Source organism: Meles meles, chromosome 2 (genome assembly GCF_922984935.1).
Source record: "Meles meles chromosome 2, mMelMel3.1 paternal haplotype, whole genome shotgun sequence".
Lineage (NCBI taxonomy): Eukaryota > Metazoa > Chordata > Mammalia > Carnivora > Mustelidae > Meles > Meles meles.
In genome coordinates, this window is record NC_060067.1 from 8976416 (window position 1) to 9048504 (window position 72089).

The following is a 72089-nucleotide window of genomic DNA, read 5'->3' on the forward strand; positions in this document are numbered from 1 at the left end:
TGTAAAGATTTAAGGAATTTATATTTGTAGGCGAAGTGGATACTCGACCAGTGAGCCCACAAGGGTCTCTAGGCTCACTGGCCGTCCACTGATTCATCCGGGCTATGCTCTAGGTCATAAAATATTTTCATTGTCAATAGGTATGTAAACTCTCTACAATAATTGTTGTATGTATAAATTGTTGTATGTATAAATGTTGTATGATTAATAAAAAGTAACTTGCTACTATTATTACATCTATTTCTATGACAACCCTAAAATAGAAACTATTATTATTATTTTATAGATAAGGCAACTAAATCTCAGAGAAGTTAATTAACATGTTCATGGTCACCAAGATACTAAAATTTCAGAGCCTTAGCTCTTAGTCCCTGTGCTTCTATTGTCTCTTTACAACAGGTACCCACTCTTTTCTGCCCTCTTCAGCAATTCACAGTTAATCCGACTCCTCCTTCATGTAACAGCTCCTCAAATATTTAAATGTGTTTCTCATGCCACCCCTGGGTCTGCTCCTCTGCCTGCTAAACTTTGGTCAAATATCACAGTGGGATTTTATTAATAGTAGTATAAGTATTAGTATTAGTATTAGTATTCACTCACCTGGTCTTCTAAACACCCTACAGGCCGCTCACTGCCAGTGGATTTCTCAATTACAGTCAGTGTATCTTTCACCATTTTGCTTACATCCTTGTAAGTGGCTTCTTGAACAAACTGAGCAAAAAATATAGTAGCTCTGAAACAAAATACATAAGAATACTTAAGAAACAGAAGTGTCAAGCTGCTTTTTCTCAAGAGTAGTTTTGGTTTTGGTTTTCTGTTATGTGACCTGTGTAGGGGGTGACTTTTGCTAAAAATTTATGTGAAATTAGGTTCTAGTCATCCAGAAAGAAATGTCCATCTTCTTGCTTCCGTGACCCCAAAATATACATATATCTATTAAAAAATCAAAGTGGAATTGCATGGAGCACTGAGTGTTATATGCAAACAGTGAATCACGGGAATAATACATCAAAAACTAATGATGTATTATATGGTGACAACATAACGCAATTAAAAAAAAAAATCAAAGTGGAATTCCCATAATAGTGGTTCCTGCTTTTGTGGTCACCCACTGCAATGTACCTATAATGCAGGGCATCTATATTCTATAGTTCCTTTTAAATTTAAGCAAAGAATTTGTCATTAGACCTCTGCGTATAACTACTCCCAGTCCGATCAAGATCTGATCCAAGGTGGTGTTCATGAATTGATTCAAAGAATGGCTTTAACAGGTTTCGGGTGCAAGTAGCAGCAGTAACATACTACTTCAAATTCCTCATTAGAAACTTCAGGAGTGTGGAATAGACAGCAATCAAAAGAAAAGCACACTCTCTACAAATAATAGAAAGTAGAATATTTTACCTCCTATTATCTGCTACTAAGATTTATATGGTATTCAGAATAGAGACTATTGTAATATCATCTCATTGGTATTCATTTATATATATATATGGTGGTTACCACTGGTATGATACTCCTCTTGAGTTGCTAGGATCTGATTTGGGTTTTCCCAGCGAATTTGAAGGAATCAAGGTTACTATCTAAGGCATGGGCCAACAGCTCAACCTCTTCAAAATCATTTGATATTCAGTATAAGGAATGTCTTCAATTTGTTTTTATACTTTTCAGAACTCATAGGGCTATCCAGCTTCATTTAATTACCTCACTAAAATGATCATTGGTTCATATTTGAAGTGCATTTATATGAGCAAAACTTACAGGTCGACTAAATTCACCTCTGCAGAACATTGGGAAGAATCCAAGATGGAAGCTGAAAGGCAAGACAAACTCCATGAGAAATGGCGTTTTCAACCGCAACCAGGAAAATGATCGTTATTTCGCAGAAATCGGTGTGTTTAAGTTAGAACTATACAATTTTGGAACAATTTAGAACTATACAATTTTGTATTTCAGTTAAAACTATACAATTTTAGAACAATGCAACTGAGAAGACATCAAGGAGCATCTATCCAAACACCTTAATTTTTTTAACTTGAGAAAACGAGGAGACTAAGGAATGGCTAAGTTAACAAGAATAATGGATGATAGAGTTACCACTAAAATCCAGTTTTTTGGTTTCCCCCTGTACTGTGGTGTTCTAATTGACTTGGAAATCAAAGGATTAAAAATACATTTCAGTCCTCCTTTTGAACATGATTACACCACAGTTCACTTGCCTATTTATATCGCAGTCACACCATTTCCTCTTTAGTCTAATAATGGTCCATTTTTCTGAAGTGAAGAATAAAGATATTACTTACTTTACCAGTCTGAGGAGGTTTTATATGTGAAAGAACCAGAATTATAGCCTCACATATAAAGTTAGAAATATAATATAGATACATATATTTCAAAGTTAATGTGTATACCAATTAAATAAATAATGTACAAAATATTAATTCCATGTGGAGTATATAAACCATTCATAGGTAATGTTAAACACCACTAAGATTTTGTAAACCTCTTGTAAAGTCACAAGTTTGTCATCCATTTAAAGATGTTCACCATTAAATATTTTTCCTCCGTGTGGAACAGTAAATATAACTAAATCATGACAAATGAAAAAAATGCAAATTTAAGAACTTTGATATAAGGAAAAGACAAAAAAGAAAACACAAAATATCTTACCTATTCCATATGCATTTCTATGCACTGTTCTGGATTCAGAAAAATTTAGTAGGAAAATTAAAGGAATTGATACCACCCACTTCATGGTTGCTGTTTTGTTGGCAATGATGGGGGGAGAATATTGAAAATCATGCTGTAATTCTTTTATACCCTTCTCAAGCAATGCCTGTTAATTAGTAATCTTTTGTTAGTGTATGGGGATATCTGTTACTTTATTTCCTTAGGTTGCAAATGGGGCAACTTGTCGATAATTAACAGCCCAGGAATTATTTGCATTTTATGTTCAAGGACACAGACTTCTTTTGGGAGGGAATAAAGGGAGAAAAACTTGCAAATTCATCCTATTTTGCAAATATAACAAATACTCTTCTCAATCTACAGCATGTTTAAAGAAATATTTTTCCTATATTGCACAATTATTAATTTCTTTCAAATTAAAAAGTTAGTGAAGCCATAGAGACTCCAGACTTCCTATGAAATTCAACTAAATGCATTCAATCATTTAAAGAATATTCAGTGAATGCCTGTCATATGCCAGGCACAGGACACTGTATTTGATCAATTCAAATTTCGTTGAAGAATACATTGCTTGATTATTACCTTTAGCTCAAAAATCCTTTTCACCTGATTTTATGTCAGTAAGGTCCATTTTTAAGTATAGCATACTGTGTATGGCTTAACAGAAAACTTTGAGCACACACTCTGATGAACCAAGCCCTGTAATAATTAGGTTACAAAATAATCTTGCATGTATATCCAAACTGAAGTGGATCGGTTGCACTGTTCACTCAGCAGCTCAAAATGCCAATGTTAATACTAAGGAGCACTTACAAAAGCCGCCTGATTCTAGGAGTCTTTCCCTCCTGTCCGCTGTCAGGGCTCTTCACCTTAGCAGTACATTTAGAGAAACTTTTAAAATCTCTGTTGCCTAGACTACACCCCACACCAATTAAATCAGACCATTTGAAGGTGAGACCTACACACCAGTATTTTCTAAAACTTCAGAGATTTTTCAATCTTCCAAAATTAAGATGACAAAAAAATAATAATGAACTTCAGGCAAAAATAAATAATAAGGTGCCTTCATTGAGTGGAGCCTCGGTGTTGCTTTTGTGGAAGAACATTTAATGATATGGACCTAGGCTCATAGTATGTTGCTAAATAAAAAACAGGAAAAGGGTATCAAATAATCCCATTTTTTGTAATTCTCCTGTCCTTTCCCCTGCTTCAAAAAAAGTGTAGAAGATAGAAAGAGTAGATCACAAATTTCAACACTGGGCTTCTCTAAGTGGTAGAATTACAAGTGAATTTCTCTTTCTCACTCTTTCTTTTGAAACTTGTTCAAATAAAAGTTGATTATATAATTTAAAAATAAAGTTTCAAAAATTGAGTATATTTCTTAAAAATAAATTATATTGCATAAGTCAAAGAAAGGCAAATACCACATGATTTCACTCATACGTGGAATTTAAGAAGCAAAACAAAAAAGCAAAAGGAAAAAGAAGGAAGAGGCAAACCGAGAAACTGACTTTTAATTATAGACAACAAACTGATGGTCGCCAGTGGGGAAGTGAGTGGGAGGATGGATAAAATAGGTTATGGCTGAGAATTAAGAAGGGTACGTGTTCCACTGAGCACTGGGTGATGTGTGGAAGTGATGCATCACTAAATTGTACACCGAAACTAGTGTTATACTGTATGTTAACTATCTGAAATTTAAATAAAAAACTTTAAAAAATAAATTTTCCTGGAGATTCACAGACCTGTACCCCTGGGGATAAAAATACATTATATGTTTATAAAAAAATAAATTAATTAATTTAAAAATAAATAAATAAATTTTATTGCAATTCATTAGGGCAAACATTTAGGCAAAGGTTTGTCAGTGCCTTTTTATATCAACTTCTAGCATTTCCGGGAGCTACAATGATTTAACATAGCATGGATAAGTTCTTCATTGCTGGTTAAGAAAAATTCCCAGGTGTTTGATAGTTTTTGTTTATTTTCTGCTACACCTTGCCACCTTAGGTTTTGTCTCCTAAGGAACACGCTGTCGGGAACCAACCATTTTCCTTCCTCCCTAGTGAGAGGCTTGACTGACCTTGTCTGCCCGCTTGAGTATGAATGGGTCACCACTCTCCCGTTATCCAGAAGAGGGCTCTTTACTCAAATATATGAAAGAAACAGCATTAATTATGAGGAACTGAACCCATTTTATGGATCAAACTGTAAACAGTGTTGCTGGGCAGGGACAAAATATCCCAAAGCCTTTCACAGTGCCTGGTTCATAATAATCCCTTAATAACATTTACTGAGTGAATGCTGAATATGTTTGTTCAAAGACAGGAATTGAAGGTAGAGGAAGAGGATGCATTTGGCAAATCTCAGATCCTTTAAGCTCTGTTATCTTTGAGACTTGAGGAACCATATTTCAAGTTTTATGCTAATGTGTGTGTGTGTGTGTGTGTATATACATATATATATATATATATATATATATAATCTGCAAGGCTGGACAATCTAATCTCCTTCTTTCATCAAAAGATTAGCGGGGTCATATGCAAAATGCCTGGCAAGTAGTAGGCATTTACTAAAGCGTGATTACTTCAATATAATAAATCGACACATAGACACATCGCTACAAATAATACGTGCACATCAAACCACGACACATTCCGTCAGCTACCCACTCATCAGGACTGACAAGACTAAAGCAGGGCTGACAACCTTGCTGTCAGTCCAGGTCCTGTTTGAATCTTTCCTCTGATAATGAGCTGGCTTTGTGCCATTCTTTGACTTCCATATTTCCTTACGGAGCAGGTTGCTGCCATTCCCTGCCCTGGGATCAGAAAGGCAGTAAAGTGTCACTGTTAGACAAGCAAGCTCAGGCACCTGGTTTGAATTTTTTCCCCACCCCATTAGCCCAGCATGGCTTCAATGAGCTATTAAATTCTTCTGAGCTTTATTTTCATCATCCATAAAAGGAGGGTAGTGATCGTACCTCCTTCATGACTGATGAGAGTTAAGTAAATTAATGAATGTAAATGGCTCAGAATAGGGTCTTGCACCAAGTAGCACTTAATAAATGGAAGTTTTATGTATTCATTCAAAAAGTTGAAGTCTGTATACCAGACACTGCTCTTTGATGGGAATAATCAGCAAAATTTCTCACTGGGCGTAAAGAGCAAGGACTGTTTCTGTTTAGCCTGTTCCTTAGGAGATGAGCCTAGGGTGGCCGCATGTAGCAGAAAATGAATGGAAATCATCAAATGAATGGGAATTTTACTTGACAAGTAACAGGAATCATCCCTGTTCTCACGGAGCTACACCTAGTAGGAGAGAAAGACCATTAGGTCAGCAATCACAATGAGGTGGTGATACAGTGATAGATGGGGTGAAAAGAGGAACAGCTGACATTTTTCAGGGAGATTAAGGAAGGATTTGCAGCATAAGTAACCTCTCAGTGGAGGCCAGTAGAAAAAAATGGCGGTGGGCCAGATAAAGGGAGGGAAGAATGTCCCAGACAAATGTAGAAAGCAGTGCAAAGGCCCAGAGGTAGGAACATGGCATATTTCCAGGAACTGGAAGAAATGCAATTTCAGTGAAACACAAAGTTTTAAAGATAGGTACACTTACCCTGTAAAGGGAATTTCTAGCACAATTCGCAGGGTCCCACCTCAAAGACCTTTTAAATCAAGTTTACACCTCATCCCAAGAGAGTGGCAGACAAAAGAGGGAACTGATAAAAATCACATTTGTGTTTTGCAACCACCTCTCTTGTTATAAAAGGGAACAAATTCGTGAAGGAGACCACTTATGAAGCTTTTGCAATAAAGTGGTCCAGGAAGTAGCCTGGATAAGAGTAGTGCTAATGGAAAATGACAGTTGTGGGTAGAGTCCAGTGATATGAGACAAATCCACAGGGACTTACTTATTGAACAAACATTCAGTTTGGGATACACTGAGCTTAAGACAGAGTGGCCAGTTTACTCAAAAAAGTCAGGGTTTTGCCCTGTTGACTTAGTGTAATTATTAAGCAGAACACCTTGGTTTTGCATGTGGAAGTATCTTTAAGACCTCCAGGTGGAGAAGTTGATGAGCAGTTGCACAGTGCTCCTTGTCCTTTGGGACAAGGTCAAGGCTAGAGATGGAGATTCAGGAATCATCAACTTGCAGACGGTCGTTGCAGCCATGTGACTGGAGGAGAAAGAGAGATCACAGTGAAAAGAGATATCCTGAGGAACACCAGACTTTAAGAGACAACAGAAAAAAGAGCTTTGAACCACAGTTTGCCTACTAACTGCAAACAACCCTTGATCTATACGTGTCATTGCTCAAAGTGTATCCCTAAGTACACAATTCAGGTCAAACACTTTTCCGTCGCTGACTCTGTTTACTTTTTCATAAATCTATGAAAATGAAAATGCCCTAAAGTAACATAACATGGTAAAGTCGATTTTGGTATCAGACAGATTCTAATCTCGGCTGTGCCAATTAATTATTTGTCATATAACAGTAGACAAATAATTTCTGATTCTTATTTTTCTTATCTATATAATGAAATGATAATGTTTCCCCTGAATTTTTGTATATAGATGAAATAATGTATTTAAAGTATCTGATACCTAAAGACTTGTTTTCAATAACAATCATTATTATCATGATTACATGATTGTTATCAGTATTAACTATTAGATGGGCTCTTCATCCAAGCAGTTAAGCTGTACATGTGGTTACTAGAAAAATGCCTTCCCCTCAGACAATACCAGATGTCTTATTCTTCTGGGATCTGTTCTGATCTTTGTTGGTTTGAGTGGGTAAAAAGTTGAAAGTTTGTTTTTCTTCTTTTATCTTTTATGTCACTTCCCCTCCTCATCAATGCCTATAAAACCTTTATCCATCCCTTAAGGTCTGTTTCAAATAATTTTCCATGAATGTATACCTGATTACTCCCTAACTAGAAAAGAATCCTCTTGGGGAACCTGGGTAGCTCCATCAGTTAAGCTCTGCCTTTGGCTCAGGTCATGATCCCAAGGCCCTGGGATGGAGCCCCTGCATAGCAGGGTGTCTGCTTCTCTCTCTGCCCTTCCCTCCACCCCCACTGGCGCTCTCTCTCACTCTGTCTCTGTCTGAAATAAATAAATAAAATCTTTAGGGGTCCCTGGGTGGCTCAGTCAAGCATCTGCCTTTGGCTCAGGTCATGATCCCAGGGTCCTGGGTTCGAGTCCCGTATCGGGCTCCCTGCTCCGTGAGGAGCCTGCTTATCCCTCTCCCACTCCTCTGCTTGTGTTCCCTTTCTCTCTGTGTGTCCCTCTCTGTCAAATAAATAAAATCTTAAATAAATAAATGAATGATAAAATCTAAAAAAAAAACAAACAACCCTCTCACCTTTGACAACGTATAACCCCCTTTAGAGTGTTTTCACATGGGACTTCTTTGACCTACTATCATGTTTGTAAGCTTATGCGATTCTTTCCAGGTAGTTGACTTCTTGGATTCAAGGACTCCTCTCTGTCACTCCTACAATGCTTAGCACACTGGCACAAAGCAGAAGCTTTGTAAGTAGGAAATGCATGGCACTGAATTAGATGCTGCAGTCAGGATTTATGCACTAAATCAGGGATTTATGCCCTCAGTCATTCGTTCAATTCAAATACACTTCTTGTGTTGGCATTTGTATTTTCTTTGATACTTAGCGTCCAGAGGCCCTGGGACAGATCTGCGAGGAGGACACTACCTAGGGTCTTGGGTGGAAGGTGATGAGTCTTGTTGCAAGTCCTGTAGCTTAAAACAAACTCCACAAAGCAGAGGTGACCTACATTCCAGTAGGATGAATGTTTTCAAAGACCTCCAGCCCAATTGGGCACTCCTGTCCCTTCATATTTAATTATATTTAGCCTCATGCAGATTCCACCTACAGCAGGCCACCAGAATTGCCACCATCACCCCTCCCCCCCCCAGTTTTCTAAGAATCCAAGAGTAGGAGAGGACTGCTTGCATTTGCCCTCGACACCTCTGGTTCTTATTCCCTGGTGCTGTTCAATTTTCTGTACCTGCGCCTTATCTTCTCGCCTATACATGCTGCCCCTTCCCTGTCCTGAACCCCATGTTGCATATCACCCAATTGCTTTTTCACAGAGCCCCCAACACAAGTTTGTATCAAAGAACTTGAAGTCAAGCATGAAAAGGACTTTTCAGCTGTATCAATACCACCTGACTCCTCACGGAGCCCTGGCCAACCTCCCCCTTTTTTTGTGCTCTCCCCCCTGCCCTTCTTATCTTTTCTCATCTGGCTCTGCTTCCAACTCCCCTTCTTATTACTGTTTTCGGGCAGAGCATATCATCTCTCCCTCTGTTTAATTTGAGCCTGTCTAAGTCACTCTTTGGAAGGAGGAGGCCACCTTTCACATTTGCCGACTGCCCCCGCCCCCGGCCCCCGCGTGCCCCAAGAATCTATCAAAGTATTTTCCTTCATTCCTTCATCAAAGGGATTTTGCCTCTGGTTTTCAGGGAGAAAACATGTTTTTCTTCCCTTCTAGACCAAGAACAAAGTGAGAGGGATCAGAGTTAGAAAAGGCGTAATCTGCTTGCCCAACTTGAAAAGATCACAGTGTCACAAGGTCAGGAAGGTGCAGTAAGACATCAGGATGAGACAAGCAGAGACAGAGCAAAGTCAGTTAAGGGTCAATTGGAAATACTTTTCACAAAAACCTATGCTCCATTAACAACATTTCTCCTTATATGGGTCTGCTGCTCCTGCGAGGCTAGTCATGGGTCCTTGGAATAGCTGAACTGACCCACATACTCAAACAGATGATAAACAGTTTGAGGGAAACAATCGTACTTTGAGCACATCTCCAACAAGTCCTAGAACAATAACTTGTACAGGAAAAGCACTTTCTACATACTTTTTGGCAATGGCATACACTTTCTCTGATGAGGAAATACCTATGACCCCTCTCCTCCTAGCTGCTATAGCCATGGCACATTATGAGAAACAGCAAAGGAGTCTTTGGCCTTCTGCCATCATCAGCATAATTGCTGGATACTCCCTTTCCTTAGCAAGGTTGAGAAATGGCTCATTGTCTTAGGAAATGTAGTAGAATCCCCTCTGTGAGCCAAAGATTTCATATAACTATTATGGACTGAATGTTTGTGCCCTCTCAAAATTCATGTGTTGAAGCCCTCTACCCCAATGTGATGGTATTTGGAGATGGAGCATTTGGGAGGTAATTAGGTTTAGACAAGGTCTTGAGGGTAGGACATTCAACATGGGATGAGTGTATGTATAAGAATACACACAAGAGAGCTTGCTCTCTCTCTTTCTCTCTCTCTCTCTTTATCTCTCCTGCCATGTGAGGACATTGCAAGAAGGTGACCATCTGCAAGCCAGGAAGATAGCACTCACTGGAAACTCAATCTTGGAAATTCCAGAACTACAGGAAAATAAATTTTGGTTTAAGCCACCCGAACTATGGTATTTTGTGTTACATCCCTGTAAATATACATTCTTTTCATAGGAAATACATGGAATAAAAAACCTAGAATTATTTATTATCTACTGTTCTTAAGCAAATTGTGCTCCTTCCCAGAACATAGACTTTGTATTTCTAAACAAGTCCTCTTTATTTAGGGCAATGCTGCTTGCCTTTGATGTTCCTAAAAAAGAAAAAGAACATATGTGTTTCCAGTATTGCGTGGGAGACAAGAAGCCTGTGAGTGGATTGCATTGTGGCCCCACAATTTCTGTCATGAGAAAGGTAATAAAATGGGGGACAGCATATCTCCATTTTCTTCTCAATACCTCAGAGTGAGTCAGTTTTGTCTCAAGCAATGACTCTGTGGTCCACCCCATCACAAAGTTAGGGAGGCCAGCTCTCTTACCCGAGACTACTTGGAATATAGAAGAACCGATCTTTCACCATTGAAAAAAAGCAGTAGATCTAATATCTGGATATTTTTGGTGATGATCTACATGTTTTTTTCTTATTGCAATTTTAAAGAACAGAAATCAAGGGATCGTCTTTCCAGTGATGCAGAGTCCTCTTAATTTTGGCACACGTTCTGCTTGATAGCCACTGGAGCTAACTCTGCACACTGCTCCCTCATAGCGTCTGCTCTTGTGCCCAAGTGCCAAGCCCAAAAGCATGTGCTGGCTGTATCCGAAACTTCAGAGTGTTCTTCTGCCTTGTTGATGTCGCCTTCCATCGCTGGAAGTGCTTGTGATACTCAGCTGTGTGGTCCCTCACATCACTAGGCCAGTTACTTTACCGGGGGTGGGTGAGCGCTTTCACCCACCCACACAGGATGGGCTTACTCTCTCGGTCACTTACGACACCCCTGTGATACTACTCCTTAGTTTCCAGTGACACTGTCTTTAATTCAGTTCCCCCTTGAGATTCTTGAGACCAGCTCTTTAAGGAAACAGCCCTTAGGGTGCAGGTATCCATTGACCGAGTGAATAAAGAAGAAATATGCAACAGACAGAATTGAATAAGACCTGAGTGGAGACAATAAGTAAATATGGAAAAAGGATCTGTTCATTTGCCTGTGGTATTTTTCATATGTTGCCCTGGTAACTTAATAGTCTAGTGCTAAAGAAATTACATGAGGTTCACATGAATTAAGTGGACAAAATGCATCAATCTATGTGCCAACCACATACGTAACATTTTATAAACAAAAGTAATTTATTAGTCAGAAAAAAGATTCTACCTTTTCTAAAAGACATATCGCAAAATGCTAAAGCACTTTTTTGGTGTCATACGACTGTTTCTTGTACTTATTTGTCAGTTACTCACCTGAGAGATAATTTGAATAATTTTAGATCAATTGAGCTGATGCAAAAGTGACACCATCATATGGAACATCACTAGGTCGATCAGCTATAAACATTCAGTTCTGGAGGTATTATAATTTGGGGTAATCTGCATTAATTCACATTTTTGAATAAAATGTCTCATTGTTATTATCCTAGATCACAAATGCATGATTCAAATTTGCATAAAATTCATTTTACTACATTTACTGTTTTGGAAGTTCAAGATATTATTGTAAGCCAAGATTCCATGATTTGTAGTTTAGAATATTTATAACACTTAGCATAAATCAATTTATTCTTCTAATTTTTATTGAATATGCATTATGTACTAGGTTATGTTAAGTGTCAGGAGAGATACAGGGTCTTCCAACTCATGTCCCTGCTGGTGAGAAAAACTATCTAGTTGAAGAGAGAGATATAAATGAACTGATACAATTAAATGGGCTTGTTCCTAAGAATCCGCACCATGTGTGTTCAAATTCTAGGTCTAGGACTCAAATTTTACATGTTTAAAGTAGATATAAAATCTACCATAACCATAATAAAGTATGAATGCTGTAATAATTCAAGTTCAAAAAGTGAAAGGGCATCAGGGAAGGAAGTGATTAACTTAATGCAGGGAAGTTTCCTCAAAGAAGGTGACCTTTGAGTTAGATTAAGCAAATAAAGAAGAGAGAGAAAGACATCTGAGGTAGAAGGAAAAAGCACCCATAAAAAAGCATGGTGTGGGGTGCCTGGGTGACTCAGTGGGTTAAGCCTCTGCCTTCAGCTCAGGTCATGATCTCAGGGTCCTGGAATTGAGCACCACATTGGGCTCTCTGCTCAGCAGGGAGCCTGCTCCCCCCTCCCCGCCTGCTGCCTGCCTCTATGCCTACTTGTGCTCTCTCTCTCTCTGTGTCAAATAATTAAATAAAATCTTTCAAAAAAAAAAGGAATAGTATGAAGTTCAAACTTCTTGGAATCTTGAAGGGAAGGTACAAGAAGAGATAGGAAGAATAATCACTTTAGAAGGTGGCTGGAAAGGAATAAAGAGAGTCTTCAGGTGAGAAGCAAGTGTGGAAAATGTGTGATTCCATGTGTGTGTCCACATAGCCCACACATCGGTATAAAACAGTGCTCACCGCACTGTCAACCACCCCTTCAGAATCCAAATCCCTAAAATGTTAACAATAGAAATAAAAATAACTGAGCCTGTGCTGTTCAATTCCAGGTGGTACTCTTCACATCTTAGTTCCTATTAATGTCCTCTGGAATTATGCCACACCAACATGAGCCCATGTGACATACACTAATTTATTACTTAAGATGTAAAATAATGAATAGAGAGAGAAGTGATACATACACGTTGTTTAAGGGGCAGTCAGTGTACATGAACGTTCTTCCTCATGTCCAGACAGCATATTGTCCTGTTCAGGTCCAGATGCCATCTCTCTGTTGGTACTGTCTTCTTTATGCAAATACATCTCATTCCTGGCTAATTTTCTATCTGCCTTCTCAAAAGAAATGTAGCAATGCTGTTATTATTCATGAGGTGATGGCTCCTTGGAGTCTATTTATATTGAAACAAATAAATCTCCCTTCTTGCCTCTATAGTTCTCAATTATCATCTATTTAATATAGTACTGGTTGCATCATTATTTACAATGATGCATCATTCATCATGTCACCATGAATTCTGGCTTCCAGTGACTCTCTTGAATACTATCATTGTGCTTCTTTGATGATAACCACGAATGCAAGTCTCTGGTCATCTTAAATTTATCATTATGACTTTTTTGGCATAAACATAGATCCGCATATCTTCCATCCATATTTTCCACTGAATTCTTTGATCATAATTACTGCATTTCTAGAATGCAATCTCTTTCGATGTTAACTGCTCTCCTGGTTTCCATACACAACCACCAAGAGGGATGATAAATGAAACAAGAAGAGTGATTCCATTCCTGCAAGTGGTATGTGGTAGGGTTAAAGATAGTTGGCAGGGGAACAGGACAGAACCAAACTGACAGGTAAGAGGAGACATCCACTGGAAGGGCCTAGTGGCATTGCAGAGCAATTGTCTCCAAAGTCCTTGAAACAGATAGACATGTCCACCCCTGAAGACTAGCTGACACTTGATGTGGAGTTTGTGGAGAGATTGGAGGGATCACCCTAGGTGTCGGTGGAAGGGAGTACATAAAGGACACCTGTCACCACCTACCACCTTTGTGTATGGTAGACAGAAGCTATCCTACTGGAACACATACAGTAAAAGCTGCTGGATGGGCCCATGCATGCCACTCAAGGCAAAAGTCAGTCAATCTCCCAGACCCTAAATTCATACTGCGTCCAATGTAAGCGAATGATTCAACCAGAACTCAGAAGTCACAACCTCACTGAAGAGGACAGGAGAAAAATGGAACTAAGAACCTTTGAAAAATACAATTTTGACTGGAAATTAAAACGTATATAGACAGTGTACTCTAGCTGGTAAATTTGCTTCATATGGAGGTATGGGTCAATAATTCTGAAACTTCTTAATATGTATCCCAAGGTTGAACAAATAAGTACGTGCATGGTAGGTAATGGGAGCCAAATTTGTCACTTTCAAAAGGGGAAGTGGGGCACCTAGGTGGCTCAGTGGGTTAAGCCTCTGCCTTCAGCTCAGGTCATGATCTCAGGGTCCTGGGATGGAGCCCGCGTCAGGCTCTCTGCTCAGCGGGGAGCCTGCTTTCTCCTCTCTCTCTCTGCTTGCCTCTCTGCCTACTTGTGATCTCTCTCTGTCAAGTAGATAAATAAATAAATCTTTTAAAAAAAGGGAAGTAACAAATATGCAATAAAGGAAGGCTTGAAAGAACTTCATGTTTCTGGGAGTAGTCAGAGACATCAGTATGAACTCATCTGTAGATAGATGATAGATACATAGATACATAGATAGATGATAGATAATACAGAATAATTACAGGTATATGTGTGTACAGGGGTTAGTACACAAACCCATATTTCTTAGCTCTGTTCCATGAAAAAGTCCAGAAGCAGTGAGACCATGTTAACATGTGCAACCAGTGCTCAGATTATTGTTTAAATACCATTCTCTCTTCAATAGAACTAATGCTCCTTGAAGAAAAGGCTGTTTCCAGGTCTGGGAAAGGGAAAACAACAAGATGAGCCTGAAGCATCTCCAAATGCCAGAAAGTAAAGAAGTGCTCAAAAAACCCAGTGTGGGGGGCAGGTCAGAAGGACACAGAAGCTAAACTGAAAGAACTCACAAAGGCCAAAACTGAAATAATTTGAGCAACAAAACACATAGTGTAGCATTGAATTATAACCCAAAGTAAAAAGTAAATATACACAAATTCATACTCATATAAAGTGAATTAATAAATAAATGGAGGAAAGGGACAAACCTTTCCTACAGAAGGATTCTAAATAATACATGTCAACACTGCCCCTTTTAGGAGCTTCATCCTCTCCCTCCCTCAGTTTGAGTGTAGGCCAGATTTAGAGAAGGACTTTCAAAAATAGAGTGTGGAAAGGGAAAAACAGTAACTTTAGACTGGAAAGACTTGGCAAACACTACCTTAACCAAGTGCTCAATCCTAACATCCCCGGCAATAAATCATATGAATAGCATGTGCTCCCTCGTATGAAAGGAAGAGAAGACCATTTCTTTCTCTCTCTCTCTTTCTCATACACACACACACACACACACACACACACACACACATATCAGTGTGTCTGCACCATTCTGGTGGCCCAAAATTTTGTACTGTGCAGCAAAGGCACACTGCAACAGCAACCCAGCCAGAATAATGCGCTTGCCAGGCTGTCCTGTCAGATGTAAACAGGCCTTGGGCTCCCGGACCCCTCAGACTCAAATGTCTGAGCTCCCCAGGGGAATCTGAACCCTCAGGAAGCAGGGAAACTGAACTCCGGGAGTTCCATGTTTTGAAGCATCTTTGTCCAAAAGTTTTAAGTCCCCCTTTGCTTGCTGAGTGACAATACCCCCAGAGAGGTCACGCAGACTTGGTCCTTGTAGGTCCAGTTCTGGGAAAGCATTTACTCAAAATTTTCTAGATCTGTCTCCAGAGTCTTGGACAAGCCTGTGCCTACCATCTCCACTTCTCCCTTTCTGGGCTCTTTCTCCACTTTGTGATGATTGCATTCAATGTGAAAAAGGATTTGATCTGGTCAGTGGTGAGACCAAAGTAAGTAGTGGGTGGAGTGGGTAGGGTTAGGAGCTGGAGGGCTGTGGGATACAATATTCCAGAAATGGAAGGAGACCCTTTTTTTTTTTCCTTTTGCAAGCTTCATACTTAAGATGAAACTATAAAGCATCGTTATTAGGGGAAAATAAGCAGGTTGTGGATGGCAGGTACATATGAAACCCGCGCTATAGAAATTTCTGAAGTACATGAATTAATGAGGCTATAAATACCTTTAGGCATGTAAATTCATAGATAATTGTCTGATATCAGTGTTTACCTCTGGGAACAGGGACAAAGGCTCAGTTTGGGGTGTAACATCTCAGCTCTTACAAGAACATTTTATCTTCCAACTCTTGTACTCCCTCAGCCCTAGATACCTTGCTCACTCTTTATTGTACCTTTGTCTAGATCTCCTGATGCCCCCCAACAATGCTTCTCCAAACTGCTTAAGCTTCTTAAACTGTTCAAGTATTGCCATCCTAGACTGATTCACTTTTTTTTGAGGCTCAGTTTTTCTCCCTAGTTCAATTAACCATCCTTACAATCATCTCTGTCCCCTTTGTCCCTCACATTTTTTTAGTCCTAGTAGTAAAGAAAAGCCTATACCCGTTTACATCCTTTTATTCAGAATTATCATAATGTTAAAATATTCCTTTGAATGCTTATGATCCATAACTCAGAAGATTATTAATGTTTCTTTTAATCAGCCCCCAAAGAACTAGACAGAAGTGGGAAAAGAAAGAACAGTGGGATATTCACAGAACCTACTATATTTTCAGGATGGCAATACTTCTGTGAAAAATAACAGTCCTAGACAATAACATTAGATTCTTTTCATTTTTTTATTAATTGTAGCACAGAGAAGAGAGGCAAAAATGTTTAAAGAAATTTGTGTTCTTTAGTCAAAGGGTTGGTTTTACACCAACAGAAAAGAAAAACAGATGAGTAAGCTCTAGGTCTTCATTTCTCTTTCTTTCTCTTATTCTCAGGGCAGACTGAAAGACAAAAAGACAAATGTAAGTACTGTTTGCAAAATGGTATGAGTTTTTGAAATCTATTCAAATGAATATTGAATTGCTTGGATTGTCTTCCTGCAATTTCCACCAAAGAAACTCATTCAGCCTGTCCTGGACTCTGAATTCTTCTCTTGGGCTAGGGGAGAGGACACACCAATAATATTGTAAAGTCCTTCCTTTGTCACTGGTGACATCATCTCCTCAGGCTTCAAAGTCCCAAGCTTTTCATCATCACTTCTCAGAGTCACTTGATTAACAACTACTTCTTACCTAAATTAATTACCAACAAAACAAGTGTTTTCTCAAAGTTAGACCTTTCAGAAGAAAATCTTGCCATGTAGTATGAAAACAAAACTACATCTTGAAAAGATCAAAGTTACAGGACATACAAAGTTGCTTCCTCACTTGAATGCATGATCTGTAGGTATTACCCGGTGGGCAAAGAGCAAATGAAACCTCACAGTGGGGACAGACCTCATGTCAGTTTGGAAAATATGAAAATAATTCATACTAGAAAATAGTTGGACAATCTGCTTTAAAAAAGAGAATTGGTACCCTCTTTTTTAATTTCTCCCAAAATATGACAACCAAAATGGGTGAAATATGTTTATGTTCAAACATTAAATTTTTAAAGTGGGCCTTAGTAGCAAGTTATTCACTATAAAGTGCAAGTTCACACAAGGTAGGTCTGTCATACTCTTCAATGAAATTAGTCTTCTACTGGACTGTTAGATTGAACCATTCAACCGTTTTTTACCTTAAAAAATGCACTTTCATATGGTCCAGGCTAATACCTAAAATGTCCACGGCGAAACCACCACTCAGTTGAATGGTTCTGTCTACTGTGTCTCATTGGGTCAGAACGGGACACTGACTAACTCTCAAGCTTTGGTTTGAATTTTGAATTGTGGATCACCTCTCAAGAGCTGGGTTGTCCTTGTAAATTATGGGACCCATGTCTATCTGTGCCTTCATTTTCTCATCTGAAAAATGGGAAAAATAATGACACTCGATTTAGGCAACTATTCTGAGAATTAAATAAGTTAGTGTATATAAAGGTCTTAGACATGACTGGTACTGGTCTATGGGGCTCTTGGCAAATGGTTGTCAATATTTCCCATTTTAATAGCAACTATCATAATTACTTTTTTATTTTTTATAATTACCTTTTTAAAACAAAAATTCAAAGTATAGCTACCTGAGATGTTTGTGATGATGTTCTTTTAGGCTAAGGCAGCTTGAGCAGTGGCAACAAGTTTTGGACCCTGAATATAGAGAAATGACAGATTTGCGGAAAGTGTAAGCATCACTATTACAATAAAAAGTTAACATTTATACAGCCACTTGTGATTACAAACTAATTTTACATGAATCCCATTCTTTAATTCCAGTTTAGTACCAGAATTTCTACAAGGAAGCTTACTGACATCCATTGTTCCCAAAGGAATAAAAACATCACCCTCAAGTCAGAGGGGAAATATTAAATGATTCGGACACTTAAATAAATTTCCTCCATTAAGCTATAACATCAAATTGAGATTAAACCCAGTCACAAACCAGCACTTTTCAAGAACATGTTTCAATAAATCAATATTTTGGTTCAAAGACTGGAGCCTTACAAATATTTCTATCTATATTCATAAACAGCACAACCTTGGAAAAAGAAAAAATACTAGGAACATCTACTGATATGTTCCAGTGCAACAGGAGATAAAAATTGAGAGATGTTTAAGTAATTTTGTCAGATAATTGTGTAACTCTCTCTATAACTGGAATAAGATTCTGGTCCTGAATGTACTGTGTCCTTCTGATATATAAACCCTAAACCATGGCCAGATCAAATGCAACAAGAAAGGAAATTAGCCATATTGCCACGAAGAGACTTCGGTACCTCCTCAGCGAAGCAGCCCTCTTTGTTTTCAGCTGCACAGCACTTGTCCACAAAGGCTCCAAAATCCCCCATAACAGTTTTCAGTTGTTCATCAGTTGCCTTGGGTTTGTGTTTCAACAGCTCAACAAGTGCACTGCATTTGAATGAACACAAAACAACAGCCTCAAAAATCGGGAAAAAAAGTTGACTTACATAAAGAAAGACACGGAATGAGTAAATCGTAGGATTAAAAGGCACAGTATAGGGAATAGAGTCAATGGTACTGTAGTAACACTGTACGGTGACAGACAGTATCTACACTTATGGGGAGCACAGCATAATGTACAGGCGTGTCAAGTCGCTATGTTGTACACCTGAAAATAATGTAATATTTTATGTCAAATATGCATGGATTTTTTTAAAAAGGGAAAGAGAAAAATGGAGATGGTAAAGACAGTTGTATTATTGTTTATGTTTATAAGTCTTAGAGCCAGGCAACTCTGAGCTTGAGGCCCAGGCTTACCACTATATGATGTAATATTCTCATTTGCTCAATGAGGAGGATAAAAGCCATCTTCATAGGGTTGGTGGCAGGATCAAATGAGATAATCAATGTAAACTGTTCGACATATGTAATATCAATAAATCTCATTAAGTCAATAGATCTCTTGTCAGTAACTTTCTAGGAAGGATATGTCATTGCATTTATACATTATTCAGATTTTAGAAGTTATACCATATTAAAAAGAAAAAATTTTATACCATAGTAAATTGAATTTTCTAGTGATTTAAGAGCTAAAACTGATTCTTTTTTTTTTTTATTTATTTGACAGCGAGAGAGAGAGAGATCACAAGTAGGCAGAGAGGCAGGCAGAGAGAAAGAGTGAGGGAAGCAGGTTCCTGCCAAGTAGAGAGCAGAGAGCCTGATGTGGGACTCGATCCCAGGACCCTGAGATCATGACCTGAGCCGAAGGCAGCGGCTTAACCCACTGAGCCACCCAGGCGCCCTAAAACTGATTCTTAAAAGAAATCGGAGGGGCATGAAAAGACTGTGGACTCTGAGAAACAAACTGAGGGTTTTGGAAGGGAGAGGGTCGGGGGATGGGTGAGCCTGTTGGTGGGCATTAAGGTTGGCACGTATTGTGTGGAGCACTGGGTATGGTGCATAAACAATGAATCTTGGAACACTGGAAAAATATATAATTAAATTAAGATGTTTAAAAAAAAAGCTTAATTAGCTTGTTAGACTCCATTTAAAAGTTTCGAATCTGAGAGTCTTTATATCTGATCCATGAAATTTACCCCATTTAGTTAATACTGGGGAGGCCATAGGTAATAAAACCACCCAAACTTATGTGAGCTGGTGGTTCTAGTTCCTTGACATCCACAAAGATAAAACTGCGCTAGAGAGAGAAGGGTTTTGCAATATTACTCATAAGTCTATGGCTATGATTAGAACCCCCAAGATGATAACATATGGTGCTAAATTTCATGCACTTCTAACCCCTGTTGACAGCAATAGGGTGTATAGCCTCATAACTCATTTTTCTAGATGTTTTTCACCCAACTTGCATTCTCAAAAGTTATATGTTGAGGATTTGCCTTGTCTGTGGGTTGCCATAGAACAAACTTAAAATAATCATTCATGCATAGAAATAAATTCTCCTATGATTCCTACTAATTAATTTGACATTTGCACAAATCCTTCAGTTAATCGTTCATCTTTTTCTACTGGACTTTTCTTAAAACCTTATTCCACTCTAGCTTTTATCCACAAGACTATTCTGAATGATTTGTAGGGAAGATTCCAATATAGAGGTTTATTGCTAAGAAAACAAAAAGTTATCCATTTTATTCTTGACACTTTTATCAGCTTACTAAGATCAATACTTAAATACTATTTTCCAAAAACTATAATCACTGCTTCAGAAAATGTTACACATTTCAATGTACAATTCTCACTCTCAAGACTCTAAATGCTTATAGTAATGAAATATTACTCACGTTTGTTTCTTCACTTGTTTCTCAGCCTCGGGAAGTGTGCATAAATCTGCATGGAAGGTGAATGTTTCAGCATGAAACTCTTTGGGAACATAGGTCTCATCGGCATCCAGAGCAGAAAAGCATGGTCGTCTATTCACCAAGGACTCTGAGCAGCATTTGGTGACTCTCTCGCTCACTGGGGTCTTCTCGTGCAGCACGCACAACCGGTTCAGGACCAAGGACAGCTAAAGGACAGTGTGGGAGAGCAGACATTTAAAAGAAAAATAGTAATAGTTTTCCCTTTACTTTCCAATGGTCCAAAGACGTACTATATTTTACCTAGCAATATTGAATCCAAGGTTGATGGGAGGAAGTGATTTTGTTTCACTTTAGAACTACAGATAATGAGGGACTTTTTAAAGTATTTTCTCTTTATGTCTACATTTTAATAATTCACTTGAGGAAATAATTGATTTAAATAATTTGATGTGAGATTAAGAGTCATTTATGGTTTGTCTCCCTCCCAATCCCATCTTGTTTCATTTACTCTTCTCCTATCCCCCTACCCCCCCATGTTGCTTCTCCATGTCCTCATATCAGGGAGATCATATGATAGTTGTCTTTCTCCGATTGACTTATTTCACTAAGCATGATACGCTCTAGTTCCATCCACGTCGTCGCAAATGGCATGATTTCATTTCTTTTGATGGCTGCATAGTATTCCATTGTGTATATATACCACATCTTCTTTATCCATTCATCTGTTGATGGACATCTAGGTTCTCACAAAACAAACTGGGGGTTGCTGGGGGGAGGTGGGATTGGGAGAGGGGGAGCGGGCTATGGACATTGGGGAGGGGAGGCGAACCATAAGAGACTATGGACTCTGAAAAACAACCTGAGGGTTTTGAAGGGTCAGGGGTGGGAGGTTGGGGCAACCTGAGGGTTTTGAAGGGTCAGGGGTGGGAGGTTGGGGGAACAGGTGGTGGGTAATGGGGAGGGCACGTTTTGCATGGAGCACTGGGTGTTGTGCAAAAAGAATGAATACTGTTACACTGAAAAAATAAATAAAGTGAAAAAAAAATTAAAAAAAAATAATTTGATGTGAGTCCTCAGATATGTACAGGAGTGGAGAAGGAAACAGTCTTATACAGACACACATTTTTAAGGGACCCTAAAGAATATGAAAGTTTTTTAAGTGCCAGGGTGAAACATTGAAAACTCATGGAATTTTGGTCAATTTATCATTTTGGGGATCTCATACAAATCTTCATTCAGGACAATAGAGGTGACCAAATCCTGGGTGCCACTACCAAATACACACACATGCACGTGTACGTGCACACATGTTAGTTCACCCCTGTTTCTGAAAGTTAACTTCGTCCATATCTAAAGGCAAAAATTCATCATTATTAACTTATTATACTTGAAAGACTTACATAATCTTCAGCACAGGACATTCTTTCTGCTTCGGGTTTGGTACAACACCTGGTGCCCACTTTTCCTAGTTTTCTTGAGACCTCCACAAGAGTCGGAGTTGATACTTGGGGGAGTTTCTTGGCGTAACGAAGTAAGAGCCTGGAACAAAATTGCTCACATGTTTTCAGCCAGGCAAGAAACTGACTTTCTCTAACATAGCAGGTCAAGCAGAGAACACTTAGCCAAAATTAACTAAAATAACTATCCGTCCATAAAATCATCTTTGTCTCCAGGTTGGTTGAATAGTATAGGGGAAGACCTTGTCCTGAGTAACTAGTTAAGCTTATCTTTGTTTCCACCTGTGCTGTATCATCCTAGGAAAGTAACTTACTATAATTCAGTGACATTAATATATTTATTTATTGCTTCTTTCTTTCCATAAAGCCTACTGAGGTCTTGATATATATCAGCACCTGCTAAATTTGAAAGGTAGGTATAAGTTTTCTCATCTATAAAATGGGAAAAGTTATATCTGACTCATAAGGATGGTGCAAGTATTAAATTAAAATAAAGTATGCAATCAGCCTGGCAGGGGACCCGGCACATAATAATCACTTACTAAGAATTCCAGTCACCACCAAAAGTCACGTATGGCTACAATCTGCTCAAGGGAAGAGATGATATCTGGTTCACTGTTGTTACACCTAGCACCCATAGTTGGAAGGGTCCTAACATATATAAACCAAACAATAAATATCGACTGAATCGATGTGTCTCTTATCTTTACTGCCACAGATAAGGCTATATCTGGATCAGAACATTAGTCCATCAGCTTATATATTACTTCTTGAGCTACTATTATTGAAAGTCTACCACTTCCTCCTTTGTAAAGTATTGCTACATTTTGTTTGCCCATAAGCTATTCCTTAACCTTCAAGGGGCATCCTCGTTTCCTACATTCCATGATTTGCTATTTTCCTTTTCAATCTCAAGAGGCCAGTTTTTTAAACTGTACTCAAATATAGGCCTCCCCATCCCATTAATCATTTTATCTCTCCCTCTCTAGTCTTTCTCGATGGAGAGAGATTAGAAGTATATAATGTATTTTAGTGATTAAAATTCCGTGATAGGCGGTATATATATTAAGTCTTAAATAATTACACTTGATCAAGAAAAAAAATCAACTGATCAACAAAAATACTTACGCATTTTGGAAGCCATACTCTCCAAGTTTTTCATAAAGTTCACAGTTTTCTTTGACTAAATTCTGAGGCTCTTCCACAAGAGGTTTAAATTCATCAAGCTGAAAGATAAAAAAATTGTGTCGACAGAATTCCACCTGGGCACCACACACAGGTTCTTTTTCACGACTCCAGGCAGAGTGAGATCCTTCCTCCTTCTGCCCAAAGCCATGTAATTAGATCTTTGATGTCAAATCTATCACAATATGTCCAAACTGTTTATTTGGCAAGGGTGTATAGTATAAGAGATTAAGACGACTCAGGCTCTGGATTGTGACTGCTGGTGCTCGAGCCAGGCCTTCCGACTCATTTTCTAATTGTGTAATTACACCTCCCATATTTCCAAGCTTCAGAACCCTCACTGTTAAAATGAGAATTAATAAAAATGAAAGGAGAAAAGGAAAAATAAAGAAAGAAAATGGGGATAAAGATGGTATTCACCTTTAGAATTGTTCTATAAACCATTTGAGTTAATGAAATTAAAACAGTGCCTGGTAGGTAATAAAAGCTTAATAAATGATAACTATAGCTATATCGTTATAATGAAGCCAGCTCTCCAGTTGGATTCTGAGTTCCCTGAGATAAGAGATTTTACCTTGGTCATAGGCTCCAGTATGGTGCCTGGCGTATAGTAAGTTCTGGATAGAGGAAAGAATAACTTTCCTGTGATTCTAAAGTTTGGAAACCACTATACATGCCGGGAGTGTTAAATAGCTTAAACATGTTAAAACCCTCTTAAAGCATAGCTAAATATGACCAAAATCCTCAAGGTTTCCCTTCCTTACTTAATGTCTTGTAAAGCAATTTTTACACTTTTTCCCCCAAATCTGAAAATATTCTAAATGAATAGATTTCATGATCGTCCTTAAGATGCTAATTCTTGATATTTGATAAATCTTGTAATCTGGTTAACTTTATACCTAAGCTAATTCTCTTAACTTACATTTCAATTTATCTTATTTGGTCTTCAGGAGCATAAAAAAGAGAAAAAGAATGGTCAAGATTTGTGAAATTAGAGACTGTTCCCTTCAGATCTTTCCTTTCTAGGCTCTTCTAGGTCTTATTAACCATTCTATTTAGAGCTATTTTTCCTGTAAGGTTTAATTTTTTTAAGATTTATTTATTTATTTGACAGACAGAGATCACAAGCAGGCAGAGAGGCAGGCAGAAGACAGAGAGGGAAGCAGGCTCCCTGCTGAGCAGAGAGCCCGATGCGAGGCTGGATCCCAGGACCCTGGGATCATGACCTGAGCCAAAGACAGAGGCTTTAACCCACTGAGACACCCAGGCGCCCCTCCTGTGAGGTTTAAATCACAGGACTGAAACCATGTCAAGAAAAGATCTAAATTGCACTATGTAGAAATCCACATGCTTGGATTACTTCTCTTTCTCATTATTAAGGACCATGAGCAGGAGCGCTACACTGTTTCCCATTAAGGAACCTACCACTTTGCCATAGCAACTAGGAGGGTCATCGGCAGCACAACACTTCTCCAGAGTGGCTTCATATTTCTTGGCAAGTCTCAACAGCAAAGAGGCAGAGTACTCAGGATGCCTTCTTGAATATTCATACAAAAACCTAGTTCAGGTGAAAATAAAATAGATTTCGTTGGGCAAATGAGCAAGAAATATCACATAACTCACTTCAAGAGTGACTCATATCCCAAAGGTCTGAATTTGACTAGACCCTATGCAGGGAAGTTTCGTGGCTAAGGGGTTGCAGTTCAGAATTAAAGCTGCCTGCATTCAAATCCTGCCTGTGCTACTTCGTTTGCTATATCTCTTTAAGCAACTTATTAAAACCATCACAGCCTTAGCTACCTCTGTAGCACGTGGATAATAACAGAACCTACCTCATAAGATGGTGTGCAGGAAATACATGACATCATCTTTGTAAAGCAAACGCTGTGTGGCACATGAATGATGCCTGATATTATTATGTATATTTTTTGTGATGTGGATTATACCTCAAAAGGGTTCTGATAAATAGAGATGTATTCTTGAATTGTTCTTTTTCCTCTTTATAGGAGTGAAATCTTGAAGGGTACATGATTTTGTAAAATATATAGAAACATTACACTATTAGAATCCAACAATAAGAATGCAAAATTTACCACCACACTTACTGATCACATATAATCATTTATTTTGTCACTTAATTCATGCTGCCTGCCATGCTACTGTACTCCTGGTCTGTTCAACCAAATACAAATCACGTGATAGCAGACTGCATAATTCCTCTTATACTTCCTTATATAGACAGATAAACAGCAGGTAGATAGATACAGAAATACAGCGATGTAAAGATGTGTTACACATATTCACACATATCTATTATAATAAGTTCAAGAAAAACTCTTTGAATGAATAAATAAATGAATAATATGTTCATAATTAATGTATACAAAAATGTTCCTAGAGTATTCCCAGAAATATCCCAGAAAATGAATGAGGTCGGAATAAAGATAGAAACTTCTCTATTCTCTTCTCTACTGATTGAGTTTTTTGCCATAAGCATGTATTAATCTATAATAATTTTTTAAACTAATCAATTTTCCCTCAAAATTGAAAAGCTAGGAGAGGGAAGGATAAAGAAACATTGTAGACAACATGGAAATTGTAGCAATGTCAAAGGAAAGCCTAGTTTCTCTTTCCAAATCCCGAGACCATCTAAAAACTGTGGAAGGATTATTCCTTATCCACTTACGTGCCCAGGAACACATCTTTTGCCTCCTGATAGTTTTTGCAAACATCCTTATCTTCAACAAAATCAGCAGCTATTGGGGTCAGGTCACCAGGCAACTCATCTCTTTCCACCTCAGCAAGGCACTGGGATTTTTCCAACAAAGGCTTATCACAGCATTCCTTCAGTTTAGTGGAGATTGAATCCTGATTTTCACACATGTACTTGGCCAGATCTGCCTATAAGCAAGTCGATAAAAATTTTTCAGTGTAAATGGACATCACTGCACTTTCTCCCCAGATCTTTATTATGTTGGCAAAACATGTTTACTGTGTTCTAAGACCATACATATGCCAACATGACTTCTATAAATACTTTCAGTTCATGTTCCTAAGACTAGGGACTCAGAACTACTCAAATATTGTCACTTAATTACAAAAGACTGGTCAATAAAAGTGAGCCATCTCAGTCATTATTAATTTTATATTTCGACTGTCAAGTCATTTAAGTTTCTAAATTAAAACTCAGTACTATTTTTCCAAATAGTCTCCTCACGCATTTTGAAACCAAATAACTAAATAAAATGTGAAAGATCTTTGAAAAATTAATCAAGACCATCGTCACAGGCCCTACTTATGCATGTAAAATTTTTGCCTTAAATTTTCCAGAAAGTATTCTGAGAGATTAAGATGCTGGTATTTGGTCATATTTTTAAGTTTGGAGAAAAGTGATATCATGCTAAATATGTGTATAGTTAACACAGATGGTTAACTAAGAGAGAATAAAAAGGAGGGGAAACTACATAATTTCCAAAGATCTCTTTAGGTAGTAGCTCTTGTCCAACTCCACCCACCTCCCAAAAATGTCTGCTTTGAAATCTCCCTTGGTAGGTGCTGTCAGTGTAAGCCTTTGTCCTCACAATAGGACTGAGAGGGTTACAAATTAGTGAATGTGTTTGTCAGATCCTTTAGTGGGTGGGATAGCCAGGTTAAAAAAAAAAAAAAAGTACCACAAGGCAGGGAAAGAATTGAGCAGATTAGACATGGAAAACAATCTCAACCCACTGTTGGCTTCATGGATAATACTGAGCAAATTCATCCTACCAACTGAAGCGTGCAAGTTACTAACAGAGCATACTGTGGGTTCTTTACCCTGTCATCTGCACATTCAAGCAGGTCACCGTGGCAGCATTCCTTGTGGACTTTGGTAAGATCTGTCACCAATTTGGAAACCTCTGCAAAGTCAGCTTTGGGGAATTTCTGGCTCAGGCGAGCTACTGACCTAAGAAGAAAATTCCCCTTATGAAAACATGATTAACATGCAAGAGTTTATGTCAAAGCATTACGAAAATACTACTCAAAACAAGAAAATTCAGGACAAAATAACATATAGATATAATTTGTAAAATCCATTTGTTCTTATTTTGATGCTACTTCCGAACCACATGGTTATCTGAGAGCAAAGTGTTTCCTTAGGTCACAATTAGCTATTGTAAGGGTGTGTGTGGTGGACAGAAGTCCAGCAATTCATGAAAGCGGAAATCAAAGAGAGATTCTAGAAGGGGCAACATGTGGAGAGCCATCCGTTTCGAAGCCCAGACCTGACTTCTAGATGTGGCTGTATCACTCATTAGCAGTGGGACACTAAGCAAGTTACGTAGCCTCTCTGAACCTCAGCCTCTCTGCGGTCAGGACAGCATGCTACACTGAAGGACTGAGGTGAGGATTAAATCAGTTAATCCATATGAAACCATTTTATAAACTGGAACCAAGACATTGATCCAGCGAGGCATCGAAGCTTCCTGCCAACATGGAAAGACTAATGTCCACATGCTTTCCCAAATCATGTCAACATTTCCTCCATCCGATCAAAGTTCCTTCTTCCCCCAAACCAATCACAGCCTGTTCAACTGCATTTCGTTTCATGTTGGGGGTGTTTTGTTTACTGATTTAGTTATTTGATCTTGGTGGCATGGGGATAGGGATGACCAGCAAAGATAGCTCAAATTATGGCTTCTAGAGAGCTTGTAGAATGTCTGCTATTTTCATTTTATCTCTTGTTGCTGTTGATTCATTGTGGACGAGCAAGTGAGGGATGGGGAAGGGGATTTCTCTTGGCTTAGAAATTGAAGGACGCTCCTACAACCAGTGAAGGAATATAAAAACAGAGACCCAGACAAAACCAAGGGATTAACAACAGAGCTAGAGCTATGAGAAAGTGAGAACTAACCCTGATGGCTAAATTAATTACCAGAACATAAAAGGAAAAACATTTCCAGATAATCGGTGTTGTTTGGGGGAATAAAATTAAGTAGAAGGTAGAAGACCCTGACAACGGCTGTACAGAAAGAGTGGATCATGAGAATAAGGTCCCTAGTCTTTCTAAATAAGTGGAATTTAAATATCTGTCCTGGAAGGACAAAAAAAAAGATACCTCCTAAATTCTGTGATAGAAAAAATGTGATAAAAAATAATGAGGAATTGCCACTGATGTTCTGATTTTCACCATTGTCAAATTTCTACATTTTAAACCACCAGGAAAATGTATGTGAAAGTACCTCCGTAAAATGCCATATAAATGTACATTTTTGTCAACTGAACCATAACCACTTACATCATTATAAAGATTCAAACTAAGTTTAAAATACCATGCTTTGAAGGCTCTATCTCCGAATTTCTGGAGGCTGGTACACTTGAATCTTTCTCTGGCAGATGAAACCAGTACTTTTTCCCTCAAAGCCTCAATCTGCAAAAAGAAATGATTTGGGAAAAATTAGAAAAGGAAAGTTCTATGCAAAACACTCCTTCATAAGTTCAGATAAGACTGTGCCAAATTAAAATTTAAAGAGATAATTTACACATAAATTCCCAAATGCCCGCTATTGGCAAATAATTATTTTGCTATGCAGGGAGAGGAAAATCAGTCTGGTCCTAGTGGAAAACTCTAGGTAGTTAAGAACTAGAATAGAGACATCACCAAGGAAAAGGGTGCTGACAGGAAATGTGGAAGACAGAGTCCACTAATATCCCAGAAAATATAGCTTTGCTGAGTTCTCAATTTTGCATATAATTTATCTCAGCTCCTCCTTCACCAATTCTCACAACATCACTAAACTCCCTAGAATAGGGAGGAATGCTTTTTTGACCATGTAAAGGAGTTTGTATCAGAGACACAAATTCCCTAAATCTAGCCACGAGATGCTCCAAGTCTGAGGTTTGATGATGAATTGGTCCTCCCGTTCCTCTGGATAATACCTTGGGTGTCAGGCAGGCAGCCTTATCAGCGGCTTGGCAGCATTCTGTAAAAACTCCTTTATATTGTTGAGCATAGTAAAGGAGTTCTGGGGCATAGAAGTAAGGATGTCTTCTGGCAACTTCATACACGTATCTACATTTTCAAAGGGAAAAACGGGCAGTCATGTTTCTATAGCAAACAGTGGTATGGCAACAACTATAATCAACATTCTCATCTAATTTACCAGTTAATCTCAATATGTACATGACGACCTTGGCTTTGTCATTCTGTAAGTCAGTGAAAGGTTGAACTTCTATATATAAATTACATATATGTACACATATATATACACACATAGGTGTAAAATAGTTAAACTTTGGTGATGCAATGTTTTCGACTAAAATGAAATCAATTTGAGAATAACTATATATATATCTTCATAATATTTTATCACAGGCCAATCTCTCCTTTTTTTGTTTTGTTTTGTTTTATACAGATCATGTCCTACTTCAATGAACTCTAAAAGCTCTTTGATCTCATTTTTTTCATCCTGGATAATTTTGTAGTATCAGATCTTACTGCTTTGAAAATTATCATTAGAACAAAAGCTTCGAAGCGTTAATGTCGAGAATATTTTTTGCTATAGTAACTGCTAAAAGTCTCGACTTTTTCATAATTTTTCATTTTGAAGCATAAAAAATCAGATGACTTACTTTCCCAGAAACAACTGTTCATTTTCATGAAAGGCAGTGCACATGACCTCAGGGTCCGGGGTCAGCAGTGGAGGGAAGCCCGGGTTATCATCTTTGTGGGTCAGGAAGCACTCATTTCTCTCAGGCTCCTGTTTCTCACAGCAGTCAGCCAGCTCGCCATACTTGTCACGAAGAGAAGCAACTGTACACAGTTTGTCTCCAAAGAGAGTGTGCTAGGTAAAAGAGAGCAGGCTTCAGGTCACTGGGAGATATTTTATTTTCTTTGTACCCAAAGAACAGTATAAAAAATTGAAAGGATTGGTAAACCGTGGTTAGGAAATAATGTACACGTATGCTTTTTTCTCAGGGCTAGAGAGTTTTCCTTGATTTGACCATCTATGGGACTTTCGTAAGAAATGACCATCACCTGACTACTTAGGGTGGGTAGGGCAGAAGGGCAACACAAAATAATGAACATGGCGCCATTTCTACCTAATGCTACAGGTTGGGAGAGCTGATAAAAAAAGAAAAATCAAGGGAAAATAATCCTCTAAGTAGCAAGTGAATTCGCAGTAGGGAAAAAAGTATTCAGATAGTTTCTCATTTGATCTGCTCCTTTCTGAAAGGTCCAACTTTTAAGTAGATACTATTCAAAAACTGAGGAGTAACACAATTTACTATATGTTAATTATTATGTAAAATGTAGATCTTTTTTATTCTAGAAACATTTGCCTCAAAACACATTCCATTAAATGTATTCTTTCTGTCCCTATTAATTTTTTATTATGAAAGTAATTGGATCTTCAGGGAAAATACACTGCTGAAGACAGAATTTATTAATTTTCTGAAAAATACATTTTTAAAAATTCATATTTATAGCCATAACTTTGTGTTAAAAGTATTGAGTTAAAGTACTGATTCTCACTGGAGGGAAAGATAGAGAGGAAGAAATAAGAGGAGGAGAGATTTCAGTGATAAACACTCGCCTCGCCCTGGATAGGTATACACATACTGAGTGGTGAGAGAAACATAAACCTCTCCCTGAATTCAACACCTACATGGAAATACCAAAAATTCAAAGTCCTTCAAAATGAATAAATGCCAATTTTTTATTCTATGTAAAAATATAACTATCCTTAAAATGAGGACTATATCACTGTACTATTATTTTACCTAAGAAACAAAATCAACACAGAAATCAGATGAATGTCTCCAGAAGATAAAAACCACGCTCTCACTGTTAGCCTCAATGAAAAGAAATCAAACCTCGGATTTCAAAAAGAGATTTTTACAAATTACAAATGTCCATTTAAATACACTGTAACTGTTGTGTGTCATTTTCATAAAGAAATGTTTTTGAAACTGTGGGAATAGCTGGAACATCTCTGCCACAGAAGAAACAAAGGCGATCCCCACTTCTGAGAGTTGTTTACAAATTAATCATTGAGGAAACAAAAGTGTCATTGTTTTTCCTTTGAAATAATCAAGATTACTTATAAGAAGAAGAAATAATACTCAAAATCAAAATGTACTTACAAGGGATTTGCCACAGTCAGCCCCTGACTGGTCAGCAGCACAACCTTTTGCAAACTCAGTCACTTCCTTTGCTAATTTCACATGGTCTTCAAATGGGCACTTCTGGAGATACTGAGAAAAAGCAACCAGCACCCTGAAACAAAGGACATAGAAAAATGTAGCATGGGGCACGTGGGTGGCTCAGTCAGTTAAGTGTCAGCCTTCAGCTCAGGTCATGATCCCAGGGTCCTGGATGGAGCCCAGTGTGGGGTTCTCTACTCAGTGGGGAGCCTGCTTCTCCTTCACCCTTTACGCCTCCCCCTGCTTGAGCTGGTACAATCTCGCTTGCCCTTGCTTTCTCTCTCAAATACATAAACAAATAAAGTCTTAAAAAAAAAAAAAAAGAAAGAAAAATGTAACATGGCGAAGTGTTAACATAAAGTATCTTGCTATGCTGGACAACAAACTGTGTCTGTATACATTCTATATTAGCCAGAAAATCTATTCACACCAACTGTTATCTGAAGCCCAACCAGGCATATGTGGCTTTCTGAGCAAAGCAGACATGAATTTATACCACGCTTAAATACATGTGTGTGCCTGTCAGGAGATGTACAAACATCGAGCAGGCAAGTGAAATGTATTCTAAATAAATCTAATCATTAAGACTAGGGACATTACATAGGTCCTTTGACTATTTAAAACCAAAAACCAAAGCCACACACACCTCTCACTTAATCAGGCTGTACCATAAGATTGGCCTTTAAAAAGTAAACTGTTTTCTCATTTTGTACGAGATCTAAAAATATTAAAATGTTCTCAAGAAACCACATGCTTATTTGCTAGGTAAAGGAATTTAGTAAGTGAGCTGCAAAAGGAACCATATATTAAATTCTTTCTCACCATGCAGATTATGGAAGAGTTCCGGAGCCACACTGTCCAGTACAGTGGCCAGTAGCCACATGTGGCTGCATAGATTTAAATAAATCAAAGTTAAATGCAACTTTAATTTCTGACCCTCAGTTGCACTTGCCACATTTAAAGTGTTCAATAGCCACATGTGGCCAGTGGCTGCCATATTGAACAGCACTGATGTAGAATATTTCCATCACTGCAGAAAATTCTATTGTATAGGATGGTTCTAGAAGATGGACTCTGATGACAGGGGAATATAAGAACTTCAGAGAAATAACCAACACTATCAGGGACATTAAATTTCACTGTTGAGTATTTTTTTTAACTTACAGGCCTCTGAAATGTTCTTCTCCCAAATCATTGTACCGATGAGCAATCTCACTCTGTTCTGGAGAGGAAAAAAGAAAAAACAAAACAGACTTACTTGCAGTCTAAAGAAAACAACTTAGTTATGATATTACTTTTTGTGTTTCTCTCCATGTGATTTAGGTATTCATTTGCTCCAGAATACTGGTCTTGGATCCCTACAGAAAATCTTGGGTTGGTGGTGAACTACTTCTTCTGCATTAAAACAGACGAGTTATTCAATCACCGATGATACTATTTGAAAAATCATTAAAATTGTTAAATACTTATAGCTTTATATTCAAACTTGGATAAGATCTAATGTTCTTGCGGTGTCTATTAACAGCTTCTGAAAGGACAGTCTAAAGTGAAAAATATAAATACAAGTTCTATTTATAAGATTAGCAACACAGGTTTTTGTTTTTTTTATAAATCAAGGTGCAGCCTTTGGGAATTGGAGCTGTGAATTCTAATATCAACTATATTCTGCGAAGTTTGTCACTCTGCCTAAGTTCCTTCATGTGCAGAAGGAAGTTATAGCTACTAAACAATTCTCACCATTTTTTTTCACCTAGGATGTTAGAAATATATAAATAAGATAACTTCCTGGGCACCTGGATGACTCAGTCAGTTAAGTCTCTGCCACCAGCTCAGGTCATGATGGTCCCAGGCTGCTCAGTGGGGAATCTGTTTCTCCCTCTCCCTCTGCCTGTCCCCCCGCTGGTGCTCTCTCTTTCTCTCTCTCAATCCCTCTGTCTCTCTTAAATAAATCAAAAAAATCTTAAAAAAAAAAAACTTCCTGAGGGATCACAGATACAAAATATCATCACCATCTAGAAATGTATGCTAAAGGAAAATGCTCCTTTAAGGATGCAGGGTTTTCTAAAATTTTCTCTTACTAGAAAAATAAAGTAAAAGTTGAAAAATAGGAAAATAGAATTCTTACGTGTATCTCGACGAGTCACACCCCTGGAATAAGCAGAGCTAAAGAGAAAGAGGAGGGAAATAAAAGTTACCCACTTCATTGTGCCAAAGGCTTGTGGGGTTGATAGAAAAGGTAGGACGAACAGAGGGAAATTCGCGCTAATATACTTCTTTAACCAATAATTGTAGATTATTAACCAGACTCGTCTTTGTATTTCATTGGTCCCCGACTGATTACAAAATTCATATTATTCTTGCCAAAAAAATTGTTTGACTAAATCTGTTGCGTATGTTTGCCATTTGGAACTGTTTTCTCCACAAGACGACCTTGTCAATTCATTAGTTATGTAAAACATCTTATCAAATTTTACATAAGAGTTTAAACGATTTGTCCCTATTTTTCATTACCATGTTCTTTAGCTGTGATTTACCATTTGACATTTTAGTTTTTAATATCTGCAAAATTCTAACCAAACCAATGACTTAGCTTGGAAATAAGACTTAATAAAAGAGCTAAGCTCTGAACTGTATTATTAACTCCAGGTACACTTTTGTCAATAAATAATGAAAATACACATACACACATGAGGGCTTCCATGTCTTTTTCACTCTCCTAAAATTGTTCTGTCTAAAAAAAGATGATGGTGGGGCGCCTGGGTGGCTCAGTGGGTTAAGGCGCTGCCTTCGGCTCAGGTCATGATCTCAGGGTCCTGGGATCGAGTCCTGCATCAGGCTCTCTGCTCGGCAGGGAGCCTGCTTCCCTCTCTCTCTCTCTGCCTGCCTCTCTATCTACTTGTGATCTCTCTCTATCAAATAAATAAATAAAATCTTTAAAAAAAATAAAAAATAAATAAATAAAGATGATGGGGAGATGGAGAGGAGAAGGGAGTTGAGGGAAATTGGAAGGGGAGATGAACCATGAGAGACTACGGACTCTGAAAAACAACCTGAGGGTCTAGAAGGGGTGGGGGGTGGGAGGTTGGGGGAATAAGGTGGTGGGTATTAGTGAGGGCACGTGTTGCATGGAGCACTGGGTGTGGTGCAAAAACAACGAACACTGTTATGCTGAAAAGAAAAAGAAAATAAAGTGATATATGTTAAAAAAAAAAAAGATGATGTTTCCTCAAATGCAGACTAAGAGAAAGCCACAAGAACAGTAACAATGAAAATGGATGTTCAGAAGTTCTACATTCCCATCCCAGCTGTGGCCCCCATGTGATTCAGGTCGTCTGGTAAGATACTTAGATGTAATATAGGTATAGCTCATGGAATTTTCAGGTGAGGAGATACGGTGGGGGAAATGGATGCAATGACAGTAATGACAGTCTTTACCACGAAAATGTATATAGGAGCATCCCGGTGACCCAATTGGTTAAGTACCTAACCCTTAATCTCAGATCAGATTTTGATCTCAGGATTGTGAGTTCAAGCACCGTGTTGGGCTCCACACTGGGCATGGAGCCTACTGGAAAAAAAAAAATATATATATATATATATACACACACATATATATATGACAGGTTGAGCCTTGATTACACCTCTAGAGGTTATAAGACTCCTAAACCTTTACCAGGTATCATATTCTTTCTAATTCTGATTCCCCTTCCTTTCTCCCTTTTAATAATAAAAAAAAAGTCACGTGTTTTTCTTTAATGTTACTTTTAATTTCAAAATAAATTTAACATCATGTCTGAAAACAAAGCAAAGATGATTTTAAAAAAATGTTTTCAAACTGCTTCCCTTATTCTCGCCTCCCAAGATTATGATCTCTACCTATGAAGAGCTACTCTATCCTTTTGCTTTAAAGATAAGGAGCCACAAATTTCAACCAGTAGGAAAATTGACTTTCTCTGATACTACAAAACAATAATTAGTTTCAAACAGTCCATTCACTTAATTAAGTAACTGAGTCAGTCAATACTGTCAGTCAAGTGTCATATGGCACATATAGGCACAGAGACTCACAAATACTGAAGAGAAGCATCATTTTTTTTATTCAGTCACATGATGAAAGATATATACTTTCCATGATCATATTTTGTTTTATGTCATTTTCAGGTATGGGTGCTAATTAAATAATTCAAACACAGAAGAGACTATAGATACATAGAAGATAGGAGATAATAGGTGATAGATGATAGATTAGATACATAGATAGATATAGACATAATTTTCTTAAGTAGCACAAAGGAGACCTGCATAATGGAGTCTGACTTATCTTTCACACCACAGTCGAACAGAAATAAAAGAATATCTGCCTGTGGAATTGTTCCTGTTGGGAAAAAAACTATTTTAAGTCTGAAAGCCTATATTAGAAAAGACAAAAAGGATACTATTCTAACTTTTTAGCTTTGTAAATAGAAAAAATAATTCCTTTTTTGTAAATTATATATATGTATATATAATTCATTCCTGGAAGCAATAAATATATATAATATAATATTATATAATATATATATATATTGCTTCAAATAAAGATGCTTACTCATTCCTGGAAGCAATAAATATATATATATTTTATATAATATTATATATTATATATATTTTATATAATATTATATATTTTATATAATATTTTATATATATATATTTTATATAATGTTATATATAAAATATATATATATTTATTGCTTCCAGGAATGAGTAAGCATCTTTATTTGAAGTCAGGGTCCAACCTTAGGTTTTCTTTATATAAATCCTCGAGGAAGTCTTGATCAAACATGCTATTCAGATCATTGAATGTAACCGTATTGCTAATTCACAAAACCAGAACTTTGTCATGCACACATATACTTTGTGAATGTTCTTTCATTTAACAAATGAAAATAATAATAGTGTCATCTCTACTTTGCACGGCAATACTATGGTAATACAATGGTAAATATAGAACGCCAAAAAAAATCAAATTCATCATTGCTTTAGAAAGTTAAAATTGATTTTCCTATGTTTAATGAAGATCCCATAGTTTTCAATCCCATAATTTCAAATATAAAATTAAAAATACCTGAATGTTTCCTTATGGTACCAACAAAGTGTTTCCATGGATATATCCTTATTAGAGGTTAGTAGATGGTTGAGAAATAACATACTTAATTCTTAACACTATCTGCATGCTTAAAATCTATCTTAATTAATAAGAAACACTTGAATATTTACATTTTGTGGATTCCCAAAATAAGAGTTCTTATATTTGTCTTCTATTAGTTCTGCATGTACATTCTATACTGAAAGAAATAAAAACACATAATTGTTAATTATTTCTAAGTATTCTGTTCTTCAAGCTTTTAAAATCTTATGTTTAGTTAGTCATCAAAGGATTCTGGCATGCAAGTAAATGTAAATGTTTAAACCAGGAGTTATAAATATGGCCTACAGAATCTAGTTTCTAAGTAAATAGGAAACTATCTCCAATGATTTTTAAATGTTTTCCCATTTTTGTGGAAGAAGTTTAAAAAGAGAGCGTCGTTAAGAAAATTACTTCATATGGAATGAATAATAATATTCTGATCATTTAAAAGAGAAAAATAGCTCAATTGAAATATAAATATAACTAGAAAATATTAAATCTGAGTTTTAATCCCTTTTGTCCTGTGCTTTGGTTTTTTTGTTTGTTTGTTTTTGGTTTTTGGTTTTTTGGCTTTGGGTTGTTTTGTTTTGTTTTTGGTTTTGTTTTTGACAGGATAGAAAAGGCACAGTTTTTTTTTTAAGATTTTATTTATTTATTTGACAGACAGAGATCACAAGTAGGCAGAGAGGCAGGCAGAGAGAGAGAGGAGGAAGCAGGCTCTCTGCTGAGCAGAGAGCCGGATGGGACTCAATCCCAAGACCCTGGGATCATGACCTGAGCTGAAGGCGGAGGCTTTAACCCACTGAGTCACGCAGGTGCCCTAAAAAGGCACAGTTTTGAAACATATGAAGCATCTCCTTGGACTAGTCCCTCACTTCCTTGTCACCTTAATCATAACCTTAAACCTATGCCTTTCTACTATTCTGTGGATTCTGGAAGCTTCTCAGCAAGTCATTCCATCCAGGTTTCTCTCTGGCTGGCCGTCTTCTTACTCCAGTCTTTAATGCTGTTTCCCTCTGGAATAGAGCACTACCTCTGAATTACCTTCTCTTAGAAATAAAGTGGAACATGCATAAAATGTGAAAAAAAAAATGTCTAGTAACAGCCTCAGTATTTTAACAGACACTTTACAGAGACAACCGGTGAACCCAAACTCACTCCAAAATACAAGAAATTTGGATCCATTTGGAAAGAAAAGTGGAGACAAGAAGTCTTTTCCTAGCCTTCTTCCTACTATCCTACGGACGCGTGCAGATCCTCACTATCATGAAAGGCCTGGACGCTATGTAAGGCAGACAGAGAAGTAGACAAAAGGAAGACCACGAAGCATAAACTAACTAGTTGAAACAATTAAGTGGTTTAATTTCTTATTCACTTGTGAAGGTACATTTCCCATTAAAAAACGAGAAAATAAACTGTCCAAAATGTGTAGACTTTCATGGATGTTTCTAATGCAAATTTAGAAAGTTGTAATGTAATCCAAGTATCAGTTGTCCCCTTATCTCCCTCCATAAGCCAATATTCCCCAAAATACCACTGAGATCTCACAGAAGAACAGGAAGAACATTTGCATTATAAAAACCACACTAGATGACCATCTTTGGCTTGTTCCATCTCTAAAGTCCCTCCCTCCAAAACTCTCAGGACGGAAGGATTCCTTTTTCTCATGGTACAATGCCTTTCCTCATGGTACAATGGGCCTGTGAAATTTACTTCAAATTTTTACTATGAAGTTTAATTCAGCTCAATGCCAATTTCTAGCTCCAAGTTCAAACACACAGATCCAAATAGATCTCCATGCCATATGGGTCAAGTTGGATGAAATTATCCTTAAGAACTCTTCACCTTGAACATTCTTTGATTCCATATTCCCACTGTCACAGTTGTATAGAATGATAAAATCGCCTGACTGGTAGAAGGTAGAATGAATATATTGAGTTAAGGAATTGAGATCCAAATTTGAGAATTTGTTCATTGTTGACCTGCCCAATGACTCCTCAGGCATAATTCTCTATCTAGTTCAGGTTGACATTTTTAAGAAATAAAAAGATCTTTTAAACTTGTCTTATTACAAGTAAAATGACAATTTCTACATCTTTTTATCATTTTTCCAATTCCAAGAAAAATATAGCTAATGTCTGAAAGCCATGCTTATTCATTCTTCATATACGTTAACACCCAACAGAATCTATAACATATAAATTGAAATTGATGCTAGTAATTCTTCTCTCATAATAACACCTATGGATGGAAATCAAATAAATGAATATGCTACTGAGAGTTTAAAAGTGCTTAGTCTACACATATTCTATATTTTTTCCAAACATAATTGAAGAGACTTACTACCTAAAAAGAGTTAATTTAAAGTTACAAAACTGGACTTTTTAAAATCTCTTGCAAAACAGCAAAGGTTGGGTAGCTAAAATATTCTTATGCTAAAACGTCAGTGGATTATACACCTAAAACTAAGTAACATTGCATGTCAACTATATTCAAATTTTAAAAACTAACATGATAAATGGATGGATAAATAATACATTATACATACATGTGTGTGCACATATATGTATCTATGTGGTGGAGTATTATTCGGCCATAAAAAAGAGTGAAATCTTGCCATTTACAATGACATGGATGGAGCTAGAGGGTATTATGCTAAGTGAAATAAGCCAGTCAGAGAATCATAAATACCATATGATTTCACTCATATGTAGAATTTAAGAAACAAAGCAGATAAACAAAGGGGAAAAAGAGAGAGAAACCAAGAAACAGACTCTGGAGAACAAATCGATGGTTACCAGAGGGGAGCTGGGGATGGGATAGATGAAATGGGTGTTGGGGTTTAAGCAGACACTTGTCTTGATAAGCACTACACATTGTGTAGAATTGTTGAATCACTGTATCACACACCTGAAACTAATATAACACTGTATGTTAAATACACTGGAATTAAAATAAGAAACTTAATTTATTTTTTTATTATGTTAGTTACATAGAGTACATTATTAGTTTTTGATGCAGTGTTCCAAGATTCACTATTTACATACAACACCCAGTGCTTCATGCAATACGCGCCCTCTTGAAAAAACTAAAAAAACCAACAACAACAAAAAAACTTTAGCGGACCAAGTTTAGAAAGTTTTCATTAAAATATGATTTTTTTTTTCTTGATGTCTTCTAAAGCTTAGAATTTGTTAGATGTTTTGTAATCTCCCAGTGCCAGATTCTAACCAAAACTTCTCTGGCCCACCACCCAGCTAAGCCTTGAAAGTTAAGTCTTGAAATTCTCATCAACTTTTCAAGTATCTGTGTATGGGCTAACATTAAAAAGTGAATTATTTGATAAAAAAAAAATCTTGTAACTCTCAAGAAATATATCTAATAAGTAATTGGCCTACCTTTTTTTTAAAGGTACCTTTTTTTATAGCATGATTGTAATAAACTAGATAACGCAAATGTTTTCAAAATGATTTTTAAATGTAATAATTGCATATTTTGAATTTTTCAAGGTTAGTTTTTCATTATATAGACACTGAAAAGAACAAAACTCTTTTATTAGAATAATATTTACAGGACTAAAGTTTTTATGTATAAATATAGTTCATTTAACTCTGGAGCCCTACATGGGATAGTAATGTTTGTAACATGTGCAAAAGGAAACCAAAAAGTATAGCCTTTTTGTAGCATGGAATAATTGGAAATAGTGTAAATTATCATCAGTTGGAAAATAAATAAATCAATTTTGGAGTATGTTTCTAATGAAATACCACAGAGTAGTGAAAATGAATAAAATTTTATGTGTGTGGAAAAAAAATAAATAAATATAGTTCATTTAATAATAATTTGTTGCAACAAAAATATGCATCAAGTAGCATAAAGAAATAATTTCAGTAACATATGATGTCAATAATGGCACTGTTTTCAAAATACTTCTGATTTAGTTATGATACATCCAGTGTATTTAACATCAATAGCTTAAATTATAAGACAAAATACATATAATTACAACTTTAATTAAACTTTAATTGTATATTCTCACTAAATATTCATTCACTAGAATTATATGAATTAATCTCATGGCATTTAATGTCTTAAAGGCAAATGGCTCTTATTGATGAGTCCAAATTTCTCTTTGTGGTTACGTGGAAAATTGGCAAAAAAGTGCACATCAGGAAAGATGGTATCTAAAGCAAACATTGTCCTGGCATCAACAAACCCACTATTTATTTAAGAACACCAGGGTTCCTGCTGACAGGGCACAATCCAGAAAATAATGTTTTATATCTATTTTAAGTAACACAATCTAGTCTTTCATTCATGCAAAAAAGGTATTGACCACTGAAGGTCAGGTATTTGCTAGGTTATGTGGACACAAGAGATTAATAAGACAGTGGCTGACTTCAATGAGCCCACAGTCTAATAAGGGAGACACACACAGAAAGGTAATTATAATGCAACATTGTAAATCAGTTTATGTAGGGTACAAGATACTTTATCCTGGAGTGATAAAGTAGTAGCAGAGACGCTCTTAACACAAAGATGTGTGGGCCCTTAACCTCTTAACTAACTAACTCAAATGACTGCATTTGCATTCTTTGGGTTCATTTTTGCTTCTGAAGTAACTCTTCCCAAAAGAATGGAGTGAGTAGGTATAGAACTAATGAACTAAGGGAAATAAGGAGGGTATGAACATATGTAATTTCTAAATGTTTGATAAAAGACCAAAGAGCAGAAAGCAAAGAGGCCCCAATTTAGAATATGATGGAAATTTTTGCAGGAGTAAGAAAGAAAAGAAAGGCAGACCAGCAGGCAAAAAAGAAAAGCAGAATTTATAATTATTTGGCTTTCCAAGTAAAGCTAAGGATGAGATTGGCCATTTTAATATTACAAGCATGCACAAAAAAATTGTCCTTATGGAAAATTACAAAATATACATGGGAAAACAGTTTATCTAAGATGATTGACAAAGTTGTAGAACACCTAAATATTTAGTGATAAAAATTGTTCTTGATTCAAGACCTATTTAATTAACAATACTATTTGCTTAGAAGTCTGAGAGGGATGTTCTAAGGATCCAACTGTTAAGCTGAGAATATTTTAAATGGACATGAAGAATGAGGGTAGAAAATAGCCTTCCAGGAACCCTCCTACACTGTTGGTGGGAATGCAAACTGGTGCAACCACTCGAAAACAGCATGGAGGTTCCTCAAAATGTTGAAAATAGAACTACTCTATGACCCAGCAAGTGCACTACTGGGTATTTACCCTAAAGATACAAGTGTAGTGATCCAAAGGGGCACGTGCCCCCGAATGTTTATAGCAGCAATGTCTACAATAGCCAAACTATGGAAAGAACCTAGATGTCCATCAACAGATGAATGGATAAAGAAGATGTGGTATATATACACAATGGAATACTATGCATCCATCAAAAGAAATGAAATCTTGCCATTTGCGATGACGTGGATGGAACTAAAGGGTATCATGCTTAGTGAAATAAGTCAATTGGAGAAAGACAACTATCATATGATCTCCCTGATACGAGGACATGGAGATGCAACATGGGGGGTTAGGGGGATAGGAGAAGAATAAATAAAACAAGATGGGATTGGGAGGGAGATAAAACATAAGTGACTCTTAATCTCACAAAACAAACTGAGGGTTGCTGGGGGGGGGGGGCTGGGAGAGGGGGAGGGGGGTTATGGACATTGGAGAGGGTATGTGCTATGGAGAGTGCTGTGAAGTGTGTAAACCTGGTGATTCACAGACCTGTACCCCTGTGGATAAAAATACATTATATGTTTATAAAAAAATAAGAAATGAATAAAAAATTAAAAAAAAAAAAAGAAAATAGCCTTCCAGGCACAGAGGATATCATGTGCAAATTCTTGAGGCAATAAAAAACATGAAAGAAACTGAGAAACTAGGCAGAGTTGGAGGGAAGAACTGTGTGAGATGAGATATGAGATTAGATGTCTAGGTACAGAATTTTTGTTTTACTCTGAAAGTAATGAGAAGAAGTTGAATGATTTTATTAGCTCAATTATAAAATCTAATCTATGCTTCAGAAAGATTACCTTGGCTCCAGCATAGGGAAGAGACTAGAGAGGGCAAGCATTTATTTGGGAAGACTAGTCAGGGAACTAAATCAATAATCTTAGCAACAGATGGTAAGATCTTGAGTGGACAGACTGAAGAGATGTTTAGGGGTGGTACTGGCCTTGGACCCAAGCAAGTAATCCTCTTCTCTAAAAAATCCATGCTTTAGGAGGCCTCCTCTGGCTATGTTCTGCCTCAGGGGGCATAGAGTCTATAAAACCAAGGGTATGTGCCCCCAAAACCTGTCTTTCTCCTTTCCTGAACCATGACACAGGCACCCAGACCCTAGAACTCCCTGTCTAAAAAGACTGACATTTTTTGAGAGCCTAGAGGGCCTCTAACATGAGTACATCTTTTCAAGGGCAGACCAAGTCCCTGATGTATTTACTTCTAGGCCTGAAGTGGCCAAGAGACAACTGTTGAGAAGGTATGGATAGAACTGGGATATCTGAGGAGGCATTTCCACATGCACATACCTGAGACCTCTTCATACTACAGAATGAAGCCAGGGGTAGGCAGAAAGGAGAGATGGGCCAGATGTTGGGGCTCATTCCTCCCAGTACAAAACTCCAAAAAGATAAAATTAGCACGATTTGATGAATTGAAAATAAGCTTTGAGGAAAATCAAGGTGTGATAATGATTTCTAGCTTTCTGCCTTGTATAATTCAATGATTCTGGTATGACTACTGGTCTGTGGCACATTGGACAAAGATCATTAATATGATTTAGACATGTTTGATTTCAGGCATCTTTGAGACATCTAAGAAGAGATGCCAAGTAGATGGCTACAGAATCTAGAGGTCAGTGATGAGGCCTAAGCTTAGAATATAATTTGAGTCATCAAGGACTGTAGGGTTGAGATAGCCTGGGGAGAGAATAACATGAAACAAGGGGAGAACCATTATGGAGTCCTGAGAAATACCAAAGATCAAAGAACAGGTAGCCAAAGAAGAGGGGGCGGGGGGAATCAAAGCAATGTTATACCAAGGAATTTAAGGGAAGAGAATATTTAAAGTGGAAAGGTAGAGAGTTACAAATATTACTGAGAGGGACAGTAGACAAGAATGAAAAAAAAAATCTATTGCATGGGGGTTACTAATGTCCTAAATAGAGCTGTGTTTGATGATGAGAATCATGAGACCAAAACCAGATTGGAGTGGCTGGAGAAGTAAATGGGAGGTGAGGATAAAAACTGAAGTATAGCTAAGTCTTCTAAGAAATTTGCATATGAAGGGGGCAAGGGAAGAGGTGGAGAGTCAATGACAAAGATTACTTGTGATCATTTAGAGGCCAGTGAGAAGGGTTCCACTGATCCTGACTATTTTCTCTGTAAAAGAGTGATTTTTAAGAATGAAATGTTTGGGTGTCAACTATACTCAAAAAGCAAAACAAAACAAACAAAAAGAATAAAGGGCTTGAAGTTGAATATTTGGGGGGAATGGAGAAGTCTATAGTCAGAAGAAATGAGGGTCTGCACTGAGTAGAGACTTGTTGCCTTGGGATAAATTGAAAAGTAAGGAAAGTTCATTATGGAACTCATCTTCCTTCCTGACCCCTCACTAGGGCCCATGATATTCCCTTTCTCCTATTCCAATGCCCTCTGCAAACCTCAAATACATGGCTTAGACTCACCCAGCACTACTCTTCTTCTAGGTACCCCAAGTCCCCACTGTACCCTGCCTCCAAGTTGCACGTGCCCCTGCTCTAATGGATACCCCATGCCGACACTGTCATTTCTGAACTTACAGACAAATTCAAGTAGGTGTTAAAGAGCTACAGTCACTTGAAAATAAATCCACAAAATCTAAGATCCTGTCTATATCCCAGGCTCATGCTCTCAATCTTGTCAACACTGTGTTTCCTCCGCAAAACCACACACAATCTTCCTAGAAATAGAGCCATTTTAGAAGGAACTGCTGTTCTGTCAGTGAATTCCTAGTGGATGGAACCTCAGAGCTAACAAGTAAAGGAAAAAACCTGAGACAGCAGTCCCACGGTTCTTCAAATCTCACCAGGTAGGTCCTAACTTACAGAATATTCACTGACCCTTATAAATAACCATTTGGGCCTGAACTTGGTGCTTGGACTATGAAATCTCTATTTGGTCGTTCAGAAATTTCTCTCTTTCTCTTTCTCCCTCTCTCATTTGACCATTAAGACTGTTAGGTTAATGTTTCCTTACAGATGAAATGCTGCAATTTGTGTCCTACGTCCCCAACATAATAAGGTCCTTGAAGGCATCAACCATGTCTTATGTTCACCATATCTAACAACAGATTTGAGCATTCCTTGGTTATAGGAGCCATTAAAAATTTTCACTAATGTCAGTTTAATTTGACTAATCAAGAGGCAACTGCACTCATATGGTAAGAGGCCTTGAGTAATCTGATATTCCTACTCAACATCCTCCCACACTCTTCGTGCTCATTGAACCTCTCCCTTGGAATTGATTTGGTTAGAGAGAGAAACTCAAGGTAAACAGGCTAGCAGATGTTGACTTACTTTGATCTTGACCAATTTAAGAAACAAAAACATTCTGTCCAATAGGCATACCAGGTCTGTTTAAATAGCCCAGTGATATAGCCTGTTGGCCTAGGAGCTACATTCATTGTCCAGAATGTTGCTCAGTTCTCAGCATGTGCCATACAGCTGGCATTTCTTTGCCCTCTCCATCCATATCCATGTCCAAAGCCAATACTAATTCACATTTATATTCTTCTGTATTCAGTTTAGTTTAAGCAAACTTCAAATATGGAGTTCAAATACCAAAATCTTTCCAGTGACTCAACCATCCTGTGAAGCAAGGCCATCTGTAGAGAAGCTGTCAGGGCCTCTGACCACATGGGTGCCACTGCTTCTTCACTAGCCAAAGGAAATGGACAGCTACGTTAATCTAAATTAGTCCATGTGGAAGTTATTCTTTGGTTCATTCTAACTATAACTTAAAATTCTAAGTACTCTCCTGGGAAATATAACATATGAAATGTATCTACCAGGATGAGGAGGGGAGGATAAAAGGATCATTCCTTTACTCGGTAGGAAAAATCTGGCACAATCAGACATTAATACAGACATCCTTCTTTTTTAAACTCAAACATGTTTTATAGGGAAAGAGTATCATATTGCATACTATTTCTATTAATATTTGTTATCCACACTCTGTGGTATGTCTAACTAACTTATTCATATGTTGGAGTCTATTTGTAGCCATGATCATCTAGGAAGAATTTCTATATCCTGTGAACTTTAACTTATTTTCTGATGCCTAATAACACAATCCTAAATCTATATTAGCTTGTTCCTTATCACCAGAAATCTCTGCAATCCATCAACTACTATAAGGTGCTGGTTTAGAACAGTTTTTCAAACAAGGTCATGAAATTAATTTAGAGTGTCATGGCCAATATTGTTTAGTAAAATAAAATGAATTGAGTGGGTCAGAATGCATTATATATAGTAGGATAAATATTATTCTGTGAAATTTTTGCTATATACATCCATATTAGGTCACTGTGCAAAATGTACTTCTTACTGTGGTCACTGTCAAGACACTTGAAGATCCTTTCTTCACCTTAAAATCTACTTCAAATAAGTTCAGTATGTCAATATGTTCAAAATCAATTTGGCATTTTTCCCACCATGATCCTCAATCTAACTCGTTTCCAAGTTTTTCCATGTGGCTTATTTTACTGTAATTCTCCACATCACGCATTTTATACTCCGATAGTAATTTTAACACCTCTTTCTCGATAATCTCAAGTATCCAATCTGTCCCTAGATTATTCTGATCCATCCTCCAAAATCTCACATTTATCCTTATCCCAGAACACTCACACACTTTTGGTTCAAGCTCTCACCAAATCATGCTTGAATTACTACGATAAACTCTTAACTAACATTCATACCTCAAGTCCCTATCGACTCTGATTAATCCTAAAATTTTTTCTTTCCTTAAAATCTTGTAAAGTTTATTTTAAATAAATTCCAGGCTTCTTTCCCTAGTATTCAAAATATTCAGAAATCTGATTAGTTTATAATATCCATAAAAGCAGAGGCTCTATCTTTCCCCATCACTGCAATATTCCCAGTGGATAATACATGGTCTGCACATAATATGTGTTCAATAATATTTGTTGAATGGATGAGGAAATAAATGAACAAATAAATGAAGAAACAGTCTCCCATAGCGTATCTTCTCTTTCTCCGTTGCATGTCAGTTCCTCCATTAAGTCAGTGATATTCACTGTAACATTTTTGCAAGCCTACAAAGTATCAAAGTATGCAACACTGTGTAAGTGAGAAGGCTGTGTAAGGTGCGGAGAAGTCATCCCCTTGGTTTCCTAGAATGCCAAGTTCATTTCCAGACCAAAGTGTCTGCATACTAGGTTGTCTCCCACCATGATGTTTGCCCCCTGCTTTCTCTTTATAGAACTCCTCCTCGTTTTCAGAACAGAACTCCAAACATTCTCTCCCTAGTCTGATTCTTTTCACTCTTTTCTGATAATCTCTATTACTTTTTTAGTTCTTGGTCATATCTTTTATATTTTTTGGTTTTATTAAATGTTAATTATTTTATAAGAATAAGGATTTTCTCAAATCATTGTATTCTCAGTTTAATATTAGACACTTAATAGTTGTTAAACCCATGAATTAAATCAAATGGGTAAAAATTGCCAAGTTAATATATTGTGGAAAACACTAAGGAAGGTTATTGAATATCCATCTCTAGCAGACTGAAGTTTCACGTAGGTAATCACATGCACTCTTGGCATGCCGTAGGTGCTCCACAATTATTTGTTGCATGAATGAATGAACAGTTTCCAGTCTAGTATCCACCAACTCCTTGATAGCCATGAAAGCATAATAAAAGTTCATGAGCTTATTGTCAATATTGCAAATAATAGCGATAGAAAATTTATGTTTATTCGTGGTAAGGAGACAAATGCAAAAATCCCAAGTTACGAAGAGTACAGTGTGAACATGGGGAAGCAAAAGAAACTAAGGAAGTACGCGACTATTGAAGCGAATGCTTAGAGATCAGAGGCTTAAAGAAAAGGATAGATTAAAACCTTAAAAAAGAAAAGAAAGATCCCAGTGCCCTCAAGGAAAGAGAAGTCTCCCAATATCCTTACTGCTTATTCTTCCAATAAAGCACACAGCTGGGCCCACCTTACCACATCCTGGTTGATACCAACTTTATCAACTTTTCCATTAAAGTCAATGATGGACTGTCCTATGCCAAGTGTAAATCCCTTGTATAACTGACTGTGTAATGGCTGAAATTGAGAAACTGGGGCAGAAGTATCGAGTGGCTCTAAGGATTGCCAAGGATCCAAGATTTGAATGATTACCATGCACGCACAAGGGAATCTATGCAGATGACTGCTTAGTACGGAAAGTAACTCAGCAAGTGTTCTACTGTGTTATATTGTGGCCACAGTTGATCCAGGACCTTGAACAAAGGATCCGGTCGATCCCTGGAGTTCCCATCATGTACATTTCTAACCATAGGTACAACATTGAGCGGATGCCAGATGATTATGGAGCCTCTCTGCTCTAATTCTTTTTTTTTTATTTCTTTTCAGTGTACCAGAATTCATTGTTTATGCACCACACCCAGTGCTCCATGCAATACGTGCCCTCCATAATACCCACCACCAGGCTCACCCAACTTCCCACCCCCCCCACCCCTTCAAAACCCTCAGTTTGTTTCTCAGAGTCCACAGTCTCTCATGGTCCATCTCCCCCTCCGATTTCCCCCAACTCCCTTCTCCTCTCCATCTCCCCGTGTCCCTTGTGTTATTCCTTGTGCTCCACAAATAAGTGAAACCATATGATAATTGTCTCTGTTCCAATTCTTAAAAGAGATAGAGTTCCTCTGCCTTCCTTTACCAAGTTTTCCTGTTGCCAGTTCATATTAGCAACATGCTATAGCATGAATTATTCTTCTTCCCTTTTTCCTCTGTTATGAACTGAGTATGATTAAATACACTCACCTTTTTATGTTGTTTTGAAATTGATATTTTGTATCATTTTAAATATTGTTGTACCTTTTTATAAATAAGATGATTGCTCATTAAAAAAATCACAAGTTAATTTACATTAGGTTAAAACTGTATCAACACTGTGGTGCTTGGGTGGTTCAGTTGGTTATAAGCTCTTGATCTCAGCTTTGTGAATTCAAGCCCCATGTTGGGCTCCATGCCCAGAGCCTACTTAAACAAACAAACAAACAAACTGTATCGACTCTGCTAAAGCACTGCTAAATACACCAGAAGGAAAGTGACAGCCATTTATTCCACATTTACAAAGTGCCTAAGCTGTGCCAGTCCCTATCCTCAGCAAGAACAACCTTAGGAGGGCAGCACTGTTGTTATCTCTGTTTTGCAAATGAGGAAACTGAAGTTAAAGTAAAGAAACTGAGATTAAGGAACTTGCCCAAGGTCAAAGGTTAGTGAGCAACAAAGCAAGGATTATGAACTCCTGCAGTCTTCGTTCAGGAGAGTATAGATCTAATCTATGTATAGATTTAATCTAGGCATATATCTAATCCATGATGTCTTTCAAAAACTAGAGCAGTTATTCTCTACTGATAGTCCCTAAAAACTGTCATTCTTTTCACAAAGCTACATCCCTTGGCACTGGCAGCCCAAATATGTTTTCCTTTGGTCTGAGCAGTAAAAATCTGGCGTGAGGGTCTATCCTCTTTGTTTTATGCTTTATTCCTCACTCCCCTAAAATAAAGTCTCCAAGTGTCACACAGGCCTTGCTTTTTATAATCCCAGTGGCTAGAGCAGCAAGATAGACATTGGTAGAGGTAACCATGTAAGCCAGAGAGGAAGAGAGGCACCAGCTACCATGCTCGTCACCCAGCTCTAAAATATACATGAGTATTTCAAATTTCAGGTAATCTGACAAAATGTTAAATCTGGATTCCACTATTTCATATTATTTTATTCTACTCTTTTTAAAACAGTCATACAAAGCTTAATTTCAAAAATATCTTAACCAATATTCTCTTCAGTTATTGCTTTCCCACTTCTAGAAGACACGTAGAAAGAACACTCTTTCATAACTCTAAAAGCAAAGTCCTCTAACCCACACAAAGACCTGGTCCTCTAGGAGATTAGGTTTGAGTTTGTTTTCAGTTTAACTGTACTGACGATTGCCTTTCAAGCTGAGTAGGTTAGAGGAGACATCTGTGGAATTTGTTTGAAGACAGATGGGTGCTCAGATACAAAAATGCTGGATTAAGCAGAGGCAGAGTGGACTGGAATGATAAATACAAATTTAAGCCACAGCAAAGGCAGCCACCAGAAAAAAAAAACAAGGTACTCATGGTAATGAGTATCCTTTTCGTAATTATCTAGAAGTGTTCTGGATGCGATGTCCCAGCACTTCACAGAACTGCTACTGCATATTTTTTGCTCTCTTTCTCATTTTCATTCAGATCATTTGAATGAGTATTGGTGCCTATTAGATTTCTCATAGAATTCTAGTCTCTATGCTAAATAGTGTATGAGGCATTATCATACCTTCATAAAGAGCAGTTATTTCAACTCTCTGTGCCTTGGTTTTCTCTCTTCCATATTGGGGATAATGTTAATTCATGGGTTTCCTATGAGGATTCAATTAGTTAAAGCACATCAAGTGTACACAGTGCCTAGCACATATCGGCACTCGATGAATTTTAGCTAGCATTCTTATTATTGCCATGAGAAAAAATAAGCTAAGTCTCTTACTAAAGCGTGTTCAAATGAAATTGTACATATAAGCATACCGACAAGAGTACTGTAACTAAGAAGACATAACAGCATGCTTCTAACTGCAGTCTAGCTGTTATAGATGCTGGAAATGTCTACATAGCAAGGGCTGGAGAGAGCTCTGGGGACAGTGTACTCAGAGACATGACTTGATCTAGGCCTAAGAATATGGGTTCAACCTAGACATTTTGCTGTCCTCATTATTCAGGCCAATACAATTTTAAGAGACTAGAGCAAAATCCATGGGACTGGAAAAGTCCTTAGAGATAATTGGCTCTGGGCCCTCTGATTTAAAGGTTAAGAATACAGCACTGAATAAATAAATAAATAAATAAGGTAAGAATATAAAGACCAGTTAGACAGCCCATCAACAACTATTTTTTGATGGCCTCCCACCATCAGCCTTCATTCTAGGTGCTAGAGACTGAGCATTGAGTAAAACCTACATATTCCTTGACTTCAGAGAGATTATATTCCAGTGGGAAAGACAATAAATTAACAAGTAAATAAATGAATAAAGAGCTATTTTCACATACTGATCAGCTGGAGGTCATAAAATCAGGTACTGAGGAAAGAATTTGACCAGTGAAGATACAAAAGATACCCTTTACAAAATGGTATCAGACAAGGCCTGCCTGAGGAGGTGACATTTCGGTTGAGTCTATGATGAAAAAGAGACAGGCATGGTGAGATTGGGGCAGGAGGCAAGGGATGTTCAAAGGAAAAAAATACTGTAAGAGAGAAGGTTCTAGAGGGGCTGGAAAGGAGGCCTGCATGGCTGTAGGCAGTGAACAGGAGAAGAGTAGGAGATGAGGTCCAGAAGGAAGCAGAATGTGGGCTCTCTAGGCCGCAGTAAAGAGGCTGAACTTAATTCTGGCTGTTGCACGAAGTCATAAATCAATCTCTAAGCAACAGAATGGCGAGATCTGATTTAAGCTTTAGAGAGACCTCTGTCTAGATGTCCTAGAACACAGTGGGCAAGCGTGGTTGTGGGGAAACCAGCATGCCATGGCACTAACCCAGGCGAGAGATGGTGGTGGTTTAGACAAGGATTCTAGCAGAGGAAATGGGATTAGTGGGCAGATTCGGAATACACCTTAGGAGTAGAGCTGACAGCTCCTACTGACAAATTGGATGTGAGGCGGGAGGCAAAAGTAGCGCTTGGTAATGAATCTTAGATTTTGACCTAAACAAATGAAAGAATGCTGGAGACACTTATGGAGATGGAAAAGGCTTAGGGGAGGGATGAAGACAGGAAGGCAGGAGAAGATACACCAGGTTTAAGGAAGGTAAGTGATAGTGCCATTTGACCCTGGTAAGTCTGAAATACCTGTTAGATATCCTGGTAGAAATATCATTGTTCGATACGTGAATCTGGAACTCAAGGGAGAAGTCCTGGCTATAGGAAAATTTGAAAAAATAATACAGAGATGTGTCCAAAGGCATGGATTTAAGTGAGATTATCTGATCACCCAGGAGGAGAGTGTGGACAAAGAAGAGATGGGTGCTAAGGACAGAAACCTCAGTACTATGAGATGTAAAAGTCTGAGGGTGGAGGAGGAAGCCTCATTAATGGCTATGGAGTAAGGGGAGAACTCAAGAGTGTCTATGATGTAGCAGTCTGGGAAAGAAGACCCAAACATTTATGCAGCTGCTGGTAACTGTCAGTTAGGACAGCTATTGTTACTTTATTAGTACCTTGAAGGCAGCAGAGGTCTTGAGTCTCTACTCTTATTTCTGCATCAACAGCACTACAGAGCTAAATATATGGTGAAAATATGGTGAGAACTCACTAAGTAATTGTTGATTGATTATACATACATGTGACATGATCAAAACCAAGTTTACCTTGATAGGAAAGATAATAAATTTCTATTTTTACTGAATTGCAAATGGATATCTCCATATAATCTCATTTGGTTATCTTCATGAACAACTATTAATTATTGATTAATCACATCACACTCTCTGATAGAGGAAGCAATTGGTATCTTGACCCTAAGATTTAAATAATCTTATGCAAAAATGAGATTGATTTATAGTTATGCTTGATTTGGACAAATAGTTAATTCAAAAATTTTTCTTGAGAATATACACTGTATTAAAATTAATTTGGGGCCTTTTTGAAAAGCACAAAAATATAAATATGCATAATTTCTCACAACAATTTTACAAATTAAAAAACTAATATGGGCCAAACAAAATCAATGATACAAAACATTAGGCTATGAATGCTAAATAGAGATACAAGTAATATGCACTTTCACTCATTCATGGTGCCTTAAAATTTTGATATATAGAAATATTCAACCCCTTAAGCTTTAGAATCACATCTGAATCTTTTCCTACATCCTTTTGCATACAACAAAGTATCCTGAAGAAATCCTTCAATGTATTAAACAATAAATTCATTTAAAGACTTTTAAACTATACTGTCAGACCATCCATTGCATTGAGGGTCAACGACCTGATGTTTACACTCTAATCCTTTACCACAGATAATTTGCAAAACTCAGGTGGACAGCAAATACTTTACAACTCTAATCAACAAAGAGTGAACTATGTTCATTGAAAAGTATACTCTGGGCAAATGAATTACAGAAAGTCCACACGAAAGAATGACCTTCAGGGAGTAGCCTAGCTTTGGGGAGAAAGAGAAATGCTGAGTTCGGTGTTTGTATTATCATTTGGGAAGATCTTATGGGTAGAGATTCAACAACTGAGCCCCAACATTCTGTAATGTGGGTGACAGCCGACAGCTCTGAAAAGCACAGGTGGCAAACACAGTAAAACAGTCACTAACTCAATATGACACTGACCTAATTTTCAGAAACACTAAGAAAGATTTGTTACATCTCAAATGTTTTGCGAAGCCCATTTTCAACACCAGTGGAAAGACATTTTGCAAGGGACAATGTGGTAAGTAAAACTATGGATTCTAATACTAGATTTCTCTACCTGGAAGACCACTCTACCTCTTCCAATGTGAAAAAAAATTTTTTTTTTAGATATTGCAAAGGGTGGCCATAGTACACCCAAATTAGAGAAGCAATTCCAGAGACATTAAACTTAGCTTATAGAAGTTCTTTCTCCCTCTAATCTGCTGTCAAAAACCCAGAGTGTGTTATAAGTAGACCACATAGATCTTACTTTTCCACTTCTGTATCAGCTAGGAAAGTTACTAAGCACAGTGACTGTCTGGATATGATCCTGCCTCTACCACTCGGTAGCTTTTGACATTGCACAAGTTACTCAACTTCTGTAAGCCTCAGTCTCCTCAAGTATAAGTTGAGGATATGCATTAATTTGAAAGGAATCAGTGATTTAATACATGTGAAGTGCCTAGAAAGTATCAGGCACATACCATGTAACCTAAATAAACTCCTTTATTATTATATCTACTATTATTGTTACACGTTGTTACACAAGTACATGTGGATGTGGATATGTTTGTGTCTAGAAAATCCAAGCAAACTAATGAGAACGAAGAGTCCAAGATGCTTAGCAAGCAGAATAAACTTTAGGTGGCAAGAGGGAGAAAGAGGAGAAAATACACAGGCCCACTCACATATATCCTGTTCTTCATTACTGGTATGGGCAGAGTAACTCTAGAATATACTTGCAAGACTAACCTACACACTTCTTGTAAAAAACCTTTACATCTTCTATTTTAAAAATCTTAGAATGATATAATTAAAAGCAGCCAGATAAACAAACAAAAACCAGATTCTTAAATATAGAGAACTGGTGGTTATCGGGGGGAGCTGGGTGGTGGGATGAGCAAAATAAAGGGGATTAAGAGGTACAAACTTCCAATTATAAATAAATAAGTCACAGAGATGAAAAGGACAGCATAGGAAATATAGTAAAAAATGTAATAACATTGCATGATGACTACACTTATCATGGTGAGCATTGAGTAAGGTATGGAATTGTTGAGTTAGTATGTTGTACACCTGAAACTTATGTAACACGCTATGTCAACCATACTTCAGTGTAAAGAAGCAGCCAAAATTAATCTGGAATTCCTAAGGGGCAGGTAATTAAAAAAAATCTTTTTTTAATTTTATTTCATTTCATTTTATTTTGTTTTGTTTTGTTTTGTTTTCTACATACATGCTAAGTGCCTAGAATAGTGCCAGACACCCAGCAGAATCCTGATATAAGATGAGGCAGTTCTGACTGCCACTAACAGGCTGTGACCTTGCAGTGAATTACTTCTCTGACTCAACATTATAGCAACAAATGAGAGGGATAATAGTTACTGTATATTATTCATAAGTTTCCTCTGGTGTTCAGCATTATTTAATTTTTTTTTAATAAATTAAGGCTCATTGTTAGAGAGTCCTACTTTATCATTCTCCCACTTATCACAGGAGAGATCATTTCTCTAACCTTCTATCCTCAGGTGACAGTAAAGAAAGACTCAGGATCCCCTTATTTTGTATGGAGACTCCCAAAATCTTTGCAGTTGACACTACAATCACTGGATATTTACCAAACAGAAATAGAAATTGAAACTGAAGATGACCTCTTCCCCCACAAAATAAAATACCGGTACCTATGCAGTGGAATAACATTTGATCTGGTAAATTTCTCCCTTTCTCCAAAAAAATGTTCTTTTTTTTTATTTTTATTTTATTATTATTTTTTTTTTTGGTGGTCATACATAGGCTAATCTGTTCTGAATGCTTTGGAAGAAGGATATTAAAGGATAAAAAGCAGGGACAGAATTCCTTTTGATTCTGGCTTTTAAAACTTAAGCTCTTAGAGATGCTGATGCATATTCTTGAAGTAGACAAAATGCTGGGGAGAAATACTTGAGGAGAAGCAAAAGCCATGAGAAGACACTAAAAATAAACTCTTGGGGAGAGAAGATGTGGAGGGAAGTGCAAGAATATGGTCCCTGGAGGTTGGAATGAAAGACTCACCTGAGAGATGCTCTTTTTCTTAAAGAGCAGAAGAAAGGTAAAGAAAAAATCCATATTTGAGAAAGAGAGGGGGGCCCTGTGTTCTACCCCAGGAAGGGATTTGGGAGGCTGCAAGAACCTAGAAGAAAAAACCATGTGGTGTACCTTCATCAACTTTAAATTGATGAAGATGAAACTTTCTCCACTTTAGTACATTTGAAATTGAAATGAATTTGACCTACAAAAAATTAAGGAAAGTTACATTCTAACACAGCTACTTTATTTACAAAACACACACATATACACACACATCTACATGTATTTAAGTAAATTAAAACTAATTTTACTTTGAAAATTGATCTATGTCGCCCCCAATTTTTAGCAAAGTCCAAGGCTCTCACGAATGCATACTTGTAAGAACCAAGATGCCACCTACAATGAAAAAAATCACTTAAATAGATTTGCTTTTTCTATTATTTATAAATGATGTAATTTTGTGAAAATAAATAATATGCAAACATTTTCAGAAGAAACCAGGTATTAAGTCCCATTTTCAAAAGCCTCTTCATTTTGATTACATTAGTATCTGCAAATCAACATTTTGAATATGTAGTTACAAAAATTACATGTATTTGCACATATTCAATGACTACACATAAAATTTTTCAAGTTTCTACTAGTTATTATCTTTAAACAATGAGAGTCAAATTTCTGATTCAATCTGACAACCCGAATTTTGCTACATCTTTGTTTCTATTTTTGCTAAGTATATTTACAGAATTTAACCATATACTCTTGGTTAAGATTTTAGAGAAATCTTTAGCTCATTTGAAATATAGGAAGCATTCATTGTTTTAGTTAATCATCTCCTAAATATTTACTGAGTACCTGCACAGCACCAGGAATTATGCTGAAGATGTAAGTAAAATGCTTTATTCCCAACACATACTTGTTGAATAAATAAAGTTAAGAGCAAATATTTTCAATGTGAAGTTTTTAACATGCTTTCATAAAATCTAGTGTGTAAGTAAAGATTATAGCAACATGAGATTAACTACCTGAGTTCTGTAGTTTGCTAAAACTGGGGGAAATTGGAAATGCTAATAAAATGCCACTTATTTGAAAAATTCAAAGAAATAACTGCTCAACTTGTCTTTTGAACTACATATATTTCATGAAGTTAAAATGAAATGAAACTGATCATCTCATATCCCATTTGATTTATGTTATTCTTCCATTTTAATATGATATCAGTTATAGATTTAATTTAATAATTTAATAATAATTTACATTAATAGTAACTTATGGGGGGGAAGAGAGAAGGAAAGCACTAAAAAACAAAAATTCAAAAAAGTAAAATTAAAAACACAAATCAATTGATACTTCAGAATTTTAGAATTTTAGAAATGTTACAACAAAAAAACAAATGCACATCTTAGATTAGGGAACTATGGTATTTTAAAGGCCATCTTTTGAAGTTAGTATTTTACTTGCATCCAGAAGGATTATTTGTACTGTTCAGTTGAGTGCAGAGAATATAAATCTAAATGACCCTGTTCCTTAAAAATCAATAGACTTAACTTTCCTCAGGGAAAAATCTAGCAAAACAGGAAGCTTCAGTGCTTCAAGTAACAAATCCTTTTGAACCTATCCATTGCCATTAAAGTTGCTCAACTGATTCTAATACCTAAGAGATCACCATACCCTCTCATAAACTCTAACAACTTTGAGTATACATCAAATTCATAGATCTTTGTAGTGTCTGATATTCTGGTCTCAAGTTTAAAAAATTTGAAAGATTTTATTTATTTATTCACTTGAGGGAGAGTGAGAGGGAGAATGCCAGCAGGAAGGAGAAGAGGAGGAGGAGGAAGAGGAGGAGGAAAGAGAGGGGATCTGAAGCAGACTCTGCACCCAGTGTCTGTGGGGGGAGCCCAAACCAAGAGCCAGAGGCTTAACCAGTTGAATCACTCAGGAGCCCCATAATTTTTTAAACTTTTAGAATAAATTACAGCAAACCTTATGTTTATAAGCACACCCCATAATAAACTTGCTATACCAGCAGAGAAACTACAGAGTTAATGAATTCAGGACATTTTGACAATTTAATTCAGTTTGATTCACATTAGCACAAAAGATTCTGGGTGCTATGAAAAAGTAAACCAAGAGATGCGTGATGCCACTCACATAATTAGAGAATCAGGCAACAGAAAGAGTGTATCAGACCCCATTCATCAGATCTAGTCACAAGGACCATTCCATATTAAATATCCTTTTAAAGACTGAAACATATTGGAGAAAGTACAGTAGATCTTAATTCTTTCCCCATCTCTGAATTTACTAATACCACACTAATGAGTCACTGCACAGACCCATGAAAACTGGAAACCTACAAAGCAATACTGAAATATATGTGGGGCTGGCTAGACCTCTTCTGTGACTGGTCGGCATATAGTAAAGGCACAACAAGACCCTGTTCAATAACAAGAAAGTGAGTGACTCATTCCACGTACCAACGTCATTAATTAAAATGTATGCCTTGTGGCAATGATAAACTTGTATGAACAAAGGACCTTTGGAGTTGCTTGAAAATAGTTAAAACTATGAATGTCAAATCTACAATTTCTAGAGATCTACCATCACAGATATTCATGGAACTCCAGAGAATGGCATAAAAGTAAGATCAAGGTCAAGAGACTCAACTGACTCCAACAAAGAACAGATATCAAAATTTTAGGGAAAAAATACTTTTGGGGAAATGTTCCTTATAAGTAATAGCTGTCCTTTAATACCACCCACCGTTACTGCCTCTCTCTCCATCCTGGCTTCAGCCAGGATGGCATGCAAGATCTCACATGGTCAGTTGAATCAAACTGAATTTAGTTAATTCATACCTAAGAGTTTTCATGCTGACATGAGCATTGCAATACAGTTACTTTTCCTATTTTACTTAATACAATGAGGGTATTTTTTACTATAGATTTTTCTTGATCTTGCTATAAATTAACACATTGATAAAGTGAATTCCTTATATGAGATGTCTTAGATTGCTACTGCTCTATCCTCAATGGTCTGTGATTTCCATAATCCACCAATCCCTCTTGGTTTTTTTTGTTTGTTTGTTTTTTGTTTCATTTTGTTTTGTTTATCAAAGAGAGTAGAAGTATTTCATTTAGCTGATCTGTCTTCAGCATTTGTAGCTTTACACTTCTCCCTCTAAACAAAAGTTCTGGTCTCAGGGCTCACATAACCGACCAGAAATACCAGAAAGCCAAAGTCAGAGTTGAACTAGGGAAGCACTACAAAGTAGGAGGTTTTGAAATCTGAAATTTTGAAATAGTATATGGAGAAGGTTCTCCTCATACTTAAAATCTAAATGCACAAAAAGAGCTTCTTGAATCATAGAAGGATGATAAATGGGTATCAAGAAACCTGAACTTGGCTTGGGTTTTCTTAGCTCCTTTGTAGCCTTGGGTAAATTGAAGCTCTTAGATATCAGTTCAACTTTGTGGGTTTTTGTAATCCAGTGGACTGCAAGTCATTTGGATATTTTGTAAACCCAACTACATAAGTATGACTATCAGTAACAAAGCTACATTGGGTTTACCTGCCTAACAGGAGTTTATTTAGTGATGTTGGACAAGTAATTCACTTTTTTGAGTCACAGTTTCCTCATCTATGAAACAATGAGGTGGAGCTAGATGATTCAGAGGGTTCTTTCCACAATTTTGATTCCCCTGAAATTACTAAAAAGTGAAGATTTTTCTCTCTGTGTCTAAACCTAGTAAGTCCCTTAGACCCAAAACTGGGTAGCATTGGACAGGGAAAATGAGATTTTACTACTAAGAAGAAATAATTAAAAAGCACTTATGACAGACCAGACCCTGTACTAAGAACTTTCCACATATGCATGAATTTAGTCTTGACAACGGAGACGGGTACTATTTTTATGCCCATTTAACAGATGAAGAACTTGAAGCATGAGATTAAGTAGTTTAGCTTATTCGAGGGTGTACACAGGTAAGTAGAGAGGCCAGGATGCAAATCCAGGCAGTTTGGCTTCAGGAATCAGTTCTCTCAATCACTCCACTTTGCTATATGCCTAAGATTAACAGAACCCATGGGTTAATTGGTTAATTAAGATGCACAGAATTCTTCCAGATTCCCTACATTTTAACCAACATCAAGGGGCAAGGTTGATTTTGTATGGGTTATCAGAACTCTAGAAGGAAATATCTCAAAACTCCTGATGTTACAAATTTGATGTAACTATTGTTAAAAGTAACATATCCTTGTAAAAATATCATAACCCTGAAATTCCATTCAACATTATAATGATATTTGCTATTATATTTTGAAAATGAAAGTCCCATGAGGAATTCAGCTCATGGCCGTTCTTCTTACTACAGCCCGAATTTCATCTGAATTTCCACCCTGCCTTTTAAAAGCCTTCAATGGATCTGTCCTCACTCTTAACTATGAAACATCTCTCACTCTTGACTGTAGGCTCCTTGAGAATTAAAAATTTATCTGTCTTGATTCTCACTCTATTCCTAGTGTGTATGGTACCAGTAACATTTAATAAATATTTGTTAAATGAATGAGTAGATATTCAACAAGTGTTTGTTGAATTAATAATATAAAACATGTAGAATTATTTTTAGACAAATAACCAGTTAATTTTGCTCCCTCTTCTTATGACAAAATAACAACATTTAATGGAGACCCATATTACCTCCAGTATTTTATTTATCAATTCACTCCTTTTGGATCAAATGATTTGATCCTTATGTATGGCAAATCACTACTTGAATTTTCTGAGACAAATTCTGTTCAGTATTGTCTTCACTTATAAGAATAACTGAATATGACTTAATTTAATACATTTTATTTTGCTTTATTTATTTTTTCAGTATTCCAGGGTTCATTGTTTATGTACCAATACGTGTCCGCCTTAATACCCACCACCAGGCTCACCCATCCCTCCAACTCTCTCCCCTCCAAAACCCTCAGTTTGTTTCTCAGAATCCACAGTTTTTCATTGTTCATCTCCCCTTCCAATTTACCCCAATTCACTTTTCCTTTCCTTCTCCTAATGTCCTCCATGTTATTCCTTACACTCCAAAAGTAAGTGAAACCATATCATAATTGACTTTCTCTGCTTACCTTAAAGCTTGCTATTTATACTCACAAATAAAAATGAAATTGTTATACCATGAGTATTTTTAGTTCAAAATATGATCCATATAGTTTAATTAAATATATACTAGTCATCTATTCCAGCACCTTTTAATGATTCTTATAATGCTATATATCAGTGCAACATAATTTCTTTTTTTTTTTTAAGATTTTATTTATTTATTTGACAGACAGAGATCACAAGTGGGCAGAGAGGCAGGCAGAGAGAGGGGGTGGAGAAGCAGGCTCCCTGCTGAGCAGAGAGCCTGACAAGGGGCTTGATCCCAGGACCCTGGGATCATGACCTGAGCTGAAGGCAGAGGCTTTAACCCACTGAGCCACGCAGGTGCCCCGATGCAACATAATTTCTTGTATAATTTTAAATATAATTCTTTCAACAACACTGGAGACAATGAGAATAGCCCAGAGAGAAAAAGAAACTTGTTTAAAATAAAAATTCAAATAGGTGGTAGAGCCCAGACAAAACACTAGGTTCTTCTGGTTGGGGGTCTAGTAGTTTTCCATTATCCCAGTTTTCATTTAAAATACCTAAAATAAATAATCTATGAAAGAAGAGATTGGGGAGGAAAATTTTTTCTCTACCTTTTAAAGATTCTTCTGGCTCATCTCAGAATTAAATTCACATGAAACAGACTAACAAGAGAAAATAAAGTTTAACTTCTTATGTATGGAACCCACATCCATGAAAGGTTTAAAGATAGAGAGGTAAAATGAGGTGTATATGCATCCTGAACTAAGGAATGGAATAGTGGCCTGGGCCCTCAAACAGGAAGAGGGCAATTCATAGGGTAATAAGTAGAGATGTTTGGTTGTTAGATGTTTGTCTTGCCAAACCATGAGATGGGCCTCTCAGATAAAATTTCTTTGGTAATAACACTTATTCTTCAAAAGATCCCCAGTTTAGATTTAGATTCTGCTAAAAGTTAGCAGATAAGCAAAAGTTTCTCTTGGCCCCACAGTGTCTCTCAATGCCTTCAGCTCAAAATGGTTCACATGTCAGAGTCATACATTTTGGGGATTCTTGTTCTGAATCCCTTCAATAGGAAGGTTAACCAACTTCTACTCAAATATCCAAGAAATATACATTTTAAATATATATGTCAAATAAAATATTTTAAGAGCAACATTTGAAAAAAAAAAGATGTATTTTTGTGTCATGCGTAAGGACGAAATCAGAAGATAACTGTGGTTTGGTTATACACTGTAGAGTAGAAAGGCAAATTTGTTCTTTTGGGAACTTTAAAGAAAACACAGAACCTATGGCATTAAAACTGGGAAAAGGGAAGGAAACCTGAATGAGCTTTAGGAGGTACTCACAGAGTAACTCAGTGTGCTTGCACACTAAGCATCTATTAAATGATTTTTGTTGGCAAATTCAACCCAAACCAATTACTGTGGGTATGTTTTCATTGAAAGATCAGTCTTTGTTAACCAATGCCCAAAAAAACTCTTCATTTAAAAGTGAGATATCTGGTTTACAGAATAAAATCAAGTTCAATTTCTCTTTCAGCAACTAAGAAACTAAACACCAGAAAGCCTGAACTTGAGTTCAGCAATTCAGTTGCAAGCCTAATCCTATGGTTTGTACAGAGACTGTCGAAGACCCCTAATAACTGTTTTAGGTCACCTGACATTGAGTTGAATAAATTGCATTAAAATTAAACTCTAAAAAGAACCATTCTAGCACGGCAGGGCATGAAACAAAGCAAACACAAAATAAAGGCACCCAGCTCTAAGAAACCAAATAATCCTTAGAGGAGTAAGATTACCGACTCTTGAGGTGAACATTAATGATTAAATTGTGGATGATGGGTCTCTGAGGAATAAATTTGTACTTTCACTGAAAGAGAGTCAAGGTTATCGCTGCTTCTCTGAACAAATTCTAAAGCCCACGCATGGTAACCTTTGAAATTTTAACAGAACATGACCAGTCTTGCGCTGATTGCTTCAGCTTACATGCCACTGGTCATAGAACTTTGAACTGGCCATTTTTGTTTGGAAAACTTGTAGATACTGTATCTCTTTAAGTTAAACAAACCCTTGGACATACACACATGCTGTTTAATGAGGTTGTCCCCTACAAATGGAAAATTTCACCAGTAAGGAATTGAATGAAATAGTACAAACCAAACCAAAGAGTACTAAACTGAAAAAAAAAAAAAGGAAAAGAAAATACATTTCCTGTCGTTTCTCTCTGCTACACTTTATTTGAAAAGACAGACATCTCTACCTTTTTGCTGTCCTTCAAGAGAATGATCTTGTATGATCTGGACTCACACCTGTTTAAAATTAATCTTAAAATATCTTACTACAATATCATAAATATCATAAAACGCCATCATTTTTGCTTTGCAATTCAAATACAGAGATGTTTTCCTAAGCAAACTTCTGGCAGTGTAATTCCATTTTTTGGTTGGATTTCATGAAAAGTCATAGGCAATTTTTTTTTAAGATTTTATTTATTTATTTGACAGAGAGGGAGAAATCACAAGTAGGCAGAGAGGCAGGCAGAGGGGGAGGGGAAAGCAGGCTCCCTGCTGAGCAGAAAGCCTGATGCAGGGCTCCATTCCAGGACCCTGAGATCACAACCCCAGCCGAAGGCAGAAGCTTTAACCCACTGAGCCACCCAGGCGCCCCTCACAGGCAAATTTTTATAGGGAAAAATATAACCCCTTGACAAACTAAAGCCACATTTCATTCTATAACAAATAAAACCTGAATTATTTAATTAAATAAAAGAAATTATTTTCCCATTAACATTGACAATAATGTTCAGAATATTAATAACATTATTGGCCTATAATTACAACAGCTTGGAATAAAAATACTAAAGAGAAAATAAATAGCCATGTTAAACTGTAATGGTATTCATTTATATTTTTGTCTTTCATTGAGGTTTTAAATACATTTGCTGTTACTTTTCATGTAGGTTTTTTTTTCCCATTTTATTTATTTTTTTTCAGCGTAACAGTATTCATTGTTTTTGCACAACACCCAGTGCTCCATGCAAAACGTGCCCTCCCTATTACCCACCACCTGTTCCCCCAACCTCCCACCCCTGACCCTTCAAAACCCTCAGGTTGTTTTTCAGAGTCCATAGTCTCTTATGGTTCGCCTCCCTTCCCCAATGTCCATAGCCCCCTCCCCCTCTCCCAATCCCACCTCCCCCCAGCAACTCCCAGTTTGTTTTGTGAGATTAAGAGTCATTTATGGTTTGTCTCCCTCCCAATCCCATCTTGTAGGTTTTTCTACTGCTTCATATTAGGCTAGAAGAAGATGGAGGTTAGAATAAATTCCAGTATTAACAATGTAAAAATTAACATATTCCAAGCCCTAGCATAACAATATGGCTAATTACAATGACAAGTCAATGAACTATTTTTATTGTCTTTTCATTTCCTAAGCTTTTAACTCAATCACAAGCTAAGATGTGATATAAAAGCTGAAGCCTCAGGAAGCCTGTGTGGCTGTCAGTTAAGTATCGGACTCCTCATTTCAGCTTCGGTCATGATCTCAGGGTCCTGGGTTGGGTTCTGTGCTCAGTGGGGAGTCTGCTTGAGATTTGTCTTCCTTTCCCTCTGCCCCTTCCCCCTGCTCGTTCTCTCTCTCTATCTCTTTCTTAAATACATACATACATACATCTTAAAAAAACAAAACAAAACCCTGAGGTCCAACCTATATATCCATTTGCTATAGGGCAAGTTGTATGACTAGCCATAATGTCACAGTAGCAGAAATTCAGCAGGAAGTCCTTTCCTCTACATTTCAATCCAACACAAGCATTATTAAAACATGTTCAAATGCATATATTTTCATGTTGTTTACTCTATAGTAAAGAGCATTTTAAAAGTATTTTAATTCATACACCATTGGATGAGGCTCCCCTTATCGAGATTACTGCTGGATAGCCAATACCAATAATCTTACTTCCATTCTAATTCAGACATTTGGGTCACATCTGCCTACTTGATTTTCTAACTCTGTGTTAAACTCACTGGTATTCCATCAGAGCAAAGACAACTTCAGGAAGATTCTCCTTCATCATGACAGTTAAGAAGAAATTGTTTAAAAATCTAGAAACATTCATAATTTTAATTGCTCCAATTAAAATAGATAGATAGATAGATCAATCGATAGATAGATAGATATAGCCACAACCAATAAGGGGAGTCTCAGAGAGCCTGGAGCACTACAAACCTCACTACTGCTCTGGAAAAGGAATCCTGAGAGTACAGGATGCCTGGACAGCAGCAGAGGCAGTGTTCGCTGAAGGTGACAGATTACCAAAATGCGAAGCCTTTAAGGCACATGAATCAACACATGGTGCTCAGTTCTTGACAGGAATTTTCAGCTCAACTTGAAGTAAGGTCTGACCAAAAGAAATGTGTGTCATACCATGATTCCTGCATGCACAATTACCTGCTAATGACCACTACATGACAACTATTCATTTCCTCTTTAATTCCCCCCAAGTGGTTTCCGTCGCCACGACTGCTCTGAAATTGCATCTTATGCCAAGTGGTCACCTCCAGTAGGAAAGTTTTGCTACGTGTTTCCTGTCAATGAAAGGACTCGGCCAGTGGCATTTGATTTGCCTCTTTTATGTTGACCCCCATAAAATACCATTTATTCTAGTTCCTTATCTTCTTGAACCAACTGTTCTCTTTCTTCCTTTTTACTCTCCAACAAAGGGCTTCTTTGCCTTCTGTTGAATCAATCAGAAGTCATTTAGCAATTTCTGCTTTCAGTCTCTTGTTCGCTCTCATTTCGGTTTTGCTGTTGTAAAGCGTTAATGGGTGTACATACTTCAAACCACGAGGAATTCTCCACACTGTCCCCACGAATATCTTCCCAGAATGTCATGTGTTATCATTACTCTTCTTTGGATCAAAAATTTGTATTGAATTTCCATTGCCTATAAAACAAAATCCAAACTAATAGTGCGCTGAGCCCTGTGTTTGGTGCACAAAGAAAAGCTGCTTCCCTTTGGCCTGGAAATGAGACCCTTTCATGAGTGATCTGAATCACTCAACCAATTTGGGATAAAAATGTAGGCTTTTTTAAGGCAGTGAAAGCCAATGGATTGGTGACATACAACATGCCGAAAAGAGAAGATGGCACATAATTGGTGTTCAGTGAATCCTCATCCATGAACTGGAGAGCCAGGATTCAATCAGGGGAAGAAAGTACATAGGAGAGATAAGAAATAGGCTTGGGATAGAAAAGCTGAGGATGCAAATGTGCCAAATAGATTTTAAAAGGGTGTGGGAGTAGGTAAGAGGAAGTAGTGAGCTTAGAAATGGCATGAGCTAAATGACAGTAAAAGAAGTAATATCCATAGAGATCTGGATATCAACAGTAATCCACAAGTATCTCACAAGACAGGGAGAGGAAAATCTTGAAGTAAGAGCATACAATTATTTCTGAAGCAAATGTTAGGGAATTTATTGAAGGCAAGAAAGCAGAGACAAGACAAATAGACATAAACATGAATATATATACATATTTAAAAAGATGATTTTTTTAATACTTTTGTTTTTTGCTTCCTTGTATATGACATCCCTTTTCAATGTCTTGGGGAGAATTAAAACTGTGATAGCAGGAATGCAAAGAGAAAGAAGTGTTAATATGCTTCTGTCATTATTAGATTTTCAAGTGACACAATAACAAATAACAAATAACAAAAAATTGAGAGATTTTTTTCAGAGAAAAGATTTACTTTAATCTTGTTCATCCATCTATTAAAAAAGCAAAATTGAATGGTCTCAGTCTACACTGTCTTTTTTCTTTCTTTTCTTCATTTACAGGCTTTAGATAGAGAGAACTCTGAGTGTGAATAAGGGACGTTCCATTCTATCCAACAATAAAATGTGGAGCAGCTTTCCAGCAGAAGAATAGAAGGAGCAAAAGGAAAATTCGAAAGGAATGAAATTAGAATTAATACATGACTAATGTCACTCAGAGAACTTTTTCCCTATCAAGGGTAATAAGATGAAGACAGAAACAGAAATAAGTTGAAGAGAGACCCCAAAACAGCTTCTACTGCTTCCCATCTGGAACTCTTAGAAAGGAGGTAGTGTTCGCCTGGGCCAACCATGAAGCCCTCGCAAGCAGAAATTAACACAATAGCACAGTGACAGAGAGTTCTTTTGCCATGATCTACAACATTGTTTTCTTAATTATTACATTTTACATGCTTATTTCATGGGTTTGAAGCTGGGGTAGGACAATCCTATTTGGTGAATTCATCTGTTACTGTACCTGAGTTTAGCCCAATATAGCCTTCACAGAGCTAAGTACATAAGTACATAATAATAAACTAAGTACATAGGTTGAATTTAGCATTTTTTGCCCTGTGTGGATAGCACACTATAGAATCTCGTGGAATAGGACAATTAAATTCAGGAATACTAGAGAAAAGACCAAAAAAAAATCTGTAGAAAAAACATTTGGGAAGCTAAGTCCTAATCACTCCTCTAAGTTAGTTCCAAATCAAAAAGAAATGGAGTTCTGAACAGTCACCATCATTTTGATCATCAATACTGACCTTCTTGAACTGCCTTGTGGTAAGAACATGTTGTTCTGGGCAGGTCTCAAGCAGAGTAGCCCAAACCATTAGAGAGTAATAGTCCCTTTGGCAACAGTTTAATCACTAAGTCCAATGTCACAAAAATAATCGAGAACATTCACAATGTGTCTTACTGCAGAGAACTCACCCACACATGTTTGTCTACTATGTGTTCTACCACAAAATTTTACTACCACAGATAGCCTGCTGGCTCTGGTCATGAAATACTAACCCCAGGGTAAGAGGTCACATAGTACCTCTAGGTAGAGCTCACTCATTCACCTCCACCCTCCACCACCTGACTCTGAACACCAAAAAAAAAAAAAAAGGAAAAAAAAGGAAGGCAGGAAGAAGAAAACCACCTGGGAGAAACATCCCTTTCTTCTGCTTTTCCTACTCTTTTCCCCAATATTTTCCTCTTCACTCTGAACAAAATACCATATCTCCTTTATTTCAAACAGACTTTTGGTATTTAGGCAACCTACAAGAATTGCTGACTTTCTTTTTTGTATGACTAAAATATACTATACTAAAAATTAACTTTTCCTATTTTCACTTGCGTGGAGAGATTTTTCTCTCTCTGACCTTTATTTACTTCTAAGTTGATATTCAATGGGATTTTTAAAAATCGGGCCACGCAGGAGAGTATAAATGGAAATAACCAACAGCATTTGCCATTCTGAAGCCACTAGATAAATGTAAACTAAAGTAACACATGTATGATTCCAGTACCATTTTAAGGAATAGGTCTCAATTTTTCATGTGCTTAAAGTCATCAATGGGTGATAAGACATCTCTTGGTAAATCATATTTTCCCAACAATATTCTACACTAATAATGATTTATTCCTGACTTTAAAATGATTGTCCATATCTAAAGGTAACAGTACATCTGTTCAATGGAATATTATTCCCTGTAAAAGAAAGAAGAAGAAAAGCCATATAAAAATATATGAAGTAATATCTAAGGTAAATCATTCAGAAAAAATTATGTGTGATAAAATAAGGACAGATATTAAAAAGGGGAGATATATATAAAATAAGAGCAGTGTATAACGTTCTACCACTTGGGTTAAAAGGGGAGGCATGTTGGGAGGGACATACTTATAAATACTGACTAGTTCAAGATAAAACAATTTGTGGAAGGATATGCAACAAAATGGTAACTCTGACTCCTTGGGGAGGAGCTGGATGACTGTGGAACAGCTATGGAATGGACACTTTTTATTGAACACTCATTTATGATGTTCTAAAAACTTGAATTGTATTAATGTATTCTCCATTCAAAAAATCTGAAACTAAAGTTGAGCAAATATTTAAGACAAAAAGAAGACTGAAATTAAAATTAAATCAACATTTGTCATAAAGTAGTCTTTTACGAATCTAAGAGCTGGCAAATTTTCTTCCACCATCACATTAATCCTAGGGAAGTATGGGTTATGTCTGAAATCACATATTTTGGATACCTCCTCATATGATTAACAGAAAAAAAATTCTGGTCTCCTACTTTTGACAAAAGCTGCTGGTGGGTTTGGTCTATACATTGACGTTTTATAACCCTTGTTTTAGTAACTGGGGAGTATGAGAAATTTCAGGAAGAGCTTTCAGAAATTACTTCTGTCTTTGAAGTTTTCAAACTCAACATTAAATCTCAATCATAGCACATATATTTTTTTTAATTTTATAAGCACTGTAGGATATAAAAATGATGTTTTAAGAGAGAGGAAAAACAAAACAGAAACTGTACCTTTTCACTCTAGTTGGAAACTAGCCATCACACTATACGGATGGGCACTTTATTGAGCAGCTCTCTAGGACTGTGTTATTTTCTCAGGCAGATACCGCCTCTGATTCAACCCTGTAGAACCAGTACCCAGAACTGTAATTTTCAAATTCTGCTCTATGGAACACTGGGGTGTTTCATTTTGCAAATACTTGATTTGGCTTACTTCTTTTAAACTATGTACAGTTTCACACATACAGAAATTCATATATAAGCATATATATGTAAACATATTTTATGTCCAAATTGGAGACTTCGGAGACAATGATCAATTAACTTTTATGGCAAGGAAGCTCATTTTTATATAAGTTGAGGAAAAATCTTCTCTTTGCATCTATTTGAACTTCTTGAAAACATCAATGCTTAGGAAGGTTGAAACTTTGTAATAGTATTTTTCTAAAATTCAGAATTGAACACATCGTTGTATATGAAATTCTATGTAAAGGATTTGTTCTCTCTTCTGCTCTCCCAGCTAAGCAGGCAATTTCAAACTGATTCTACCTAGTCCCTCCTGGGTCAAGAAGATATGGCTTCAAGCCATCATCACTCCCAAAGATGGCTAAAATCTTCATCTTTTTTGAGGCTGTGTGTACTGTAAGTGTCCTGGGCCACTCTCAGGCAGAAGATTATCTGATTGGAGGCTGAGTGGAACCTTAAGGTACAGAGGATGTCATTCCAAACTGGACAAATGTGGAGAACAGATCTTGTGATTTTAATAAGAACAAGATAGAGCTCACCCAAGTTCTGTGCACCTTCCTGATACTGGAACGTGTAATCAAGGATATTGTTTTGGCTGGTTGATGGGAGTGAGTATTATATGTCATTCCTTCTCTTTCCTCTTCTCTGGCTGTATTTCTTCTCTTAAAGATAAGGAAATTTACTCTTTAATTACCCAGATTTTTCTGTATTCTGCACCTCACTCCCATCCCCCCCAATAAGTGCACTGGCAGAAATGAAAATATCCTTAGGTTATGAGCAAAAAAAATTGTGAGCCATGGTTCACAAATCTGAGAGTAAAATAGACAAAAATTAATACTTAGAGGTGCGCATGCCATGCTCAAGTAAATGTCAATCAGCCTTTAGGTATATCGGCCTATTTCATACTTGTCTCAAATCACAATTAATCACATGTGCAAAGACCAGTGAATGATTAGCAGGTAGCATTTTGAGGGTATCATAGTTTTTTTTTTTTTTTAAAGATTTTATTTATTTATTTGACAGAGAGAGATCACAAGTAGGCAGAGAGAGAGAGAGGAGGAAGCAGACTCCCTGTGGAGCAGAGAGCCCGATGCGGGGCTCGATCCCAGGACCCTGAGATCATGACCTGAGCCGAAGGCAGCGGCTCAATCCACTGAGCCACCCAGGCGCCCCGAGGGTATCATAGTTTTATTACTCACTGTAAACTTGGTTGATTCTTGTATGGCATTTATTATAAATAATGTAAATAGTTATTAAATATTGTTGGTGATATAGCTATGAAATAAAATTATTGCTATTCCTATGGAAGATATTTACTTTGATACTGAAAACTATTTTATTTTTCCATTTTTGCTTTTTGTTTTATTTATTTATTTATTTTCTTTTACAGAAAAAGAGAGAGATGGGGGTTGGGCAGAGGGAGAGGGAGAGATCAAATCTTAAACCTACATGATCTGAGCCTAAATCAAGTGGCTTAAGTGACCAAGCCACCCAGGTACCCCCATTTTGTTTTACTTTCAATTATTGCCATTTGCAACTACTTTTCTTTTTCTCCAACTTTATCAAGGAACTTTATCAACAAAATGATGATATACTTTAAAGGTATAATGTGATGATTTGATAAATGTATACATTGCAAAAGATTCCTGCAAAAATTAATACATCCATCACCTCATACAGTTATATTTTTTCTTTTATTGGTGAGAATGCTTAAGATTTATTCTCGTAGCCAATTTAAATTACACAATATAATATTATCAACTGTCATCAGTATTATAGTCATCATGCTATACGGTAGATCCTCCAAATTTATTCACCTTAAAACTCAACGTTTGTTCTCCTTTACCAGTCTTTCCTCATTTTCCCCACACACACCCCCATCTGCCACTAGCAACCACTATTTCACTGTTTCTATGAATTCCATTTTGGGGGGTATTTTTGTTTGTTTCTTTGTTTTTTTGTTTTGAAGATTCCACTATAAGTGATACCAGGCAGTGTTTGTCTTTCTCTGCCTGTCTTATTTCACTTAACACAATGCCCTCCAGGTTTATCCATTTTACAGAAAATGGCAGGAATTTCTTCCTTTTTAAGGTTGAATAAGAGTATGCATATATTTTATTATTATTATATTTCTGTTTACATTTTTATATATCACATTTTCTTTATCCATTCATCCACCAATGGATACTTATCTGTGTCTTTGCTATTGTAAATAATGATGCAATGAATATTGAAATATAGATAGCTCTTCAAGATATCTATTGTTTAATGTGTCTTTGTTGTTTCAAATTTTTATTTATATTCTAATTAGTTAACATATAGTGTAATATTGGTTTCAGGAGTAGAATTCAGTGATTCATCATACAACATACAACACCCAGTGCTTATCACAAGTGCCCTCTTTAACACAGATCACGCATTTAGCCCATCCCCCACTCACCTCCCCTCCAGCAACCCTCAGTTTGTTCCCTATTATTAAGAGCCTTTCATGGTTTGCTTCTCTCTCTCTCTTTTTAATTCCCATATGTTCATCTGTTTTGTTTCTTAAGTTCCACAAGAGTCAGATCATATGGTATTTGACTTTCTCTGACTTATTTTGCTGAGCATAATACCCTCTAGCTCCATCCATGTCATTGCAAATCGCAAGATTTCATTCTTTTCAATGGTTAAGTAATGGTCCATTGTGTATCTATACCACATCTTCTTTATGCACTTGTCAGTCAATGGACATTTGGGCTTTTTCCACAGTTTGGTTATTGTTGATATAAGATAATGATTTCATTTCCTTTGGATGTATACCCAAAAGTGGGATTGCTGGATCATGCAGTTTTTCCTTCTTTAAGGTCTTGAAAAACATCTACACTTTAGTGGCTGCACCAGTTTACATTTCCACCAACAGTGTACAATGGGTCCCCTTTTGCCACATCCTTGCCAGTACTTATCTCATCTTTTTCAATAATAGCTGTTCTAACACATGTGAAGTGATA

At 36.9% G+C, this 72089-nt stretch overlaps 2 protein-coding genes and 1 pseudogene across 2 annotated transcripts in view; 1 reads left to right on the plus strand and 2 right to left on the minus strand.

Annotated features, from left to right (window-relative positions):
* LOC123937131 (alpha fetoprotein) overlaps positions 1–2761 on the minus strand; it is a 21893-nt gene extending 19132 nt beyond the window's left edge. The window contains exons 1-3 of the mRNA XM_045997716.1: positions 2668–2761; positions 1759–1810; positions 601–733 (exon numbers count right to left, since the gene is read on the minus strand). Coding sequence (XP_045853672.1) covers positions 601–733; positions 1759–1810; positions 2668–2752 — 270 coding nt within the window. The 5' untranslated portion in view covers positions 2753–2761. The remainder of the gene's footprint in view (positions 1–600; positions 734–1758; positions 1811–2667) is intronic.
* Positions 2762–17915: 15154 nt separating this feature from the next.
* Positions 17916–33670, minus strand: ALB (albumin). The gene is made up of 14 exons (XM_045997870.1): positions 33538–33670; positions 32577–32634; positions 31353–31485; positions 29838–30049; positions 29145–29277; positions 28538–28635; positions 27042–27171; positions 25915–26129; positions 24654–24786; positions 23172–23269; positions 21987–22125; positions 20569–20792; positions 18586–18718; positions 17916–17959 (listed from the first exon to the last, which is right to left on the minus strand). Exons 1-14 carry the CDS (start codon positions 33614–33616, stop codon positions 17918–17920), a joined length of 1827 nt encoding a protein of 608 aa, XP_045853826.1. The 5' UTR covers positions 33617–33670; the 3' UTR covers positions 17916–17917.
* Positions 33671–47662: 13992 nt separating this feature from the next.
* On the plus strand, positions 47663–48242 carry LOC123933201 (annotated as a pseudogene).
* The last annotated feature ends 23847 nt before the right edge of the window (positions 48243–72089 follow it).

Coding starts and splice junctions, on each gene's coding strand:
- ALB (XM_045997870.1), bottom strand. CDS start 33,616: ATGAAGTGGGTAACTTTTATTTCCCTCCTCTTTCTCTTTAGCTCTGCT. Junction 32,635..33,537: donor TGTGACTCGTCGAGATACAC/GTAAGAATTCTA, acceptor TTTCCTCTCCAG/AACAGAGTGAGATTGCTCAT. Junction 28,636..29,144: donor CTGCCTGCCTGACACCCAAG/GTATTATCCAGA, acceptor TTCTTTTTGCAG/ATTGAGGCTTTGAGGGAAAA.